The 72,089-nt window shown below is 43.1% G+C and overlaps 2 protein-coding genes across 4 annotated transcripts; one reads left to right on the top strand and one right to left on the bottom strand.

The window, feature by feature from the left end:
• The first annotated feature begins 25,904 nt into the window (after positions 1–25,904).
• LOC147906094 (ATP-dependent zinc metalloprotease FTSH 2, chloroplastic-like) lies at positions 25,905–29,194 on the top strand. Its single transcript, XM_087376465.1, has 4 exons — positions 25,905–27,103; positions 27,205–27,518; positions 28,050–28,290; positions 28,444–29,194. The coding sequence occupies exons 1-4, from the start codon at positions 25,928–25,930 to the stop codon at positions 28,783–28,785; spliced, it is 2,073 nt and encodes a 690-aa protein (XP_087232591.1). The 5' UTR covers positions 25,905–25,927; the 3' UTR covers positions 28,786–29,194.
• Positions 29,195–44,849: 15,655 nt separating this feature from the next.
• On the bottom strand, positions 44,850–71,838 carry LOC147906093 (protein TOPLESS-like). Of its 3 annotated transcripts, none has more exons than XM_087376457.1 (25): positions 71,178–71,838; positions 70,864–71,043; positions 70,634–70,751; positions 70,386–70,540; positions 69,454–69,598; positions 69,134–69,263; positions 68,919–69,037; positions 68,332–68,470; positions 54,091–54,200; positions 53,908–53,977; positions 53,712–53,785; positions 53,435–53,530; positions 53,219–53,314; positions 52,418–52,545; positions 51,961–52,195; positions 51,629–51,796; positions 51,441–51,539; positions 51,062–51,226; positions 47,813–47,923; positions 47,523–47,702; positions 46,581–46,709; positions 46,365–46,460; positions 46,092–46,280; positions 45,694–45,866; positions 44,850–45,522 (listed from the first exon to the last, which is right to left on the bottom strand). In XM_087376457.1, exons 1-25 carry the CDS (start codon positions 71,255–71,257, stop codon positions 45,312–45,314), a joined length of 3,396 nt encoding a protein of 1,131 aa, XP_087232583.1. In that variant the 5' UTR covers positions 71,258–71,838; the 3' UTR covers positions 44,850–45,311. The 3 variants fall into 3 exon arrangements, with proteins under 3 accessions (XP_087232583.1, XP_087232573.1, XP_087232578.1); XM_087376447.1 differs by having other exon boundaries at positions 69,421–69,598; positions 71,178–71,837; XM_087376452.1 differs by having other exon boundaries at positions 51,062–51,211; positions 69,421–69,598; positions 71,178–71,836.
• Positions 71,839–72,089: the final 251 nt, after the last annotated feature.

Raw genomic sequence — 72,089 nt, 5'->3', positions numbered from 1 at the left:
CCAGAAGTGGATCTCGTACTATCCACATGCCCTGCATAGTATGAATCTGTGTACCCAAGTACACACATGTCTCCTCTACCAAAGCAGATGCACATCTCCTAGGTACCCTTCATGTATCTCATGATGCACTTAACTGCCTCCCAATGCCTCTTTCCTGGATTAGCCATATACTGACTAACAACTCCCACTACAAATGCAATGTTTGGTCTAGTAGCTATCATAGCATATATGAGACTCCCAACTGCTGATGCATAAGGAACCTTGGCCATCATGGCCCTCTCCTCATCTGATTTGGGATTATCTATATGACTCAGTTTCACATATGGGGGCAATGGAGTACTCACTGCCTTCCCCCCCTCCATATTGAAATGCTGCAATACTTTTGTAACATACTCCTCCTGTGAAAGCCAAAGGAGTTTCCTACTCCGATCACGCATGATGCGCATACCAAGAATATGACCTACAAGTCCCAAATCCTTCATATTAAATGCCTCATACAACTTGGCCTTTAATGCATCTAGCTCATAAGTATTCTTGCTAGCCAATAGCACATCATCCACATACAGTGCTAGAGTATCAAGCTATTATCCTTAGCCCTTTTAATGTAGAGGCATGATCAATTTCACTCCTTCTAAAACCCTGGGACCGAATGAAAGCATCAAACTTCTGATACCATTCTCTAGGCGCTTGCTTAAGACCATAGAGACTCTTCTTTAGCTTGCAAACTAAATGCTCTTTGCCCTTTTCTTCAAAGCCTTTCGACTGCACCATGTAAATTTCCTCATGCAGATCCCCATGCAAGAAAGTTGTCTTGACATCCATCAGCATAAGCTCCATGTCCTCTTGTGCCACTAGGCCAAGCATGCATCTAAGTGTGGTCATCTTCACAACTAGATATCTCATCAAAGTTCACACCCTTCTCTTGCTTGAACCCTTTAGTGACCAAACGGGCCTTGTACCTAGGCACATCATCACCTGTGACCTTCATCTTGTAGACCCATTTACATGGCAATGCTTTCTTTCCATGTGGCAAAGAAACCAAGTCCTAAGTCTTATTCTTCATAAGTGAACTCATCTCTGATTGCATAGCATACTCCCACTTGCGTTGATCCTCGTGCATCATAGTCTCTCTGTAGCAAGAAGGCTCCCCGCAATCAGTAAGCATCACATAGTCTATCCCTGGAACAAACCTATCAGGTGGTCTAGACCTCTAGATGATCTTTTCAAGGGCATTTCAGCTTGCTATCCCACCTGCATATCAGCCATATTTGGCTCATCATTTCCACCAATAAATGATCCATCATCTACCCTTGTTTGTATACCTGTGGGAGTACTTGGTGGTACCATTTCTTGCACATTTGGTGCATGGACAGCTTGCTGTCTATCAACATATGCAGGTGGATTCACATCCTGGAAAGTGATTCTCCTCGTTTCCATATCCCTCATGGGTGCCTTATGCATCTTCTTCTCATTGAAGGCTACATCATGACTGTGTATGATCTTCTTTGCTTCTGGATCCCAGAGACAATAGCCCATCTCTGCACTTTCACCATAACCCAGAAAGATGCATTTCCTAGACTTAGGATCTAGCTTCTTTCGAAGCTCTTTTGGTACATGTGCATATGCCTCACACCCAAATATATGCAAATGAGAGTAAGAGGGCTTCTTGCCACTCCATGCCTCTTCAAGAATACCACCAAACTCTTACTAGGTGATCTATTGATCACATGCACTATAGTCTTCATTGCCTCAGCCCAAAAACCACCAGAAAGACTTGCATTGTAAAGCATGCATTGCAACCTTTCTTGAATGGTACGGTTCATCTTTTTTGTGACGCCCATCAAACTTTTTAATGTTGAAAAACTCCTTTTCAGACATGGAAGAGGATGCCATGATGCAAATAAAGCAAAATCCCAAATGCTAGTGCTTGCAAGAGAGAATCACACTAAATACCAAGTGCACCTAAATGTGTATGCCACAATAGAGTGAAATATCACCAAAACTCAAAGCTCAAAGCATCAAAAGATACAGCTGACTCATGTGCATGTACTATGCATCCATATGAGCAAATCTGGCCCAAAAGAAAATGCCAACTACAATGGCAATCCAAAGTGCCAATAAGTACCAAATGCCTCAAGCATAAACACCATCCATGGGCATATGCATCAACAATATCTCATCTAAGAGAGCATAACACTATCAGTGCATCACTTGTAATGTGTCAAATGGCTCAAGCATAAACACCGTCCATGGGCATATGCATCAACAATATCTCATCCAAGAGAGGATAACACTACCAGTGCATCACCTCCAATGTGTCAAAGTTGTCCCTCAGCATAAAATAGCATCCATGTGCAAAGCGTCCATAAAAAATAGCATCTCACAAGGCAATCTGGGCCTATCAGCGCATCCAATAAGAATCGCAATGCATCCAAATGGCCTATAAATCATCCACTGCAACCCAATGCACACCATGAATGAGCGCACATGGCTCAAACTGCAACTAGAGTGATCTGCATAAGGTATGCTCAAGAAATCATGGTCCCATGGCAATGACCGCTACTGAAAATAGAACCTGAGATGCCTCAAAACATGGGTGCCATTGCATAATCGGACTCAGCAAGACAATCTGCAAATATCTCTCTTCTGTTGGAACTCCAAAATCCCAACTGATGAGAGAAATGGGAATCAACACTTATCCACTGCCATGTGGCATAAATCTAAGGTTTCAAAACCTTAGAATGAAAAATGCATAACAGAGAGACAAAATCAAATACATAGAGATCTATAACTCTGAAAATATTCCACCGAATCGCACAAGAACTGACAAGTAGGGGTTTTTAGGCATCCAAAACACAATGGGATAGATGGTTTTGGAAACAGTGGTCCTAATCACTGGGTACAACACATGAACTGAAAAACGTCTTTGGAAACTGAACTGTTTGTAAACTCCATCGGAGTGCGAATGATGCACAACATAGAAGTTTTAGGACCTCATGAGTCCACTGAAACTGATAGATCTGCAAATGGTTGCTCCAAACTTGAGTTCCAATACCCAGGCAGAAAAACGTTGAAACTAACACAATGAGTCAGAAATCCAACGAAATGATCCCAAATTGAAGAATGAAGGTGTTTCCAAGCTGCTGAAGTGAAATGGATACCAAAAGCAGGTAATGGTTGCCTCTACAAGTCAATACGGAGTCTCTATCGTCAAACGAAACAAGAAAAAGCTTAAAAAACGACTTTTTCTTTAAAAACACTTAACAGGGTCTCAAAACCACTTCGCAAAACCAAAGTGACTTTTCCAAAGGTTCCTTCAAGGTCTCTACGCACTTGGATGCAAGTAAAGTCACCCACAAAGCTTCCCATAGAGCTTCTCCTTCCTCCCATAGAGCTGCTGAGCTTCCAGGCATTCATGCACGGTCAGCTAGTCCACCCAGGCTCTGATACTAGTTGAGAGTGCTCTCAACGGAAGAGGGAGGGAGAGAAACAAAGAGACACACAAGTTTTTGTGGGTGCAGAACACCCTAATCTTCTTTTTCATTCATTTATATATGTGTTTGAGTATTGTACATAACTGGGGTAGAGGCATAGTGACCTTTAACCCCCATAATCTATTGATCGTTTTTATTCTTTACACCATTGCAAAATCCTTCAGGATCAATAGTTATGGCCATTTAAAATTTGAGCCAAACTTTGTCCAAGGAGTGGTAAAAAGTGATGATATAGCATGTGGTGATGTGGTAATGTGTGTTCACACGATGCTTACAAAAGTATGCCTATGTGGCAATAGGTGCTTAGGTGGCACATGATGTGGCATGATGACATGTCATTGATGATGTGGCCTATTGACTTAGGCAATTGACATAATAAACATGGTGAAATGGTAGTTGATGATGTAGCCATGTTGATGTGGCATGGCTACTTGGCATGTGATGAGGTGTCACTATTGATGTGGTAAGTCACACAAGGCCTCGAGGGTCGCTCACAGGTAACAAACCATGTTGGTGCATGGAGGAGTATTTTTTTAATAGGGGGACTTACAATAGTGCAATTTATACATGTAGATTTGTGGAGGGGTGTCTAAATTTTATTAAAAAATATGTAGATGCAAGAGCGGTTAATCAATTACATGAGTACATGTAAAAATGCAACAACAGGCACATTGTTTTTCTTTCTTGCACATGTTGCATCGACTTTATGAAGAGAGTGACAACCCCATGCACGTGGTTGCTAAGTTGGAAAACATGATGATGCAGTAATTAAGATAAGGTTACCACATGGCCATAACTATAACCTGGGATCAGAGTAATCCTATCTCATTAGCTACCCCTTTCTACAATGGCATATGGATTAGATCTCTATGAAAAATTTGAAGCTAGCTATGGAGTATCACAACAATGATGGATAGATCAACACAGAAGATGAAGGAGTTAGCATGATGGAGATGCTACTTGCAATTCTTATGATCAGGGTTGCCTCTACCACTGCTAGTCACTTACTCGCTAGGTTACAGGCATGTGTTTCACAGTAATTTTGTTGTTTTTTGGCACTAGCATTTACTCTTCTTCGTGTCTACTTACTTACTATACTTGGAAATACTTTGCTATTGTTTGCTTGTCTTCTTTGTCTACTTGCATTCTTTGCTTGCTATTGATGTGGGCTATTGTAGGAGTGTTGTAATGTGCCATTGCTCTTGTTTGTTGGCTACTTTGCCTCTATCATTTTTTTTCTACTAAACTCGCTTTTGTGTTTAATGTTATTTCCCAGTCCTAAAGTTTGTCATCAATAAAGTTCTACTTGTTGCTATTATGTTGTCATAAAGGAGTGAGTCATTTGTTTCTTCCAAGGTAGGTCATCATATCTACACTTCTATCTACTTGCTTTTTGTTGTTGGGTGGCTTGAGCTTGATATTGTCTCATACTTGCCTACTATGTTGTTGATGCATTGAGCCTAGCTGGCTATGTCTTTTGGTCATAGTCATAGTTGATGTCTAGTTTAGCTACTACTACCGTCGAAGTCCTATGCGCACCTTTTTTGAGAAATTATTCTTGAGGAAATTGTCTTTGCTATTTACTTTCTCGTATAACCATTGCACTCAACTTCTTGGCTATAGGGATGTTGAGTTGATGTGCCATTGCTGCATGCAAAAGTCGCATTAATCTCTACTAAAAATGGCGAAAACCAAAGCAGAGGGCGTAGATGAAAGAGAAACTAAAAATTGTCTTTCACTCAAAGAGAGATTTATGCAAGTGCTAAAGTCACTTAAAGCCTTAGAAAGTTCATCAAATCACTCAATTAAGAAAACAAAATCTTTAAATGTGAAAATCAAAGCTTTCCAAAATGAAATGGAGAGTGAAAAGAGATCCCTAAGAAGAGTTACTAAGTGACGAAGATGCCTTAAGGGGAGGCCTTGTTTCGTTGATAAAAACAAGGGCTTACACTCTCTCAAGATTTGATACCATGTTGGAGGATCAAGTAGAGACAAGGGATTGCACAATATAGGTTGTATGCTATGCACCATACACAACACTATATCAAGATCATAAACTTGAGCATATATAGGAGAGCCCCTTAGGGCTAGGTTTTGGGTTTGACCTTATGCTCTTATGGCATGGTGCAATTTACATCATCCGTAACTCTGTGTGTGTGCATGCATGCGTGCATGCATACATGTGTGTGTGTGTGTGTGCACGTGCGTTCGTGTGCATGCATGCATGCGTGCATGTGTGTGTGTGTGTGTGTGTGTGTGTGTGTGTGTGTGTGTGTGTGCACGCACGCGTACGAGTGCGTGCATGCATGAATGTATGGGTGCATGCATTGCCATAGCCAATCCATCTAGGTGGGTGCTATCCAAGATAGGGAGCAAAGAAGGGTATGCATGGTAGGATTGACATGAGGGGGTGAAGGGTCAAGTGCTCAGAGTGCTATAAAATGATACCATAAAAGGGGCAAATCCATAGATGTGACAAACAAGGGGGGTTCCAATGCATTAGGGTCAAGTTACATGGAAGGGGGAGGGAAATTCTAGCTTGCGATTAGCTAGCCTAAAAAGTAGTTAGGGATAGATATATTCAATGGGAGCAATGGCTCCACAATCATCAATACTTATAGTAGGTAAGGCCACATGTCTATCTCACACTAGAAAATACCAAAAGGCTACCACATGGTGGCCACATCATACACACACTTGCCAAGCACTCTATTCCATGCCTTTGTTTGCTCCCTTGGGTGCTTCTAGCCCTTGTTAGTGTAATATTATCATTAGATTGGGGAGCTACTAGAGTATGCCATGTGACCATTGAACTCAATTCTTTGACTTCAATTATTGCTTTTGATACCCCAATGTTGCCATTAACTTTATGGCTTTGGCCCTCGTTGCTGGATTTTCAGATATTATCATCGATATTGATGCCTCACTTGTGATACCTTGACCTTGGCACCTTCACTTTAGTGCCATGCTCGAGACACCCACCCCTCAATCTCGACATGTTGACCCTAGAGGTGCACCCAATCCCAATCCCTTGACCCTAATGAGTCATGACTCGATCTCCATCACTATAAGGGAGAGAAAATCTTTGCAATGGGAAAAGAATAAGACAAAAACACCTAAAAGAGGGGTAATGAGTTAGTTCATCCTTATGACATTCTAAACTTCACTAAATGAGATTGGAGTAATAGTTGAAGATAGTTTATTTCACTCAAAATTTGAGCAATAAAGTTTCTGTTCCAAGTCTATAAGCATCGCCTATAGAGTCAAGCCATGTTTGAGTATGGATGTATGTTGACACCCTTGATCTACAAAGCATGCATGGATGAGCTTCTCGAAAATTACAAAGCATAATTTTGAAAATTCAAATCACAACTTGGTCATTTTCCCTTAGCCCTTGATTGAATAGTGAGTGCTTAGTTCTTGGTGAGCACTTGGTTCTCAAATTACAAGGATGCCCTCTCTTGCACTCCTTGTGTTGTCTAACTCCTAGCAACCTACGAATGCTTGGATGCACAAAATTGAGCATCTACTACCAAGTGGACAAAATTGAATGAAGACAAAGAAACAAGCATACACAATGTGGGGAGAAAAGAGTGAACCCAAAGAAACTTCCACTACTTTCACAATAGCCATGGCTACAAAAGGTGATTGTGTAGCAATAGTACGAATTTCTCTTGCCTCAAGTCAAGAAACTAGCCTCTCCAAAATTTAAGCAACATTTTCTTGAGTGACCCCATATGTATCCATCCATCTCTTTATGCATGTGTACCCCTTCTACATTAGGTTTCAAACTTAAACAAAAGAGTGAAGCTTGGCTCATCTGTGCTTGCTTCCCACCTCCCATAATTTTCTTAATGCTCAATGTTAGCTCAGCTCCTTGGTGCATGATGCCAATGATCTTGGATTATGGATTGCAGGAGCTGCTTGTTGATGAGGACAAAATGACCCTCAATGAAGAGATTCTGCTTAGACAAGTAGTAAGAAGTGAGGACTCTATCAGTTTTTGCATCTTCCAAACAACTATCCCATGGAAGATTAACAACCACATGTAGATGATTTCATTTCAGCATGGATTTACTTGCGAATAGCCATTTGATCGGATGTGGGGCAAAAACATGGGAAGAAATTTTTTTTTTCTTTATCTTGAAGATGGAGTGCTCTAGGATGGAGGATGAAGAAGCCATGGAAAGAAGGTCAACACAAATCTTGATGGATGAAAAAATGAGACTGAGGTCTTAAGAGAGCTTTACGAAAAAAATAATGTAGGTTGTAATGTCACTTGAGCCTCAATATCAATCTGTATGAGAAAATGACTTATCTGATCTGGCCACTATCATTTTGAATGGTACATGTGATATCTCAAAGTGGAGGAACTGAGCATCGTGTGCATTATGATGTTCAATAATTTCTTGAATTGGAGTGCCCAGGTCATGTGGAGGTACCCAATGTTGAGTTGTTGTAAATGCAAGACAAGACAAGATATCGCATGGAAAGGTTTTTACTTGTCTACTATTAAAGAGTTCGAGGATGAGTTGGCCTTGCAAATTGTTGCTCCATTTTTGAAGCACTCAATGATGTGCATTGGGGCTCATTCCATCCTAATTTTAGATTTCTCTTGAGGGGTCCTAGCTTGGCATTGTACAAAAGAACAAGCATCCATTTCTTCATATTTTTCTCACAATATGCCTATCATGCAAAGCTTCTTAATGCCACTAAAACAATTGTTGGGACTAGACTGCCAAAGCTCAAAGTTCATCAAGCTCATCCAATTGGTAAATGTGCTTCTTGATGGCTTCTTAATCTTCGAGGTGATGCTCAATTGCTATGAAGAGGCTTGGTACTAGAAATTCCAATGAACTGTTTCTTCTATCCCATAAGCCATCATGAATGGGGGAGGTCCATGGTGACCTTCTAACTTGTCCTATATGCCTATAGTGTTGCATATAGTTTGATATCCCAATCTTGGCAATGTATGATAACCATCTTGGTGAGAGTTGACTCGACAACCTTGTTGGTGAACTCAACTTGGCATTGCAACATGGATAATAAGTGATCAACAAAATTATAATGAACTCAACCATTAGTGAAGCAAACACCTCATTCATAAATGTATTTCTTGGTTGCTTACAAATTTGATCAAACAACCATATTTGCAAATGATATGATCGTAGATGCATTGGCCGTGCTTTGAGCCAAGTTATCTTGAAATCATTGGCTTCTATCCACTTGGTGGGATAATCTATGGCAATAAGGATGTACTTGTTTTTTCTATACTGAGCCAAGTTTTTGAATGGACCCATAAAATCTAAGCCCTAATGCTGGAATGCTTCCCAAGGTTGGCTCAGGTTAAGGGGCATGTCATGTTGTAGCAACAACCAACCCATCCTTTGACATATGTCACACTCCACACAACATGCATGATCATCTTAGAATAGCGTGTTCCACCACAATCCTTTTTGAAGTGCTTTCTAAGCGGTGAGTTCCTTGTTTGCTGAAGTGGCCTCTAACAAGCTCCATATGTTCCTCAATGAGCATGACCACCCATATATGAGGAAGAACCGATTTGCATAGGACCCCATGTGCTTCTTGTGATAGACTTTACCTCTAATCAAGCTATAGCTCCAATCTTTCAATGCAACCTATTTGTACTTATATCACGGCATGTTCTAGAGAAATGCGGCTTGGGATAGGTACTAGAGCATCTCATCATATTTAGTTTTGGAGATGTCAACTACAAATAGTTGAGCATCTAGAAGGCCGGTGGTGAGTCCTTGTGCTTAGTCTAGTGTAGGTAAGTCTGAAAGGAAACCTACACCTACATATGAATTTCCCAATTTGTGGATGGTCTAGAAGTTGAACTCCTATAGAAATTGCATCCATTGCACCCATTGTCCTTGGATGATTGTTTTGTTAATCAACTAAAACAATGCTTGGTCACCAACATAGAAAATAAAGGTTTTCCAAGAAAATATTGCTAAGATTTTTGGACACTACAAACTATTCCAACTAATCGACAAACTAATCCAACGTCTTCCTGCATGATAGTATTATAGTTGCCCTCGAGGGCTCATAATATGGCTAACAACCTACTAGTTGATTGTGCCAAGATTATACCAATGGCATAACTAGATGCATCAACATGAACATGAAAGACTACATCCCACATTGGTTGGTGCAAAACTGGTGTTGTTCTCGTGTTGTGGTTGCTCATTGCTTGAGGAAATTAAAATGTGCCACCAAATCCTCATTCCAATGAAAGGTGTCTTTCTTAGTAAGCTCATAAAGTGCTACAACCATTTTGGCAAAGTCCTTCACAAACCACAATAGAAGCTAATGAACCTAGTAAATGATTTTAATTGCATCAATCCCTTGGTTTCTAGGAAATTGCTTGGATCTTAATTGCCTTGGTCTTGATGCCTTTTTTGGAAATGCCACGGTGAATAGTATACCAACCCCAACATACAAGATACACTTGGCTTGCTTCAAGGAGATTCCCAATTGCATGAATTTGGCAAAAACTTTATTAAGGCAAGCTAAATGATATGTCTAGCTGATTAAACACAAAATCATCCAAGTAGATTATAATGAGCTCCATTATATACTCCTTGAAGGTCTCAACCATGAGCTCTAAACTGTGGATGGCACATGTTGTAGATACAATGGCATGAATTTGTATGCATATGCACCCCATTTGGTGATGAATGTGGTGTTGTGCTAGTCCTCGAGCACCAATGAGATTTGATTATAGCCATTGTAATAGCCTATGAATGAGCACATCTCATGGCCCACTACTTTATCTCTAGAATTCTATTGGTGAAGTAGATAAAAAATGGATCTAATATCGTCTAGGCATTGAAATTTCCATAGTCAATGAACACTAGAGCTTCTCATTCTTCTTTGGCACCACCACAATCAAAAGAATAACCAATCGCCTCAATTGATTGCATAGATGAAATCAAATTTGACCATGTGGTCAAGCTTTTGGCTTTGAGTTATTTGGCATAATCTGGGTTCATTCTGTATCTTTGCTGATGGACTAGTTGGGCATTGGGTATCAAGGGGATATGATGTTGAAAAATCTCAGGTGGCACCATACCTAGATTTTTATAGCTCCAACCAAACACATAATTATATTGTATGAACATTTTTTTATTTGTAAGGAGTTGATAAATAGACACTTTCCTTCTTACCTAGACTATGTGGCTCCTCATTGACTTCCCAGGTTGGTTTGGAAACCAGTTATAAGTGCCAAGCTGAGTGGTAGCCATCTTACGCTCAACTAGCTCATGTTCTCTCCTATGACATCTTTAGAGAAATTCTCAAGTTATAGATGTCTCTGCTCCTCAAGCTTGTCTTCTTGTATCTTCCACTTGATTTGGATGACTACCTAGAAGATACCAATCTCACCCATAGGAAAGATGTGCTTATCCATAACTCAATATTCAAAGTCCTATGGAAATTGATCCTTGACCTCCAAATCACATGGGCTATATTTGCATGGGACTTTCCTCAAGCCCCTCGAGATTTTCGCATGTGTCCCTATTCTTGATTGTCATGATTTTAAAGCCCCAATAATGAAGCACTAAATTTGCACTCTTTAGCCAAGGCTTGCCTAATAAAAATGGGTAAGCATTTTCCTTCATGGAAATGACTATCTAGTTTATCGTGTGGTGGACACTCCCAATGGTAGTTGCTACATCGAAAAGCATGCTCTTGGGATCCATAGGTCACTAATCTACCATACATACTTGAAATGGGGAGGTTTTCAAATTCTTTAGTTTAAGCTGCCTTGATAAGGTCTCCAAGATGATTTTCACTCCATAGGAGTGTCGATCACTAGGATGGTGACCAAAGAATTGACCATTGGAGTGCTTTCCTATAGATCTAAACTAAGATGCTTGGTGAAAATTTTGTAATAGTAAGGGGCTAATTGCAAAATCTCATGGTCATGCTTATCGAGGGCTTACCTTCATATTACAAAATGCCTCCCAAGATTTAGGAACCTTAGAGATTGGCCCATCACCTTGGCTTGTCTTAGTGTTTGGTGTACTTGTGTTGAGGCTTCTCCCTAAAGAGTGGCTATCTTTGGAACTAGGGTTGGTTTAGGTAGTAATTGAGTGTAAAAGCCTTGCCCTTCAATTCCTTAGCCACTTTGAATGCCACCTAGATATGCTCCTTCCAATGAATGCCTTGGGTTTTTGGAGGTGTTTTCTTCTCAAAACTTGTCACTGGTCCCTTGGACCGAGTCGCTGTGTTGATGCCAACTACTTCTGTTACCTCAGTCAGTATCACTCTATAGTCCAAATCAACTTCCTTTGTCTCAAAATTACTCTTGAATAGCTTGATATTCTCCTACCATAACTTGCATCCAATTTGACATCTCTCTCATAGAAGAAGCATATTACCTTTTTTAGAATCTTGGTCTTGGCACTAACCTAAATCACCTTAGCCTCTGCTTCTTCCTTGTCATTGCTTGACCCTTAGTAATCACTAGTTCTTTTGCTTGGCTTCCTTGGGCAATTTGATTAACATCTACTATTTGTTTGTTAGCATATCAACACTTTGCTATTTCTTTAATAGCATACCAACACTTTGCATCAAATCATGCTCAATTTTGATTTGCATATCATAGTACTTTCTTCTACTTCCTCCTTGGTCTATCCATGGTGCAAGAACTTGTCACACCATTTTTCACTAGTTTCAAATCTATATCAAAGACCTATTTCCTATAATTTCTTCTTGAGTTTGGAGATGAGTTTATTTTTCTTGGTTGACATCAAGGTATCTTCATCCTTTCTCTCACTTGTTTTCTTCTAATTTATGTTGGCTACTTCACTCTTCTCCAAGGCTATGGCTGGGTTGATAGCTTCATCATATGTCTTGGTTGGGTTCACTATTTTGAGAAAATGTAGGTCCATCTGTAGGCTAGTAAACAACCAAGCATGCATTCACTTCTCATCTTGCAATGTACTCAATTGATTCATGAGGCCCACACAAAATCTTGTATGGCCTCTCCTTTCCTCCACTTCAAATTATTCACCTTGGTCCACACATCCTCCTCATTAAGGTACTGCCCCATTAGAAACACCTAGTAAAAAATACTGAGAAGTACCCAATTAGGAGCTGGTTGAATCATCTCTGTGTTGACTTGACCAGCATGAATGGAAAGTAATCCATGTACTTCTTGGTCATTACACAATATTGTGGCATACCCACAAAAATCTCTGTAGGTGAATGTAAGGTTCCTCTTCCTCAGTCCCGTTAAAGTCCTAGAATTTTACCTTGATAAGCTAAGCAGATTTTTGCAGAGGCTTGGTTACCTCAATGCTTGATCTTTCTTCTCATTCACCTCTAGAGCTCTTAGTGAATGTTGTCTCACATGGCATGGCCTTCTTGCATCTCTTGCTTCTTGGTTGATGGCGGTCCTTCATTCCAAGCTCCACAATGTATTAGTCCCTATCTACTTGCACTCTCCAATGTGTACATGTTGCAAACCCAAATTCTATATTCCTACTTCAGATGTTGCCTATCGCTTCAAAGAGGTATGTGTTGACTCTCTTGACTAGTGACTTTAATGCTCATGCTCCTCATTTCTTCCACATGTTCTTATGTTATGTCCCATTGTGATCACCGAATGTTGGTGGTCTTTCTCCCTCACACCTCGGTTGATTGGTGAGTGCTTGGTGGTTGGTGAGTACTTGGTGTTCATATTTCAAATATGCCCTCTCTTTCACTCCTTGATTTGCTTAATGCCTAGCATACTTCTAGTGCTTGGATGTAGGAAACTGAGCATATACTACAATGTGGGTAGAAAAATGGGATTGTAACTTGTTACAATAGTCGTGGCTACAATGGATGCTCATGCAAGCAATAGTGAGGGTGCTCCACTGTTTCTATTGTTTCAACTCAATATAGTAGCCTCTCTTTAAAAATTCAGTAACACTAGCTTGAGTAGCCCTCATATGTCTTTATGTGTCTCTCTTGACACATGTACCCTTTTACATTAGGTTTCAAGCTCAAACAAAAGAGAGAATCTTGGCTCAGTTGCACCTAGTTATTGCCTCTCATAATTATCTTGATGCTTAGTGTTAGCTTGCTTTGCTGCTTAGTGCATATGATCTCGGATTCCTAACTGCCCTAGAACGTTGACTCGGCTCAACTGTGCCTGGCTACTTGAACATCTAGGATTAATACACAAGATGGGAATTCTAATAATTTCCTACATATTGACTCACTCTGCATAAAAATAAGATATCATATGGTGAAATCAGAAGGCCACAACAAGGAAGAAGAAGTGCAGGTACAAAGATGTTCAACAAGTCACACTTGCAAGTTGAAGTGTTGCCAAATTGCAAACTATGGTTTTGCAACTAAGTGGAGTTCCAGTTGATATCTTCAACATGTTCACTGATGTTGTATATGGAATGATGTTATATTATACTAGTTTAGCTTTGATAGAAGGATTATATGATATAGGGCATGGTATGAAGTGCATGAAACTTCATACAACAAATATAAGGAGCAACATACTACTATATGCATAAAACCAATGCATGGAAACAAAGGACTCGTTAGAAAAGCTGAATGCCCCAATCCTTTAATAAAAGCTTCCAAGCCTTTCATTTCATCTATGTCAAGTGCTTTGTTTTTTGCAAGAACAAATCTAGTTTCCTCCAATGGAATTATCCATTGTAATAAAGCATATGGCTCACTCCATAAATGATCACCATCGACTAAGTAGTCTTTCCATGGCATCACTGGAGTATTCTTATGCATGCTAAACTGAAATTAGTGTGGATCTGTGTGTCCTATTAGTGCATCATCTCCTTTTTTTTAATATGGCTCTATGAATTCTCTCAATCTACCATCCTCTCTAAGATTTCCACTTTTGATTCTTCTTTTAGTGAACCTCCAATTTTTTTTCCAGTTTGAAATAGCATATCATCCATTGTTAAAACATCCCCTTGACTTCAACTCACTAGAGATAACACTAAATAGTTGATTTATGTCTCCATGTTATGGCCGGCAAGAAGAAAGCCAACTTCCACTTCTTCAAATATTTTCAAACCAACTAGCATAGAGCAAAAACCAAATATATATCTATAGTTGTTTTCTATCTAGAAATTATTACCTTGTATACACAAGGTGTGAGGTAAACATCCATGCACATCTATGACCCTTTTTATTGCTTTCATGATGGATGTTTCCACTTGGTTGCTATCGTGTTCATGAAAATGATCAATCCATACATAAAAAAGAGTCGGTATCAGCTCCACACAAGTGTGGTTTTAGTCCATGTTTACCCTCCAATGGTGGTGGAGTATCTCTATACCTTGGTAGAGTTGTTGTATTCTGATCTAAAGGGTCAAGCCTTCCCCATATAGCTCCCCACACCCAATTTTTCACCATGACACATCAAACTTGATGCCTTGTACATTTTTATAACTTAAGGTCAAGGTCAAGCAATGTGGGGCTCATTGTCCCACTAGCCAAGGTTTACAAATGGGTACATAATAAGCTAATCTAATTGCAAATTCTATCTTCTAAAAGATTGGAAATTTAAACGCCTCTTTCCTAAGTTTCCCTGTGTTTATTAGAAGCCTAATGTTAATTTTATTTTGTGTGTTATCATTAATGTTAATTCCCTTATGTTGAATGCACTTGCAGGTTTAAATACCTCCTAGTGGACATTTTGGGAAGGCATTTTGTGGTAAACGTTAGCATATGCACTCCAAGTGGCAATATTAAATCAAGGCGGGCCAACTTTTTCACAAAGTGGCATATTCACTCAAGATCAAGTTAGCACAACAAAAATTTCTACAAACATTCTACCAAATCCAAGAAGGGATACATTGTCATCAACAAAGGAGACAACCATTTTCATTAATAGGTAACAATCTTTTTGCAAAAGATGTATGCATTCTAATAGCCAGTATCAACTCGTGCAAATTTGAAAAAAATACATTCTTTTGGCAAGTATTTGGAAAGTGTGATTCAAGCACTAGTATTGTGTGAGACTTCTTCACATTACTTCAATTAATTAAAGCTTTTAGTGTTTGTGAAGGCAATCCTTCCATCAAAGAGTCAACCATTCTGCTTTTTTAAATTTTGATAGAGGGTTGTAAGAAAATACAACTTTTGCATGTAACATGGACAATAGGATCTTTGTAGATGAGAGAGAGAGAGAGAGAGAGAGAGAGAGAGAGAGAGCTGTACAGAGAGGAAAACTACAAATGATTACAATAGATAACACTCACTTACCAGCCTTGTGCTTTGGTGAAGAAGCCTCAATGGCTTGTTGGAAATAGTAGAGAACGAAGGCTTTATGTTGGGTGAATACAAGGTGAATTCTTGATGAGTTATGTGGGCTATTATCACTATTGTGAGGCCCATTGGTGCTTAGTCAGTGGTCAAAATAGTCAACCTTAGAATGAGCCAACTTACGTCAGTCTCCATGATGGCTCCTTATTAATGAACTCATACTCCGACCCTTGCTAGTTCTCATACCTCTGACCATCAAACCACACTTGGCCTCCATCTAGTGTCTAAAGAGGGAGATACCAAGCATCCATGCTGCTCAGTAACTTCTCCTCATAAAGGGGTTCTTACAAAGCAGAGCTAGCTAGTACCCACATAATTACATCTAAGTGGAGCATTGATTTCTAACGAAGATAAGACTAATTGATGAGCTCTATGAAAACATGGGCAAGTATTCAAAGAAGAGTTTGGGTAAGCCTCTACAAAGAACATCACAAGTATAAGGTTGGATAAGCCTCTAGTTTTGAGCACCACCTTAAGCGTAAGCCATCAACAATAAGCCTTGAAAGCCTCTAGTTTTTTAGCACCACCTTTAGGGTAAACCTCTACAAAAAGCATCACAAGTATAAGGCTAGATAAGCCTCTAGCGTTGAGCACCACCTTAAGGCTAATTTGTCAAGAATAACCCTTGAAAGATAGGAATGAGAATAAGCCTCAAAATGGTCCACCTCCAATAACAAAATGGGTAAGCCTCAAAGAGTAAGCACTATCATCAAGCAATAGTTTAAATAAGCCTTTAACAAGAAGTACCATCATGCCATCTAGGCCTCTTACAAATAGCATCACGGTTAACAATTCATAATCATGGATAGATGATATTCCAATTCAAAAGCCAAGAACATATGACAAGATCAACATGGAATATGGAACAACATTATTGAGACAAAATATGGAAAAAAAGAATTTCCATTTTCAATCAAGAATCACAACAACATATGGAAGATTATCCAGAAGAACAAATTGAATTGCAACAATCATACACTTATGTAGTGCTAAGAACCACCCTCAAGGTCCACATCTACATAAAATATAAAAATATTTTCGAAAAAATTATCAAGCCTTATGCAAAGGACCTAAACTTCTAGCAAGTTAAACAACCAATGTTATAATAAGAGCAATGGCATAATGCTCAAAGAGAGATTCTTACTGATTCTAAAATTTGATTGATTGCTTTAAGAGTTTAAAGCCATGTGCAGAGAGAGAGGTAAGAAAGAGAGAAAGAGAGAGAGGGGGAGAGAGAGAGAGAGAGAGAGAGAGAGAGAGAATGCATACAAAGGCTAGTATACTAAACCACAATAGTCCAGTTAGAGAGAGAGAAAGAAATAAGGAAGCCTATTACAGACTACGGGAGATGGAAAGGTCTATGAGACTTAAAAAATGGACATAATAGAAAGAAGAGAGGAGCAACTAAAGATGGCATCCAATCCCAAACATCTACTTACTAACATTAGTTATGGATTGAAAGTCTTTACCATTTAGTTTTAGCTCCCAAATGTGAGCTTGCCTTCACAACAGAGCTTTTCAGCTGACCTTACCTTTGCTAACTCGATGTCCTTTTGACTAAGTTGGAATCTAGTGAGTTCTTTTGCTATCATATTTTGGTACCCTTCAGTTTGTTGTATTGCCTAAGAATGTGTATTGTACTAGCTCTTATTGTACTTGTAAATAATGCATGTGTACCATCTAATGGATTTTAACCAAGTCATCCTTTGGCCACTCATTTTGTGGTGTCGTCTTTACCTATTCAAAACTTTGATTAAAATCTATCAATGCCGATACTCATATAGTCCCCCTATCCATATTTTCAATGCATTAGCTTCTCTTTCTTTGTCCTCTTTGCTAGTAAATTGACCTGTTTCTCTAGCTTGGCCTTGACGTCATCAGATATTAGAGAGTCCAAGCTTAGAGTTGAAGGGGGTTTTTTGAAGCACTGATGTATTGCTTTGTTGATTGATTTATAGCCTGATTCTCTCAAGTAGATAGATGTTTTCTAAGCTCTTCCATGAGTTTTTTGAGCTGCGAATTTTCCTATTCAAGGTCCCCAATCTATCGTTAGACTTAGAGTCTATGTGATTGTTCTAGTATAGGGAAAGGAAGGGTTAAGCAAATGACCTCACTTTCTTGCCACCTATAGTGCCAATGTGAATTGTAAAAAAGGCTACAAGCTACTACACTTTTTGGAGAAGGGAAAACCAAATTTTGTTGAGGGTTATGTAGTTATTGGGTAGGCTCTACTAAAAGTCACACATGGGCTCTATTGATAGTCCCATCTAAGTAGAACATTGTAGGTTGAACTGATGGAGTAAGAAGAGCAATGGGGTGAGTAGCATCGTAGAGCAATGGGTTGACTTGAGATGGGGTCAAATGGATGTGTGAGAGAGAGAGAGAGAGAGAGAGAGAGGCAACAAAAATTCAACTGACAAACAAACTAAAGAGAAAGAAAAAGAAAACACAAGATAATCCAATGAGGACACAACTAGTGCGGGTCGTTAGCATAGATGAAGACAACAAGATAATCAAGAGAATAGAAGTAAATATATCTTGTGGAAGGAAAGAAAACAAAGTTTAACACATTTTTTTAAGAACAAGGAATTAAATATACTTATGTAATAATACATAACACAATTATTGTAATCACACATACTCTGGGCAAGGAGGTGGTGCGCTTCCTTCCCTAAAGAATTATAATCCATGGGAACCAACCCTTCCCTAGGTGTCATCTTAAAGAATGTCATATATATTGTTTTGATTTAGAAGCCTTGAGTGAAAAATAGTGCATGCATAAGATAGCGACATACTACTTAGATGTCAATTACCAATTATTCTTGTACTCGTATTGCAAATCAAGAAATGAATATCCTGAATACATCATCCATGTAGATTTCTATCACTTTCTGCAAACATTGGAATACATAGATGTGAATTCAAACATAAAATTTGTGACAAATTTATGTAGCATGAAATCATGCATGACTTTTTAAAGTAACAAATATATGTTAAGGTGCTATATTTTTATTTGAACATAAATATAATTTTTGCAATTGAAATAATCCAAACATAAATAAAGTCTTTGCAATCAAAATATTCCAAACTACCAAATCTAGATACGAAGAGTGATGAGCAACCAAACATGGATCAATCATGACCAACTACAGTCAAGTACCTTTCTCATTGTTGCATCCTCCCCCAACTACAAATTAGATGCATATAATGGATTTGTAACTATGATGTACTTCTCTAGAAAATGCAGTGTCAAGCATTGTATCAAATGTTGGATGCTAAGCAATGTGTAGTCTCTATGGTGACTCACATGTTGTGGAGATCTTGAAGGAATGCTGATGGAGCCTCCATTCCAAGTTACTCCTTGTGAGAGCAATACAAAGCATGCATCGTTCGGATGTGTCACTCAAGCGGCTTCCAAATTGTTGCAATGTGCTCCCACCCCACAAGAGAAAAAGGGAAGGGGGAGAAGGGAGAGGAGAGGGAGAAGTGGAGAAGAGAGGGGAGAAGGGAGACGAGGGAAGGAGAGAGTGAAGGGGGATGGAGTGGCAAACACAAAGGCACTACAAGGGAAACAAGAGAACACCCAAAGACACTCTTGAAGAGAAGAGGGAGCTTGTATTCCAAACTTGTGCATACAACAATGAAGACCAACGTCAACCATTTGGCCTTTTATACAAGTCACCTTTTGAAGGGAGGGCTAATCCTTTTCCTTTTTGCACTCTCCCTCTCTTTACATTTACAAGGCTCTTAGGCCCATATGGTGGCAAGGCATCTTCTCTATCCTTTCCTTTCCTCTTTCTATTGTAGCTCTTGTTGTTGCACTTCTCTGTGTGTCAAAAATAGCACTTGTGTTAACCATATAATAGTGCTTGGGATAATCTTGGCATTAGGAGGTGCTCCTGCCAATGATCCCAAATAGTGCTTGTGTTAACCTAGTGGCTCTTCGAGCATCCCTCTTCCTTTCTTCTTCTTGAAGTGCACTAATAATAATGCCTTCAAGAGTAGACCTGGATGTCTCCGTCACCAAGCTCAAGGATGAGCTTTTTGCTAGTGAATCCCTAGTCCAAACCCTCATTAACCAGTTGGACAAGGTAGAATCCAGTCTTCGCACCATAGAAGAACGCATGGTGCAAGCCGAGGAGCAGCAAACTAGGCTCAGGGAGGGATCCAACAAGCAAATCCAAATCGTCCAGGATCTCTTTGCACAGGAGTGGACCCTCACCACCATAACCATGCAGGGAAAAAACGAGCGCCTGCATACCTCTGGCCGCCCAGAGGAATCCGCATTGGAAGATAGGGACCAACAAGAGTTCTAGATGTACCAAGAGGTCTCCACACAATAGGAGTTCTAGATGTACCGGAAGGTCTCTGCACAACTTGCCACGTACACCCTCGCCCCATGCACTGCCCCCCCAAACACTTTAAATGCACTTCAGCGCACTCTGCACACAAAACCTCATCTTCCACATAGACCTCACCATCCCCCTTTCTCCCAATGCACTCCAAATCATACTCCTTCACAACCTCGACTATTGTCGCCCCATCCTTGCCATGTCATATTTCTCCCTTGATCTTCAGCCCAACCTTCAAACCCTTACTGCCCACTCCATTGTGCTCAACTTCCAAGCATGGCGCTGGGCCATCACATCATCGACCAATTTTCCACTAGATGATCACATGATGCAACTAGCCAAGCCCGATGAACTCAGCCCATGGGTCTGCACTCCTGCTGACGGCCTCCAAGCAGATATCAATTAGATGCAGACCTGCCTCAGCTGTCCAAACACAAGGGCACCTAGTTGCATACTGCTCCATTGCCTAGCATCCCCTCAGCATGATCATTCTGTATAACTCGGTGCTACAAGCTCTCCAGTACTCTCTCGAGTCCTTGGTCAGCAATTTTGAAACAATCCACATAGCATACCCCAAAGAGGTCGACAAGGAGGAAGGGCAGGAAGCCATAGCAGTCTTCAACTCCACCTCCCCCTACCGAAATCCCATAGCCTCCTGCCAATCCTATCCCATCCCGCCCCCACTCCCCTGCACAAACCTCCTCGAGTACTCCTCCAACGCCTCCAACATAAGTTCTGCATAGCACGGACCTCCCAGTCCATCTCCTCCAATGCTCATGTCGACCTTCCTGAGGAGGCTCCTCAAGCCGCCATATGGGTTTTGAGCCACAAATGGCTCATTGTCGACCTCGAGCCTAAATGGCTTCGATACAATAGCTCTGTGTTGTGCTTCACACACCCAAATATACAACCCAAATGGCTTGAATGCAACAGCTTTGCACTGCAGTCCACACATCCTAGTATACTATGTTGTTGGAATGACCCTAGAACCTAGGAGATCTCGGCCCTTCTTCCTCAGCATCCTTTTCAACAAGTGACCCGAGGGATTGCCGTCTTGGATATCCACAGTTGCAATATCTTCTCGGGGGGTCATATCCTGCATCTATAAGGTCTTTCACGATATTACCAACCTTTTTTGTAATTCCATCCTGCAGCTCTAGAGTTGAAGGGTGTGCTAGTATGTTTCTATCGATAAAACATTAGCTTAAAATTGCCATCTAGCTAGCACACAATAGAAGTGTGCCAAGTTAGTACTCTCTGCATGAATGCTAACTAACTAACATAGGGTTTTTGGGACCATAAGTATACTAGTTTGCACCCAATAGCATAACTTGTGCAATGAGTAGAATATCTAGTACTCTAAGTAAAGTACCATAGAACATAATCTAGTTAGCTTCAAATATATGTCAAATGGGGGTTGCCATGGTAAGAGAACAAATTTACAAGGGTTTCCCTCAAAATAGGGTATTTTATCTATCATATATAAAAAGGACTAAGAAGTCTTACAATTGTAGCAGATGAAGTTACAACTATAGGATCTACTAAACAACATATAAGGTTTTCAAAAGTAGAAGAATGCCACATGGGATGGACCCTTGGTTCATCATGGCATGGACCTCAACAACAAGACATTGTATATCACAACTTCTTGCATGCACGTGGTTTAACAACATTCTTAACAATAGCATCCTCCGTTGTGCTGGATGGCATCTTTTGTTTCTTTAAGGGTTCAAGTAGAAAAGCAGAAGTGGACTTCTTCTAGCCTGGCAGACACGTTTTCCAAGGGACTGTCACTCATCACCCATGTCCATCTGGATAGTAGCCGATGCCTCCAATTGCTTCTCAAGCTTTCTCAAGTCATTCAATACCTCAACAATATCATCTGCCCTCGCATCCACATCTTTACGCATGGGAACATTACTAGACACATCTTCAATGGGGATGACCTTCGGGGGCAAGTTCTCCTCTCCACCTTCATTTATTGCCACCACCTTTCCAAGGTCCTCCTTTGCAACAAAATCCTCTCCAAGGTGTTTAGGGTTGGAGATGTCCTCTTCACCATCTATATCTGCACAATGTAGTTTAAATCAATAGTGGAAACACATATGTGGCTTTAACCATACAAACAGAAATATATGGTAATTAGCATATATGCTAATAACATATGTGTCAATTTTACATGTGCTAATAACACATGTGCTCAATGATATTCTAATTAGCATATATGCTAATAACATATATGATAATTAGCACATATGGTAATAACAAATATGCTAGTAATTGATATGCTAATAACATATATGCTAGTAACTGATATGCTAATTAGTAGATATGCTAACTAGTACATATGCCAATAATAGATGTGCTATTAACAATATGCTAATAGCACGAATCTACTAATAACACACATGATAATAATATATATATGCTAATTAGCACATATGCTAATAATAGATATGCTATAAGTGCTAACAAAAAACCTATTAATAATATATGTGCTAACATATATGCTAATGGATATGGTCCCACGTATGCTAACAATATGTGCTAATGGATATGGTTCCACGTATGCTAACAAACAGATGTGCTAATAGCAATGTGGTTCCACGTACGCTAATAGATAGATGTGCTAACATAAGTTGTGCTAAAAGGGTACCACCTATGCTAACAATATGTGCTAATGGATATGGTTCCACGTATGCTAACAGATAGATGTGCTAATTACAACATCAAATGCTATAATGGTAGGTGTGCTAATAGCACACCTGCTAACAACACACTTTCAATAACTGATATGCTAACATATATTTTGATAGATATGTTGATAGATATGCTAACACATAAGTGAGGTAATATCACATCTGTGCTCAAAACATAGGTATGTTGAATTTGACCTCTATTAGCAAACTTGAGACATTCAACCTTACACCATGATTCTTACCAAATAGATCCTTGTCAATAGTTGTTGTTGTAGATTGCATACAAATAGGAGGTTTTTTGGTATCATTGTCCACAAATATGCCAACCATGGTCTTCATAGCATCATCAATTACGTAAGTGCAATCAAAAGCCTTGCATAATGAGCCCAAGGAGCAAGTTGTGGTAAAGCACAAAACATGGTAGCTGTGTTTGCATGGCAAGCTTACCAAAATCATGGCGTTATCATGCTCAAAGGCCATCCCACAACCTATGCACCACCATGCAACATTGATTTGGCCCTTTATTGCACTTCAAGGATGAGGAGGGGCAGGTACAAACTGTGCATGTCCCCCCCTTGCTCTTCAAGTCATGTAGCATCTGCAAAGCCAGAGCATGCTGACTTCCCAACTTTGACAAATGCTTTGAGTGTAGGTTAACTATAGCCTACAAACATGATACAACATGGACCAAGTCTTAGAATTATTGAATGAAGATATACAAACGCAACTCAAGATGGGACTAGTGACAGTTAAAGTTAGATGCACATGCCTGGGCATCAAACAAGTTGTTCTCAGCATGTCCGGTGTCCAAGCACGCCAGCGTCTTAGAGAGATGTTTAATTGTCAATTGCAGCTCAAACATCCTCTTTGTATCTGCAGAGTCTGGCTGCAAGGATCGCAGTTTCAATCTCCGCTTCGTCCTTTGCTTTAAGTTGCTTCACATCTGCACTTACACTTTCCCAACTCCTCTTCCTGACCATTGCATCTGTTAATGAAGTGTTTGCCCTCTCTAATTCCTATGCAACACTTTTAAGTTCACCATCCAAGTGATCAATCAAAGAAATAATTTTTTCCTCTACATGTGGGTTGCGAACAAGCATATGACCCTTGTTTTTCTTGCCATGCCCTGTAAACTGTATCCTTGATATGGGGGTTTCTTCAGGACGCCCCTTCTCATGTGTTTTAGGAATGTCATCCTGAATGTAATATTCCTCATCACATCATGGATTGCAAAACTTCCTTCATTGTTTCTCTTCCACTTAATGGTGTGGCTCTCAAAATAGCCACTTTTCTTTTATTCCTCAACGTGCTCCTGTGCAAAAACTGGCCTTGCAAAATCGACTGAACTGCCCTACTCCGATCGCAACTAAGCTAAACTGTTTTGCGTACGCCCTCACAAAGGCCACTATGACCTCCATATTAGTAGGGCATTATTTTTGGTACACCTTATTGTGGAAAAGAAGAAAATCCCTATATGCTTCAGGACGAACACTGCTACACTTACTTCTATACACACGGGCGGATCTCTGGGAGTTTTAAGCACGCCCAACCACTCCCTCTCGGATAGATCAGCCTCCTTTAAGGTTTTTGGATCCATTCCCATCAAACTAAGTCCTTATTCAGCATGAAAAGCCTCTTCGTAAGGCACAACCTCCTTTGCTTTGGATACTCCAGTTTAGGAGCTTTCCATCACCCTTAACACAGAATAAACTATGTGGAGATGAGACATAGAGAAAAAACAAACTTATAGGTACAGAAAAAGGATGAACCAAGTAGAAGAGGCTTGCATGTTGACTCTCCTCCTCTTTGGAGGGGTTTTGTATTCTGCAACTTGTTCTCTCTTGCGTCTCTTTCCTCTTTTTGTTTAGCAGTCTTCTTCAGAGCTGGGGAGCTAAAGGTGGCTCTAGCTTCTCTCGTAGGAGCAGCTCTCTCTTTTTTGTTGGTAGTCTTCTTCAGAGTTGGAGCTGGAGGCGGCTCTGGCTTCTCTCAAACCTGTTCTCTCTTGCGCTTCCTTCCCTCCCTGAAGTTGTGACTCCCATGCTGGCCACTCCTTCCCTTCCCAGCCATGATGATCAGGTTGTGCAAGCACATCGCCCGTTATAGAATTTGCACTTTCTGAGTGTGTGTGTGTGTGTGTGTGTGCGTGTGTGTGTGAGAGAGAGAGAGAGAGAAAATCGATTGATTTATGTTAATTAATGTGATGATTGATTACATCAATAAATTTAATTCAATTAATTTGGATCACATTATTAATAAAGGAATGCTAAAGCTTCATGGGATCTAATTAGAAAATTTATAAACAAGATGAATGCTCATAAAGCATTCATAAGGCCTGCCTCATATGCGCAGCTTGGAAGAGAGAGAGAGAGAGAAAGAGAGAGAGAGAGAGAGAGAGAGAGAGGACTTGGATGTGCATCAAGGAGAAGAGAGAAGAGAGAAGAGAGAGAGAGGGGGCCTTGCCTTGAAATAGAAAGAGAGAAAGAGGGAACTTGGAAATTAGAGAAGGGCATAAAAAATGGATTAGAAATTATTTTCGCTTTGCCAAGCTCACCCAGGGTTACTTAGACTTCCAGGCCAAAAAGCATGCAAAGTATTGAGCTTTGTAAATATAGCCATTCTCATTCAGAGGGAGGGAGGGAGAGGGAGAGAGAGAGAGAGAGAAGAAAAACCATTTCTTCCAACGAAACACAGAATTTCTTAAAATTTCTAAATGATCCCAAATTTGAGGTTGGGAGGAGCAAGTCTCTAACCCATGGTAGAAGGGTCATGCTAATAATAAGAAAGAAAGAATAGGCAATGTGGTTTAATAGCCTCAAGTTTGAGGCAACACGCCTTATCGTGAAGCGAGGCCCCAAACAAAGGAAGAGGCTGAAATGGAGCCACCCAAGAGATGGCACGTGGCAAGCCACGCCATCAACCAAAGGGAGAGGCTGAAATGGAGCCAGCCAAGAGATTGCACGTGGCAAGCCACGTCATCGACCCCATTGTCACCTTACATTCTTCTTCTTCTTCTTCTTAAGTCTCTCTTTCCACAACAGTGAGCTACATCAGAATTCTGGCTATGGCGATCGCAGCTTCAGCAGCTATGGCAATCGCTTCCCCTTCCCTCGGTACCTCCGATTTCCTCTCCCAATCCCTCCCCCTGCCTCGCCTCCCTCCCTCTACCCGTCGCTCCTTCGCCTCCCGCGCCTCCCTCAGTGACCCCCCTCATCCTTCTTCTTCTTTCGATACCAATCGTCGCTCCCTCTTGAAGAAATTACTCATTGGCGCCGCCGGTGGCGCTTCCCTTGCTCCCGCGCTTGCCCGCGCTGACGATGAGCAAGGCGTGGCCTCCTCCCGGATGTCCTACTCCCGGTTCCTCGAGTATCTGGACAAAGACCGCGTGAAGAAGGTGGACTTGTTCGAGAATGGCACTATCGCGATTGTGGAGGCTGTGTCCCCTGAGCTGGGCAACAGAATGCAGAGAGTTCGTGTGCAGCTGCCAGGCCTCAGCCAGGAGCTGCTCCAGAAATTCAGAGAGAAAGGGATCGACTTTGCAGCACACAGTGCACAGGAGGATTCGGGTGGCGTTCTGCTCAACCTGCTGGGGAATTTGGCGTTCCCGTTGCTTCTGGTTGGGGGACTTTTCTTGCTGTCGAGACGCTCTCAGGGTGGGATGGGACCTGGCGGTCCTGGCAACCCTCTAGCTTTTGGCCAGTCCAAGGCCAAGTTCCAGATGGAGCCTAACACAGGAGTTACGTTCGACGATGTGGCCGGTGTGGACGAGGCCAAGCAAGACTTCATGGAGGTGGTGGAGTTCCTGAAGAGGCCAGAAAGATTCACAGCCGTCGGTGCTCGCATCCCTAAAGGTGTCCTTCTAGTCGGACCTCCTGGCACAGGGAAAACTCTTCTAGCCAAAGCCATCGCCGGCGAAGCGGGTGTTCCCTTCTTTTCCATATCAGGATCGGAGTTTGTGGAGATGTTCGTTGGTGTTGGAGCCTCCCGAGTGCGTGACCTTTTCAAAAAGGCGAAGGAGAATGCTCCTTGTATAGTATTTGTAGACGAAATCGACGCTGTGGGAAGACAAAGAGGTACCGGAATCGGTGGTGGCAACGATGAAAGAGAGCAGACCCTTAATCAGCTGCTCACTGAGATGGACGGATTCGAGGGCAACACCGGAATCATAGTAATTGCAGCTACGAATAGAGCGGACATTCTTGATGCGGCGCTGCTGAGGCCAGGTCGCTTCGACAGACAGGTGAGATTTCTCTATTGGGCAATCTTTGTATGTTGGTATTGAGGAACGTGCTAGTGCAAGGAGCTCCTCCGACTAATGTGGACATTGGTGATTGTTCTCAGGTAACAGTGGATGTCCCTGATGTGAGGGGGAGGACGGAAATTCTGAAAGTACATGCCTCTAATAAGAAGTTCGATACCGACATTTCTCTCGAGGTCATCGCCATGAGAACACCTGGATTTAGTGGTGCTGATCTTGCTAACCTCTTGAATGAGGCAGCAATTTTAGCAGGGAGGAGAGGAAAGACCGCCATCTCAGCCAAGGAGGTCGACGATTCCATTGACAGAATTGTAGCGGGTATGGAAGGAACTGTCATGACAGACGGGAAAGCCAAAAGCCTGGTTGCCTATCATGAAGTAGGTCATGCTATATGCGGGTGAGTCTCAACATCTCCTCAGTAGTGTAAGTGTTCAGCACACACACTCCATGGTCTTTTCCCCATATTCTACTTGGATAGTATTCTTTGAATGAGAAAAGCCCTAGATACGTATTTCTGAAACATTTTGATTCAGACCAGAGTATCATGCATGCGCCCAATTGGATGGAAATTTAGCTAGGACAACACGTGAGGAGGCTGAACAGGGTTCAATAGTGTCAAGTTATGTATGTGATGTAAGTAGTATTTTAAAGCGTTAAAGAGGTTGCCTTAGAGAGTTTTCAAACAGGCTATGAAAAGTTCAAGGAGGAGGTGTGTGTTCCATGAGGAATATGTTTTCTATGTGGTTTTTTCTTCTCTTTAATGTATGGATCCCGTCTCGTTTTCATCTTCATCTGTTTTGGTCTATATTTTGATAGTCGAGAACTCTTTTTCTTGTGTAAACAAACATGTAAATTCAGTCACCATAGGTCTTCGCTGTGTACATCAATTTTTTTGCATTGTGTAACTCACTCAATATTCTGCCTGCAGCACCTTAACCCCTGGACATGATCCAGTACAGAAGGTGACCTTGATTCCTAGAGGTCAGGCTCGTGGGCTCACATGGTTTATCCCTGGAGAGGACCCAAGTCTCATCTCCAAACAGCAGATTTTTGCACGTGTTGTTGGTGCCTTGGGTGGCAGAGCTGCAGAGGAAATTATCTTTGGGGAGCCTGAGGTGACCACCGGTGCAGCAAGTGATCTGCAACAGGTTACATCCATGGCAAAACAGGTAATTGGAAATTTGAAGAATTTTGTCAGTGTGTATGCAACTTTGAAGCCTCAGCATATTTACTTCTTCTCAGTGTAAGGATTGAATGGTGTGGTTTTGTGAAAGAAAGAAATAGCTCGTGTTTTTTAAAGAACGTTTTGGATGTGTGGGCAGATGGTGACTGTCTTTGGTATGTCAGAGATAGGACCTTGGGCTTTGATGGATCCTTCAGTTCAGAGTGGTGATGTTATCATGCGTATGATGGCAAGAAATTCAATGTCTGAAAAGTTAGCAGTAGACATTGATCGGTCAGTGAAGGCAATCTCAGACAAAGCTTATGAAGTTGCACTGAATCACATTCGCAACAACCGAGCGGCTATGGATAAAATTGTCGAGGTTTTATTAGAGAAGGAAACAATGACAGGGGATGAATTCAGGGCTATTCTCTCCGAATTCACTGAGATACCCTCACAAAACAGGGTGCCCTCAGCAGCACCTCAGCCTGTACCTGCCTGAGCTTTGTAAAGGCAACCTGTATCTTAAGAGCGACAGAAAATCTCCTTGGGTTGTAAGCTGCGCATGTGTCTGGTTCCAAGATGGCAGTTAACTGTGGAATTTTTTTTAGCTTTCTATATGTATGTATGTGTATGCTTTAGATCTTCTCTTGTATAACTAAATGATCACGGCTTCTAGTAGTGGTTTCAAATTACATCAACCAGAAACATGTCTGTACTGCTTAGCTGGAGATACCCTCATCGAAGGCAGCTCTAAGCCCATGTGGAGCTTCTTGATATTGGGAGCTCTTAAATATTCATACTTGAGCAGGACATAGGCTAGATTGGAGTTGGTTTTGCTTCATTGGGAAGGCTGAAAGCAAGGATTATTGTGAAGAGTATCGTTTATTTTACAATGTGAATTTTTTAAAGCAGAGAGGGGCACTGTGAATTGGTGCCTTTTTGGGACTTCTCCAATTTATTCTGCAGGAATTGTGATCATAAACTAATTGCACAGGGTACGTTTTATTGTTTGCTTGTGGATTGGATATTTTGGTTATATCAATGTGAGGCTAGAAGCTGTATGGCAGGCTATGCATGATGAATGACGCAAGCTACTTTTTGGAATGTATTTGCATCTTCCTCTAGTTCTTAGCTGTTGCCATGACAACTTGATGCATGATTCAATGTATGATTATGGGCGCTATCGGGTACTGTATTATAGATTTGTGAAGTTTTTGAGACTGCGTCAAAATAGACGTCTACATTTATTTTCAATGTCCCAAGGTTCTTACTGCTTGGAGCTGCGTAGTTCAGGCTTGTCTAGACTATATTGCTCGGGAAGGTGGAAGCTTGGGTCAGGGTGGACGGTTGGGACATTCATACAGGACTACCCAAGCAGCTATGGATTCGGACAAGTGCTGCATGCGGAACTTGTATGATTTGCCAACTAGGAACTGAGTAGAGGCATGTTTTAGGGTGCCCTCAGCAGCACCTCAGCCTGTACCTGCCTGAGCTTTGTGAATCTTAAGAGCGCCAAAAAATCTCCTTGGGTTGAAAGCCGCACATGTGTTTGGCTCCAAGATGGCAGTTAACTGTGGAATTTTTTATACTTTCTATATGTATGTATGTGTATGCTTTAGATCTTCTCTTGTATAACTAAAGGGTCACAGCTTCTAGCAGTGGTTTCAAATTACATCAATCAGAAACATGTACGTACTGCTTGGCTGGAGATACCCTCATCGAAGGCAGCTCTATGCCCATGTGGAGCTTCTTGATATTGGGAGCTCTTAAATATTCATACTTGAACAGGACATAGGCTAGATTGGAGTTGGTTTTGATTCCTTGGGAAGGCTGAAAGCAAGGATTATTGTGAAGAGTATCACTTATTTTATAATGTGAATGTTTTTAAGCAGAGAGGGGCGCTGTGAATTGATGACTAATTGGGACTTTTCCAATTTATTCTGCAGGAATTGTGATCATAAACTAATTGCACAGGGTACGTTTTATTGCTTGCTTGTGGATTGGAGGTTTTGGTTATATCAATGTGAGGCAGCGCATTTAACACTATAGAAGCTGTATGGCAGGCTATCAAAGATGAATAACGCAAACTACTTTTTCGAATGTATTTGCACATCTTCCTCTAGTTCTTAGCTGTTGCCGTGACAACTTGATGTATGATTCAATATATGATATTGGGCATTATCGGATACTGTATTATAGATTTGAGAAGTTTGGGAGACTGTCAAAATAGACGGTTACATTTATTTTCAACATTTATTTTCCAGTCTTCGCCATTGATGGCTTGGTCTAAATGCAAAGGAAGCATGAATGGTTTTGTCTAACCTCAATGGAGGTCGAAGATGTTGGACATGTTGGATGCTTGAGGTTATTTAACTGGGTATTTTTTGCTCATCATTGTGGTGATGGATTAATGATTGCTTGCATGGGGGGCAGGCATAATTTGGGAATAGTGTGTTGTATCTCTAAGATCCAATGATGGTACCAGTATCTTATTTTTACACCCTCAAATGTGTAGAAATGTGTGGGGTAGAAGCTTCTTACAATTGAGGGCATGTTTTTGTTTTATCACTCCTCTTGGGATTATGTCCTCAATGGAAGTAACTAAGGGTAAATCAAGGTTATTTGAGACCTGAGGTAGCTCAGGGTGGGGTCGGACACATTTCAGGTGGTTGTCATAGTTACGGCTGTTGGTACACTTGGGCAGATGTGACTGCGAGGGTTGCCAGGATAGATAAGATTGTCCCTATGAAACCCAGTTACGAGCGCCCTGCCACAAGGCCTACATGCACAAACATAATGCCATACGCCACGTACATTGGAACTGGGCAGTTGCCTATTTTTGCTAAGTTAATTAACCAGGCCATTAAATGCAGGCCAGGAAGTGAGGTAGTGGTACTTCCCGATGTGGTGTCTTGGATTCAGTTTTAGGGGGGAGGCATGCCTCTGAGCAAAGGACTTCTCGACGCCCCCCTCACGGGTGTCCTGGATTCTGTTTCAGGGAAGGCAGGCCTCCTAGCAAATGAAATTTATGACACCTACCTCATGGGTGAGTCCCAAGGTTCTTACCGCTTGGAGCTGCGTAGTTCTGGCTGGTCTAGACCATATTGCTTGGGGTGGGTGGAAGCTTGGGTCAGGGTGGACAGATGGGACATTCATATAGGACTACCCAAGCAGCTATGGATTTGGACAAGTGCTGCTTGCTGAACTTGAATGATTTGCCAACTAGGATGTTGTTGGATCCCAACATGTAGGGTTCAGGAATCATTATTTGCTGTGAACTCCGGTAGATGGGTGCATGCCGAGTTGCCATGTGGCAGCCATGCAGTCCATGATTTTCTGAATAGGAGCTGAGTTACAACGTAACCAGTTCGGCCTTTGCTTTAAAAAGTTGGGCGCACGTAACTGTGACAAATGGTATGTTCTTGTTGGCTGAAAATGCCAAATGGCGTTGATATTCTCATGTGGTAGTTTAATTTATGACATCTGGCTTGGTAGGGGATGGGTTCTGCCAAGGTGACAGTGACCTACGAACCCTCAGCCATTTGGCACGTATCTGTGTGCATCTATGAAAATGGCAGTTAGCATAAATACCTATTTGGCACACATGCATGTCACTTCTTCTAGTTACAACCACTAGAAGACACCTTCAGCCATTATGCATGCACTTGGCCATCTTGGAGCCACATGGACTGTCATGGGCCTCAACAGCACTGACCATCTTCATACCGCAGGGCAGCCTCAAGGGCTGTCAAACCCTCAGCCAGGGTTGGAGCAGTAGCAGTAGTGCTACTGCCACGCTGGCTGCCATATTTTCAGCAGCAACCAGGAATGTAAACCTGCTGTGTAACCACGCCGTCACGTCAGTAAAAATGGGGCATAACAGCAGCCAACCAGCAGGGGTTCAGGCCCAGAAAAGCAGCAGGGATCTGCAGCTCCTTTTTGGCATGTCAAAGGCAAAAGCCTAAGTGAGGACATGCATATAGATTTGTGAGAACTTGGGTTCTAGTAGCAGAGTATACCATTGTGCATCAAGGTAATCAATATAGAGTGAGTGGGCAAAAGCAAGTGAGCCCAAAGGTGAGCAAGAATTTGTTGAAGCGGTAGGAAAATTGAGCCCAAAAATGGTGAGCAAGAATTTGTTGAAGCGGTAGGAAAACGAAGCAGGCAAAGAAAGAATTCAAGTGCCCCATAAGATAATTGGTTAAAGTAGAAAGTATGCAAAAGGGGGGTTATGTGTCACAATTGAGTAGTCCAAAATTAAGGACTGTTTTAATGTGACCCCATTTAGGTTTGTTAATTACCGTTTGGGGAGGGGGGGTCACTCATAAACATGTAACATAGCGATGTAATCCACCGAGGTGTATTTTTTGAATGGGGGGACTTACATGCCATTTGGTGCATGAGGGGATTTATAAAGTAGCAACTTAACGTAATTAATATATGTAGATTTATGAAGGGTGTCACAATTTTAAGCTTGAAAATGTAAAAATGTAGATGGGTTTAACCAATTGCATGATAAAATATAAAAATGTAAGAATAGGGGTAGTTTTTAACACATGCTTGCTCGCACATGCTTTATGGGTTAACAAAGAGTGACCCCCCGAGTGCCAAAATGTGATTTTTTCCCCAAAACAGATAGTTTCTTCTTGCTCCCTATTATGGGAAACCTTGCTTTAAATTTGGTGCAACAAGTTGGCCAAAATTTCATAAATTTCATATTCTAATTATATATATTTTTTTAGATGGGGCAAAAAGGCATGATATTCATCTAAATCATGCCTTGCACATTATGCCATTGGGATTTGACAATCAAAAGATGTAGAGATGTCAAAAATGCGTCTTTTGACATAAAACAACCAAATCCGGATAACTTGCAAAGATATAGGGATGTCAAAATGTCATTTATTGGCTAGTATAGGAAGTGTGTTACGTGCTCCCATTTTTTACCCAAACAATGACATTTTTACATCTCCGTATCTTTTGATTTACAAGTGTAAATGGCATCATGTTGCATATCAAATCAAATGGTAAGGCATGATTTAGATGATTATTTATGCCTTTTTGCATCATCTAGTAAAAATATGAATTTGTGGGGTCAATTTGTTGCACTGGTTGGATTAGTGGGATGTAAGAGTGAATCATTGGGGAGGGATGTTTATGTAGTAACAAAGAAACATGGGTTTTGTTCCAAGAGTGAATAGAGTTAGAAAAAGCTAAGCATTTACATATGCATGGAATGTAGACTAATCCATTCAAGGAGTCCTTGGAAACACACCTCTTGTGTGGAATGTTGCATTGATGATCTCAACTACTATGGTGGAAAGAGAGAACTTGATTGCAGTAAGGTTTTTCTTTGATACTAATGATGACTTGGCAATGAAACATACCAACTCTCTTATGGGGGATGTGAAATTAGTGTTAGTGGCTTTAAAGTTATTTGCATATTTAACCTTCTGGCATTGAGGAAACATATGGACTTTACTCAAATAGGGGATTTATAAATCTTTTATTATTTTGTATTGCTCGCTTTTTTTGGCTCGCTTTTTGTCACTCGCTTCTTGGTAATCCTCATGTTCATCTAGGTTCTCTCCCATGTCTGTCTCGTTACATGCTTGGAACACATTTAGGGAGGCGGTCATTTGTGTAGTATCTGACTCAGCACAACAAATAAGTTGCCGGTCATTGGGTGGGCTTTCCACGTATGGAGGTCAACTCTCATAATTTGTTCATTCTTGTGAAGGTAAATCCTGTTTGAGGACCAATCATGGACTAGACCTGCAACACACATAAAATGTCTTCCCAAAATGACATCGTACCCATCTGGCTGCCCATGGAAATCCATTACAACAAACCTTACATGGTAAGTGAGGCCAAAGGTTTTGATCTTAATGTCCCTTAATACCCCTATTGGTTGGGCCATTGATCCATCGACTAGTTTGACAACCAAGTTGGTGCTCTAAATCTCAGGTATTTCCCACTTTGCCCAACACTGCTTAGCAAAAAATCTGACACTTGCTCATCCATCCAAGATTACAGTCGCACTTTCACCTGGGTAGGATATGGGAAGTATTGCATTGGCATCATCACTTTGAAAGTACTGTCCCAATTTGTTGACGAGTACCTTGGGGAAGTCTTGGGGGTCATTTGCGGATTTGACTATCTTAGGATCAGTGGACTCAGAAGCTTCTATTTGCCCATTCATCCAATCCAAGAGGTCTCTCCATAGAGTGGAATTACCCGTAATAGTGCCCCGATGGGCATCTTGATCTCAATAGACAAGATTGCAACTAATCAAGCTATATCTCGAGGTTGTGTGATTGGTTCACCGCCAACTAATTGTGCCTGTTCATACCCATAAAAAGACATATTGTCCTCTTCTCTTGCTTGGTGTCATGCATGGTCCTCCTCAAAACATCGTATGCCTTAAGAATGAACATCCTACCGATCGAACTTATGATTGTTCCTTGTCTACTCTTTCGAGTATAGGAGAGGCTTTAGGGGCTATTGAAGGTATGGTAGTTAGGATGGATGGTTTCTAGCCCCTTGCTAGTCCTAAGCCTTTTCTTAAAATTTTCTTAGCAATTGCAGAAGATTAGCTGTTGTGCCTCCATGAGGTGTTGCTTCTCAATTGATGCTAGGTCAGAGTATTCATTGAGCCCAGCCGAGTTTAAGTTTTGCCTATGTGACCGTACCCCTCTTACATTACCCTTTTCTATAGACCAAGGGTTGGCGTGGTCTTGCATCGATTAGGTGCCTTTAGACAAGGTGGAAGTGGATACGGTGGTGGTGTCCTCATCGAATCCACTCTGGATGATAAACTTACCCGATCCCTTTTATTTTGATTACACCTAAATGGCTCTTGTCTTTACATTGGGTCAAAGCTGCTTGATCTCATTGAGCTCGTTTTCTAAGTTCCTTTCTCATGGCCCTAGCCTAATGCCCTAGTGATCACATTCAATGATACCAAAGAGACTTGGCACCTCTATATACTCAGTAAGTTAAAGCTAGTCTTATGATCTGGGGTCTTTTTTGGGGCTCACCTCATTCAGCAGTCCTTGAAGAGGTGATCCACCCCATAGCCTGAGCATAATGTAAGCATTCGGCAGTTCTTGAAGAGGTAATCCACCCCACAGCCTGAGCATAGTGGAGCATTCTTTTTGGAAGTGGTTTTTGGGGGCAAGGGTTATTCCTCCTTATAGGGGCAGTCCCTTAGGAAGTGATGTCCCTAGCACTTAAAGTAGGAGACTGGCTGGTTGGCTTGAGAGTTGTAGGGACACTCATTGGCCCGATGTGGGTCTTGGCATGTGTAACATTGTACGACTGATCTTCGCATCAAGGTGCTCATGTCCCTAGCCTATTGAGGGGTGGGAGTCGTTTGGTAGATCGGGACATACTGGTTGGGTGGGGCGGGCACGGTCAGAGGTTGTACATCGGTTGGGGATTGACCTTTGGATAATGGCATTGGAAGGTCTCATGATTCCCCATCTAGCACAATGGCCACAAGGGCAATTATTCGTAGGGTGGCTACTCATACATAGTCCGCACCACAAATTGTCTCTTCTAGGGAATAGGTGAGGCTTTCCAAGGCTTTCTCTTGGCAATCTTCCCTTAAGATGTTGGGCCACTCGGTTCAAGAGATTGGCATCCACTTCATCTATGCTCGCTCCCTTGGCGATTGGAGTTGCATCCTTAGATTTGCCCATACTAATAGTCTTTCTCGTATGAGACACATTGGAGGAAGCTACAACGGACTTCTCTTGTTGAGCCTTGTCCTTCATATTATCATCCAAGAGTACAACAGTCTTGCTGCACAACTCAAAAGATGTGGGGTTTAGGGTGAACAGATGATCGTGCAGCTTTGCATCCCTTAGCCCAATTAGGAAGTGTGGCAATAAGTATTCATCGCTCATCTGTTCATGAGGTTCGTAGCGGGAATTCAAGTGTTTAATCCTTGTGATATATTCCTGTAATGTCTCATGTTTCTTATGCTTGACCTCGTTGATAGGGCTTTATCTGGGACTAGTTGGAGAAAATCCCACTATGAAGGCTTTTTAAGTGTCTCCTTGTTGACTTTCTCTTCCATGCTTAGAGCCCTACGCCATTGGTTGTCCTTACCATCTAGGCTCAGCCCAAATGCATCAAGTCACCAATGTCCCCAAAGGCCGTGCAAATCTACTCAAACCTCTCGACATGGGACACCTGATCTCCTCTCCTAAAAATTTGAGTCACAAGCTTTGAGATGGTGACTGGTCGACTCCTTGAAGCATTGGTGTCTCTTCCCACAAAAGCTGGCAATACGGCCCCCCTTCCTAGTGCTTGCACTAGGATCCTCATGGCCTCATCTGTCAGTATTGTCTACAGAGCAAGTGGAGGTGCTTGAGGGGCTAGCATGATACCGTAATTGGGTGGCTGTCAGGGTGGATTATAGAAACTTGTAGCTTGTGTAGGTATTGTTGTTAGGACTTGGAGCTAGCATACATGGCGAGATTGGGTGTAATGGCCGCATTGATATGGGCCTAGGTATAGGCATTGTTACATTGGGCACTAGTCGCCATGGTGCAGCTGTAGGGAAAGGAGTGCCTCCCATTCAAGTAGAGTACAGATTGGGATGAGGGGCCATCGTGTGTGGAAGAGTATTTTCCCCAAGTATTCCCATTTCCCTACCCTTCAGGACTCGGTGGCCAATACCTGGGTACCAAGGGCTCAAAGGTTCTGGTAAAGGATGGTTCACCCTCATAGAATTGAACATAAGGCCCTATAGGATCCATGTCAAGGCAGGCATGGGGTTACTTTATTATTTGATGCAGACATTAGCGGAGGGTTTTGCTACTCCTCAGATACTCTGGTTTTCCTAATAGCAAAGGGGTTGAGCAAGTCGGGGTTAGACAAGCCCAACCGCCCCATAAAATTAGAGAACGAGTCCCTCGATCTCAAGGCTTTGGTCAAAGGTGTGGGGGGTTGGGACCCAATCGAGCTGGAGTTAGGAACGACGGTGGCCCAAGGAGTCAACTTCTCCCCCATTTTGGTGTCAGCTCATTGAGTCTCTTGAGCTTGAACTATCGCCTTGTAAAGAACCGTGTACATAATATAAGCTTGGGATTGAGATTTTGGATGAGGCTAATACTAGTGTGGTTCCTTGGCCTGATATCAAGTTGTTGGAGGCATTATCTTCTGGCTCTAGCTCAGCTCCTAGGATTTTTCCAAATCTCAATAGCATGTAGGTGGGTTAGGGTAGGTGCTCTCCATGTGGGTCTGCTTGTGGGGTTTTCACTCTCTCTACTAGTCAACCAGTTAACCTGGCATGTGCGCTAGCTTAGTATCCCATCATGCATTGGGATGTTAACTCGCAATGTGTTGGGATGTTAGCTCACCATGCAGGGGTTTAGTAAGGTTACGTGTCTGGCGGGTTAGTAACCTGGCATGCGTCGGCTTAGTGTTGACCCCCATTTTGGCCAAGATTTGCTCATTAATTATGCCAGGTATCAAGAATTTTGTCAGATGTCAGGTTGTTAGTCATTGTCAGATGATGTCAAAAGTGTCAGTCTTCAGAAGGCGAACCCACGAAGTCAAAGCTAACCCCACATAGTCAACACTATCCCATTGGAAAATTCTCTCACCATGCATTAGGTTAAGATCTTGGCGTGTTCGTTGTGTTAAACTAATCCGACGCTTCTCTCTAGGACCTCTATGGGGCTGATGGAATTTTCAGGATTCCTGGAGTTTCTTGGGCCTCTGTGCAGTGTTGGGAGTGTGTAAGGATTGGTTTTCTAGCTAGTCTACCTATTAAACAACATGAAGCAACAAAAAGGAATCAAAAATAGCAAAAACAATCAAGTTTGGACAAAAATGGAAGGTTTTCTTCCCAAGATGGACTGTTTGCTTCATCCAAGGTTTAGCAATGATTCCAAGTACTCCACCCTAGATTTTGACACCTCCAATGCACACAAAACTACAAAAAACTACCCAAAAATAGATTGAATCTTCTCCTACCTCCTTTTCACTCTCTTTCCTTCACTTTTTCAACTCACTCTCTACACTAAACTCCATAGCCAAGCTTCATGGCAATGGGAAATAATGGAAGAAGCATGTGCAAGCAAAAGCATACCTCTATCTCCTCGAAAACGGCACCAAAAATGTGTAGCCTTTTGTGCCAACTCCACGTGTTGAGAGGATCTTGGAGGAATTTTGAGGGAAATCCTCACCTCCTGCTACTCCTTATGGGAGCAATGCAAGCCCATGCTGTCCAATGTGTCACTTCAATGGCTTTTGAAGTTGCAGCAATGTGAATCCTCAAGAAGGGAAAGGGGGGAAAGAGAGGGGAAAGAGAGAAGAGGGAGGGGAAAAGAGAGAGAGAAGGGGAGGGAATGCATGAAGCAAGAGGGGGAAGGGGGTGAGAGGCATTCTCAAAGGCAAAAACATGAGAAACCTAAAGACTAAAAGTCAAACTTTCTAGTTTTTATACATAGCACCTTTTGAAGGGAGGCCCAGCCCTACTCCTTCTCACCACTCTCCGTATTTCTCATATTACAAGCACTTGGCCATGCTAAGGCATGATTCCATTCCTATTCTAGCCTTTCCTCTGCTCCTTCTCCCAAGGTTTAGCAGTTTGGTTGTGTGTGTGTGTGTGTGTGTGTTCTTCACTACATGGATCAACAAAAAATGACTCTACTAGCATTGCTCTACTGCACATCATGGATCCTTCGATGTGTTCAATGGGAAACAATGAGGTCATCACATCTAGGATGCATAAAATCACACTATCAGTGCCTTTAGATAAAAACCATGGGCAATGTATGTTTGCAACACCAAAAAAAAAGAATCTTTGGAGATGTTCTATATCCGGCTGCCCAAACAAATGTGTCATGTGCCGAATTTAGAACTATGTACAAAAATATTATCATGCAAAGAGAAAGAGGTAGAAATGTTATAATGTGAGGCTAAAGATGATAAAAACCCAAGAAGTGAATTCATGTGCAGATGCCAATAAAGAGAATTAATGTGCAGGTGCCAATAAAGAGAATTCATGTGCAGGTGCCAATAAAGAGAATTCTTAAAGAATCTACAATGAGGTGGTTCAACCTTTCAATCTTCATGCATCAGTCCTTGATGTGGGGACAATGACATATATATTTCATTGAGTTATCTAGCATCATCCTCCTTAGTGGGGTTCCACAAATATCTGATGATGAATACGGAGGTCCAATAGCAAATATCTACAATACACTCAGTATGGTCAAAGTGCCTCAGACGTTGTTTTTCAAAAGAGCTAGCTTATGATGATAATGCATGCTACCACAACATAAAACATCTAAAACAAATTTGCAATAGCCATAATATGGTGTATTATCATTATTAACATGTGTAGTTGGGTCACTAACTAATGAGGATAAATAGCTGGTTTTCTCCTTTTGGGTTGCTCATATTCATGTGTACCTAACAAAAAGGATGTCTGACAACAAAGAATCAGAGGAACATCCCACACATCAAGTATCTTGTGTGCAACTCCTTGACCAACCTTTTTTGGATCCTACATCTAGTAATTGGTAGATTACTTTGGTCTCTTTTTTATACATCTAGTTAATAGTTTGATATGACTTTTTAATGGTAGATCACTCAACTGGTAGTTCGCAACGTATCACCTGCTTGTAACTCGTGGCAATAAATCCTCTATTGAAGATAGTTATATACTAATGCTATAGTGGTAGTATTAGAAAACAAATTTTAGAGTGTGGCTTTTGTGATAGTTTGCCATACTAACTATGAGTTCGTATGGAGGAAACTATTTTTCTTAAATTATTTTACTAGTAGGATACTTGTGATGTAGAATGCAATGTAGTAATAAACTAGTTTTCTAGCAATAATGTATTGGCAAGATACTTGGGTAGCAAAATGGAATGTATTAAGAAACTACTTTTCTAGCAGAACTATACTAGCGAAATGCAATGTATAATGCCATTATTATATTCATAGCATGCAAAAATTATTTCTCATGTCAACAAGCTTAAGTTTTTATCATGAACCAGTTTTTTACTAAGGTTAGAGTAGTAGCACAAGAATACCAGCATAAATAGTAGATTGGGTGCTAGTATGGAAATAAAATTTGATCATTGTAAGGTCTCTCAATAGAATTGTGGGTTATAGTGGTATAATTCTAGTAGGATACTTGAGTCGTAGGATTCCACATGTACTACTGATGTTTATCTCACTAGGTTATCAAATGACACTCCCAATTACATACATGGAGCCATCAGTATGGACATGGAAGTCAATATCCCAATTGGGAGAATTTAGGATGGGTGTTGTGACTAGGTGCCACTTTAGAATTTCAAATGCTTTCACTACTCTTCTACCCAAAGGACACCAATAGTTTGTATAGAGTGTGTTGGGCCATCATCTCATACCACAAGATGAATCTTTTGTTGTAACTATTGTGTCCCATAAAGACCTACATAGCTTTTTCACGACCCTTGTGCATGCAACAAAGATTCGAAAAATATCTATGACAACCCTCCTCCCTGAATCTCATGTCCACTATCAACATAATCCATCCGCCTTCTCTAATCCACAACATGGCTTACTGTCATCATGATAGTGATGTAGATCATTTCCTTGACTTCCACAACCTTCATGAGTGTCAAAATAACATTCATGGAAGGAAACCTCTTGGCAAGCTTGCACTAGCCAAATACAATGCGTGTTGTGACCCTAAAAGATTCCTACACCACTTTGATGTAGCTTTAGAGCAATTGGGCATCCATATGATGGAACCAAATGTATAGCTTCTTGTATGGATTCAATGGATATAACCCAATGTAAATCACTGTTAAAGATCAATTCAAAATACCATTTACCAAGAGAAGGGAATGTTTGCTTCTAGATTCAGCTAATTCAGACTAGATAATGCCCGTGCTACATTCCAAAGGTTCATGTTAACCACTTTTAAGTCACCGCTCAATAAGCTTCTACAATGTTTCTATAGGTAGTCTTAGATTACATGCGTTCATTCCAATAATCCCAACCATCTAAAAGGCCTTGAAACAGTTCCACTAGGATGCAAGGAGTATGGCATCTCCCTAAATCCAACAAAATGCCAGTTCATCCCAATGGCATGACTTTGTATACAATCTATAGTTAGCTCAACAATACGACTTCAAAAGGGTCTTTAGTTGTCCAGTCCAACCTACTTGCATGGTGCAATATGTAGTAGTCACCCCTCTTGTCTTGAGTCAAATTCAATATTCAAGGCTCATAGTCCTCTATCCAATATTTGTCCAAATCACCATCAAAGCCCTCTCTCAAGAGTGCAAGCGTGGATAGCATGGTAGGAATAAGTTGTATCAAAATTATTCGCATATCAAAATTTGTATTCTCTCCAACTTTGGGGTTGAACAAAACAATTTATTAACCCAAGAGGATATCCTTATGTGTGTGTGCAATGAAGATTAACCTAGTGCCTTGGTTATTCTTAATAGAAATGGGGAAGTCTTCAAGGAGAAACCATTGGTCTATAAGAATTTACCATATTCTTTCTTTTTATATGGTCTCTCTAGCCACATATTAAAGAACTACCCACCAAGAAAAGCAAGACCAAACCTCCTCCTAAACCCTCAACTCCAATTAACCCACCTCAAAAGACAAAGTGGGTTCCAAAGGATAGGAAAGAGTAGCTTGAGTTTAGCCTTGAATTTTCCTAGGCTACTAAATAGATCGCACATGAGCATGGAGAGCTCACAAGAAAGGAAAAAGAAACATTTATTTTATGTCAAAAATTAGCTCGTGACGCAGACACCTAGTCCACTATATGTGCTTATCCTATGGAAAATTTTGAGGATAAAGTGATAAATGTCCCGTGGAGAAATAACATAATAATCACTACGATTCTAAATTATCTTCTAATAATGGGGCCCTACATACATTTTCATTTGTTAAAACTAATAGATATTAGAATTTCCATTGGCCTAACTCAATTTCTTAGCCCACTAAATATATCCATAAATTATAGGACAATTATTGGTCCTTAGGGTGCAAACCACATCCAAACAACACACAGAAATGTCTATAAACAATAATAATAAGGTGATTATAAAGGCTCATGTGAATAAGGACATGAATACTGTAAAGAGAATGCTCTTTCATGCTCTAACATTAAAACTTAGAGGCAAATGAAGACAAAAAATGCTTTTGAGGCATGATGAACCAGGAAGATGAGATAATTCAAGGAGATCAAATGGTGATAGAGGATGTAGATGAGTGGAAATCTAAGGTTGCCTCACATTAAGAAGGCCGCTCAACACCAAGAAGCCTTAATCCCAAGGCAAAGAAGGTAAAAGAAAATAATCATAAGTAAACCCATTTCTTATCTTATCCATAATGTGTGTGGTCTCATTAACTTTTCAAGAGGGTCTGAATTATCTTACTAGTTGAGAGCAAACTCTCTTTCTCCAACCTTTCTTGTCCTTCAAGAAATTAAAGTTATAGACAAGACTCTTGAAGTAAAACTAAATCTAAAAGTAGTAGACAAAGAAGAGAAAGGTGGAACATCCATTGGCATCTTTCCCCACTATAATGAAGGTATTACCAAGGAGTGGAGGGACACAAAAGCACAATGGGTAGCCTTATATTGTAACATCAAAAGTGTATACTGTACTTTTGTCTTAGTGTATCCTCCTACTGGAATTCAAAATAGGATGCAAAATTGTGATTCTCTTTGTACTCTAGGGGCTGATGTTCTTGTTCTTGAAAACTTCACGTCAAGGATAAGACATGGTTGTGTAAAGCAATGAATCAAGATGAATGAGATCGGTGGGTAGGCAAGACATACCAGCCAAATAAAGAAACCCTTAGGCTAACAGTGAGGAAATACCTTTTCTCAAAAGAAGTGATGCAACCCTTGCCTCCTTTAAGAAGAGGAAAAGCAATTAGTGCTCTATCCAATTTTGTGGAAACCAATGCGCAAGGTGTTGAGAGCTAGGACAAAATGCAAAAAGGCAAGAACAAGAGCTATTCTAAATTTTTACAATTTTTACCCTTGAAACCCCCTTAACTTGGAAAGATTAAAGGAGGCAATGGATGTAATGGTGGATGATGGCAAGAGTCATGGGGAGGATGGGATTCCTATTGAGTTTTACAAGGCATTTTAGGACCTTGTACATTCTTGTCTCTTGCTCCTATGGCAAGGATAGTGTCCTAGAGCAATTGTTTTCTTAGCATTTGAATGGGGGAATTATTTAAACCTTTCCCAAAGAAGGCAACAAGGAGGATCTTAGAAAGTGGAGACCTCTCAATACACTAAAATTGTAGCTATAAGATATTTTCTAAATCCTTAACCTTAAGCATTTAAAGAGTAATGATCCTACAAGAACCAAAATGATTCATTAAAGGTATCTTCTTGAAGACATTATCAATATTTGGGAAGGATGTAAGTATGCAAAGGAAACAGAATATGCTATTTGCTTCATCAAGGTTAACTTTGACGACACTTACGTGGACATGGGACTTGGGCCTATTTGTCTTATGTCAAGCCAATCTGTAAAAGAATAGAGTTGCTGAATGGAGCGATTATATGTGTGCTTTTGCACAAAGTGCTTGATGCACTCCACTTGAAATTGAGATGATGGTCACAAAGTGGATCTCTTACAACCACTTGCGTTACTCTTAAGCCATAGCTAGTTATGAGATCATTCACATAAGAACTGATCGAACGATGGCAACGTAACTCCCTAAAGCAAATGCTTTCTGCTGGCTGGCTGAGGGAAGATCCGGGAGTGGTTGAGGATGGTCATGTATCTTTGCCCGTGCAAAGCACGGGTTCATAGAATTTGCCCACCTACCTTGAGTCCTAGCTCCTATTACCTTCTTTAAGGCCCTCTTTGTGCTACTCCCCTTGATGTGCATGGGGTCCTCATTTGCCACTCTCTGATCTATGGTTTTTCCACTATAAAACTTTCATACATGAAACATGTGGTTGTGTCAAGTGGCAACAATTGCTCCAACCATTTTCAGATTAAGGGCTTCGTTCCTCATCCTACTCTCTTCTTGAATGCCTCCTAGATGACCTCTGAAGGTTTGTGTATGTCTACCTTCTTAGATTCTGTCTAAGATTCCTTGGCATGTACTTCCATTTTGGCACCCATTTGTATTGCTTATCTTGAGTATCCTTTACCTCACCAAGGATATGTTTTAGAGTTGCATTATCTTGTATTAAAATATCAATGTGTGGGCTTCTAGGACTCCAATCCCTCTCTTCTTGAGCTCTTACACTTCAAGCTCTGGTACTTTGAGGCTAGTGGCCTGCCCCTCCACTGTCTTCTTAAGAGTCCCATTCTATTTTTTCATGGCCTTGCATTTCCATGAAGCTAGGCATCCTCTCCAAGTGACATTGGTAATCGGTGCAAGGAAAACCCCTTCCCTCACAAGAAAGCCCCCCACACTTTGCAACCAATCTTTCAGACAATACACCTTGCCAGCTCATCCATATTGTAACGTAAATGATGTTCAATAATTGATAATTAAGAGAATCTTACATTAGTATCTTGCTTCTGAAAAATAAAGCACCGAAACATCTCCAACGGCCCTTTTAATACTGTAATCAATACTCTGTACGTTGAGTTTATTTAATTCACATGTATACCATACAACGTTATGGTCAAGTTCCTTGACAAGGACTAACTGAAATGTGTATAAAGAGCTTTGTTCGAAAATGGGCAGTCTTGTATGCAAAAGCTAGATCAGCCCTAGTTTGTTTCGGCATGGGGCCGAATCTCAGTGTATAAATTTACACCTGCAGCAATCGCAGATGCTCAAAGATCATTCTCAATGGTTGAAGCATCGCCAACCTGGATGTAGGACTGTACAGCATCCAGGTACAAACCACGATGCATACTTCCATAAAAGCAAGCCCATTGCAGTGGGTCAGGTCAACCTGTCTATACTGGGTGGTACCCGGTCATATTATAATCTAGACTGTAAGCTCGCTCTTTGGTATCGCTTCCTCAAGTAAAAAGAAGGTGATCCTGCAAGCCTGTATCATCTCGAAGCTTGCCCAGTGCTCACATTTCCAGCATTAGGTATACGGTTGGGACTGCTCACTGTTCCATTCTCTGTAGGTGGCCAAATACCCCATTTGCCCTCAGATTCAAGAGGCTCTAGCACTTCCACAGAACCATCTGTCAATCCAAGGGCGAATTGGTTTGGCTCAGACGGGTGTGCCGCAACCACCAAAGGATATACATTGGAGCTGTAAAAAACATGAATAAAGCTGAGATATCCCTCTTTGAAATCGTTCCAGAAGCTTGATGAAACTATGCGCTCAATCAGATGCTTTTGACACCAAGCTGAGCCATTAGAGTCAGAAGGATGATCCAGAAACTAAACTGTGGCAATTAACCAAAAGCCTGATGGTGGTTACCTGCTAACCCCAGATGGCAAATACGTGGATGGAGCCAACCGGCACCTTGGTCGTAAACTTTCTGAGTCAAAAACTCCCACTGACCCATCAACAAAACTAGCATAAATGAGTTGGCTGTTGCAGGAATATGTCGCATGTGATATCGATGAAGGCATTGAATCGCGGGGAATCCACTGCACAATTAATGTTCCAAAATGAACGTGAGGCTTACAAGGGGCAAATCCACACTTCAAGTGCTTGCCATGACAAGTCTAAAATCATAGACTACAATTTGTAGTGTAAGGCTTACAAGAAGCACATTCACAATTCAACTTTACAACAAGGGAAATAGAGCCCATTAAGTCCATAAATTTCTTAGCTCCATTTGTTATCTACATGTCTGCTAAGGATATGCCAACCTGTCTGATACATTCCAGCTTTGAAGCATCGTAGATGGCTAGCTGGCTCTCGTGAACAACTAATAGCCCTTTTTGATCAAAGTGGAACTGCACTCCAGTGTCGCCTATGGCTAATGGAGGCCGTCCATCTGGGACTTGCACTAACTTAGTTTTGCGCTTCTCCCATCCCTCTGAACTCCACACACATAACTGCAAAATACCAGAATGTTGGTTCAAATCCCCTGACTATGTGTTACAAGCAATGTTGATCAAGTATGCAGGAAGAAACATTACCTGTGCATCAGCTCCAGCGGATACTAAGACATTGAGAGAGTTTGAAAAGGCTAACCCTGTGATCTTCTTCTGGTGTCCTCTTAATGTAATCTTTACCTACATTCTCAATTTTCAGATAATCAAGTGTTAAGATTGCTTACACATCAACAATAGAAAGGGGAAGATTAGAAATCCCAAATAATAAAGGAATCGAAAGCAATGTGTTCACTAGATCACCTCATCAACCTGGACATTGTATATCTGAATAGAAGAGTCCTCCATACCAACAGCAATGATGTTGTTATCCTCTGGATGGAATGCAAGGAAGGTTGCAGCTGGAGGCGGAGGCATAAAAGTTGTCATGACCTGCAGAATGTACGATCCAGAGATTTAGCTGTTCAACCTATAGCTCATTTTGTTAGCACCATGAAAGAAACCTTTCTGGCATTATCCTTGCCTCCCTCTCCCCATCCTTCTTACAACTATCCCTCAATATCAGTGCTAGCACAGAAGCAGGATCCTTTCACATTCGTTTTATTGTGTATTACCCACATGGCCCATTTGAAGCCTCATCCCAGTACACAGCTACTTACCGGAACCTGACACCTTAGAATCCAAACAATAATGGCAGCAACGATGACAAACAACACATGATATGGAGATAGGAAAGAGTACTGAGTTCGAGCTTTTGTTTTAGGATGATATATAATCATTCCCTTGCCTGTAAATGGAGTCCTCGTGTTCCCTAGGAAATGGGGACCTTGGCAGACTTCTTCGCCAAACTGAGCAGTAATGATAATGTTATGGGTCTGAGAGCTTTTGACATAGAAACATCCAATTCTATGTCACATGCCATGTGACACGAGCTATTTGTAGACATGGGGCTATCTATGTCAGCCTGATTGAAAACAGGTATCTGTTTCTAGCTTTTGCTATTGCACATCCATTCACATATATTTGTCTGCATGTAGTACGTACGAGTGCATTTCGACATGCTTGTACGTACACGTGTGGAAAAGTTCGTGTATCCCTCTCATATTCCAATAAAATCACATTTCACATATGATGGAACCGCCTATGACCTACAGAGAAAGCCAGAAGAGGTATATAATACAGGAGAAACATTGTAGCAGAAAACTTTTCATTCAGGTAACTCTGAAATGGAAGGTGAGTGACTACCTTGAAAGTCATCATGTTAAATAAAGATACTTTGCCACCAGACGCTGACATAACATAGGAGTCATTTTTTGATAGTGCTATGCATGGGACAGCTTCTTCAGGGTCTGAGTCACTGACATCATTGGTCATGATAATTCCACTTGCAGGCTGCCATAGCTGTGGAGCCACACTTGTAGTAGCCTAAAATGGTAGATGAGCTCAATGAAGCAATATTTGATCCTCAATTTATAAATACAATGCATTCAAATGAAAAAAAAAAAAATTAAACACAAAGGCGAGAAAGAATGAACCTTGGATGTTGGATTTCGTTCATTACGTTGCCATTTCCAATGCTTGTGCACAGCATTTGAACAAAGACCCAGTATGGCTCCTCCTGAATTGGTGTACAGAAGTCTAGAAACCTGCAATTATAATCCATAAGTCTCTCTCTCTCTCTCTCTCTCTCTCTCTCTCTCTCTCGCACACAAAAGAAATGCATCTCCTTCCATCTAGCTCCACTCCATCCCGCCACCTCCATCACTCATTCCCTCTCCCAACTACCAGTGTGACTTTGACCACTCTCTAGATCAGATATTTGGTAGCCACTTGGCCACAATCCTAGAGGACCTGGACAAGTAGCCCACACTTGATACCAAATCCCACCTCAGGACCCACTCTATCCACATTGCCGCATACAGTTCATTTCCCTACATGGTCGGTTGATGTGGAAACCAAGGAGTTTGTTGTTAGGAAATGGAGGCAAGTTGAGTCAGTTTTGGTATGTTCTAGTGAGTCCCAGTGTGAGTTTTATAGTACTAGGTGTCTAGGAGTGCCACCTGTCATATTGGGAGTTATCCCATATATATTTGGTACTAAGTGTGTGTGTGCCTATCCTATAAAGGCATGGTACTTTCACTTGTCAAATCAATCAAGCCTCAAGCCTCTTTGGTTATGTAAGTACTTTCCTTTGGTTGTTCATTTCTTTCCAGCATTTCATTTCCTTTTGCTTTCCATTTCCATTTCATTATGTTTGCTATATAGCCTAGCCTAGCATGCCTCCTATCTAGTTCCATCATGTGGTATCAAAGCTTCCTTTCCTACCTTTGAAGATGCAAGACATGGAATGGAATGGAATGGAAAGAAAAAGCAAGACTAGGAAAGCATAATGGAAATGAAATAATGCGAGAAAGAAATATACAACCAAGCAAAGTACTTACATGATTAAGGAAGGCATGAGGCTTGATAATTATAACAATGGAAGTACAATGCCTTTATAGGATAGGCACACACACTCTAAGTGTCAAATGTATATGGGAGAAGTCCCATAGTGACACATGGCACTCTAGGATATAAAGTAGTATAGTACTACTCCAGAACACACTAAAAGTCACTCAAATTGATTCCATTTCCTAACACCCCCCCACGGAGGAAAGGTGAGGGACTTTGGGATGGAACCAAGAACAGAACATGATAATGATGGTCATCAAAACTATGCATGCCGGTCTAGAACTAGCCATAGCTCCCACACAATCTCAGAGGCAAGTGAGCATGGCTCAGAGGCTAGTGAGCATAACATAGAAATCTCATCTAGCATGGCTCAGAGGCTCATCATGCATGGATGCATGATCAACTCAGAGGTCTAGGAGACCAATGCACTAACAAATAGTCCTATCAAAGCCAAAAAACACATGGCTCCCACAATACATCCCCACCTAGCTCCAAAGACTAATGAGGAACATGGAGCCACACACCAAAAATATAAAAGAAATACATCGTTTTAAAAGGACTATCCAAGGCAGACCTTTATTGACTCAATACACATGATTTATTGCATTCATTTTTGGGAAACACCCCCAGGGCGGAGTATTCAAATATATTATGCTTTAGAAAGCAAAATCATGATCTCCATCATCCTCTAGATGCGAGAGACAGATTGTAAGAGCATGATCCTATGTCGGTGGGTCATCTTCGTCTGCATCATCACTAGTGGCACATGCCACCCAATTGGCATGATCCTTCGATTCTTGTTGAGCAAGCTTCTGGTAACACCTATCCTCCGTATGACCGAGCTTGTTGCAGCATATTTTTTCCCACTATATTTTTCTCTCTTCATCCTCTCCACTCTCTTTATCCCCCAGGTTTGCCTTTGCATCCCCACCTCCTGTACATGTCTCCTCAGCTTCACAGGGAGCTCGCGGGGTGCCAACCAGGTCAGAAAAGTATGTAGTTGTAAGACATCCTCTTGGATAACCTCGTTCATCTCGTGATACGCGAGTGGGACAGAGGGGGCCTCAATGCTTGTATTGGAAGTGAGCAATCTGTCTATGTGGAGCCCCAGGCTCTCAAACCACCTACATGTACATGCATACCAGCATCTCTGGTCAAAGCCATGGATAAGGAAAGGGCCAACCATGGTAACCTGCATCGCCCTGTAATCCGTTTCTGTAGAGCCCCAAGCTTTCAAACCACCTAGATGTACGTGCATACTAGCATCTCTGATCAGCCTCAGATGTCAAAGCCATGGATGAGGAAAGGGCCAACCATGGTAACCTGGATTGCATCGTAAAGATCGGGCCAGAGAAAAGAACCCCCACGTATGTGTAGGATGCAACCACCTCCACTGGTAAACCATCTAGTGTAAAGTGCTCCTTGTGCATGGCTGCCCCAGGATGTATCATGACTTTGGTTTCACCAAGGTTGACCTTCAAGTGTCAAGCAAAAAGTATGGACTGCGTCCAAGGGTCATTGGAGCCCCTCTGTTGAGGAGGAGAGTAGGACCATGTCATCCGCTATAGGAGGATCTACAGCAGGGCTAGGGAGTAGCCAGCCCTCCCAAGAGTCCCAATGAAAGTCTCAAGCTTAGCAAGGTTGGTGATGGACAAACCTTGTTTGACCCCAATAGTGCTCATACTCTCCTCTGTCCACCCTGCACCTATCCGAACCCTACCCGAGACTCTCTCATAAAGTTCCATGACTGCCCAGATGATCTCCTCATCATATCTCAACTCCTGCAAACATTTGATGAGTCAAGCTCAAGGCATTGTGTCCAAGGCTTTGTGAAAATCCACAAAGCAACAATAAACCCTCTGTGTCCATGCCCTTGCCTCCTCAATGACTCCTCTGAGTGTGAGTATGTGATCCATGGTCCCATTGTCTCTCCAAAAGCCTGTCTAGCCCTACGGCTCTAAGTCCCTAAATTTGCAAATCGGCTAATATCGAGCACTAATGCATAAATCTTGGACATGACATGTCCAATCATAATGGTCTTGTAGTTTCCAGGCTCATGGGATCCCCTGCCTTGTGAATGGAAGAGATGGTGTTGAGGGGTTCAAAACTAGTGCAAACCACCTCATCACATCAAAAGTGCATACAAGAGTGGTGGGTGACAGCTCATGGATTTAATTGCATTTAGAACGCGTAAAACCTGGTAATATAATATGGATTATAGCACATGCTGGTGTGCATTGTTTTCTGATTCCTCTAATCGCAATGAAATCAGAAACACTAAACATAATAGATACATCATTCCCCCAGTTCCAACACATGAACACTCGGTATACCTTGGTTACTGGCAGAGTATCAGGGAGTCGCATGCACCTGCACTGCAATGGCTCTGTAATTTCAGTCACTTTCCAGGGCTTATTTTTCTCAGTTGTCTCATCCAGAATCCTTGGTTTAACATCGGCATTGCGAGTAGCATCTATTCCATTCTGCACACCAGAAATCTGACATCTTTGTCAGCATTGCGAGTAGCATCTATTCCATTCTGCACACCAGAAATCTGACATCTTTGTCAGCCTTGCATGTTCCATCAGCACAGTAAATCGCAGATGACAATTATCTAGAGACAAAGTCAGTCATGAAAAAAGTAATTCAAGGATGGAAGGAAGATTACTGGTAAAAGGTCAACTCAGCATATATATCTTATAGATGACTTACCAAGCCTGCTACTGTAACTGCAGAAGGCACCTTGTCAACTGGACCCATGGCAGGTGGGATTGAGGTAGTCCCTATGGTCATTGAGCTCACCTCTGCAGGCTGCAAAAATATGAGTCCACTCTTATTCTCAATCTAGTTTTCCTGCAAAGAAGTGAAAGTTCTGAGCATGGTTTCAACACCAAACTAACCTTCACATTAGCTACATCTGACTGCCCTCTCAATGTGTCATAGGTACGATTCTCTAACGTCCTTAACAGACGCATCCCTTCTGCATTGGCTAAGATCTTGATTGCATTCTCGGTTGTAGTAACAGCCAGCAGAGATCCTTCTTTATTAAGACGAAGACGAGGGCTTGCCTGCAGCAAGCACTAAAGTAAAATCTTTGTTCCTATAATTACTGGCATATTTAGACAAAACTCCCAACTTGCAACTCTTCCAAAAGGGTTGAATCGTGATAGAATGTTCAGCAAAAGGCTAATTAAAGAAAAAGTTGCAACAAAGACATACGATCAGAACTTACGAGCAATCCACCATCAGCATCAGTAGTTGTGACGATGCTTGTATTGTCCATATCCCAGAATTTGATTTGAAAATCATCCCCAGCTGCTAGAAAACGATTTCTTGTAGTGTCAAACTGCACAACTCCCAGGGATTGCTTGGCAAACCCTAAGTATGTCCTTTTGATTGATCCTTCACTCTCATTCCATTCCACCAGATATGACTCCCCCTCCTTGCTTGTTCCGCATGAAAAAAGCCTTTATTGCAAGATAATGAAACAAGATAAGGTTTATTGCTTCACTATTTCATGCAAACTAAAATATCTGCAAATAACTACTTTGTTTGAAATTGCCTAGCATCTGTTTTCACTTCATAGCGTAGAACCAAGCTTTTAAGCAAGGCTTCTTTTAACTTGGCCACAATGTGTTTACTAACTCCAACCCATTTAAACTAGAAAGTCAGAAGCATCAGACATTCACCTCAATCCGTCCGCACTATATGCCATTGTGGTGTGCCAATGCCCAGGTGCATCATAGTCCACTCGGGATCCCATGTAATCATATAACCAGGCTTTGATTTTACCATCAATTGCTGTGGAAAAAATAAACTGCAGAACAAAAAAGATCTTTATGTACTTTGATAAGACATAATAAAGCCTCACTTTTTATAAAACCCTGCATGTTCATCCACTCTGCTGTTGTTATAAAAGGGGAAAGAAAAGAGGGGCGGTGTTAGGTGCTACATTTGGACGGGGTTTTTTTTGGGGGTCCGGAGGGGCGCCTTGCATATGACTACATTCCTACAGCACGTTCAACGAAGCTCATACATATAAGATCGATGATCCAGAAACTGTACACATTATTTACCGTTTGAAGATACCAGCAATGCATAAGCCTCATACTTGAAAATTAACTATCATCATGAAGCTAAGTTGTATTCCCAACTTAGCTAAACAAAGACACTAATGTGTGCAGTCTCCACTTCATACAAGTCTATGAACGCACAAAAGTAGGTCAAGCTCACTTTGGAATTCCCACAACATACATAGAACCAAATGCTGCCAAGTTTTCATGGCTTCTTGGAATTAAAGGAAGACTCAGCCTCAAAGCTAGCATTAACAAACTAAACTTACAGATTTAAAGTACACAAGTTCATGAAGTCGCTTATTTATGCTGTCATTCTCGATGATGGACTAAAGAAGCGCAAAGCCCTTAATACTTCAGAAATTTTTTGCAGCAAAGAGAAGCTAGTCTAGCAGTAGCACAGATGAGAGGAGCAACCTGAATGTTCTCTTTATGATGAGGGCAAACAGAATATACGGGTGCTTCATGTCCTTCAAAGGTATATAATTTCCGGCCAGAGACTGCATCCCAAACCTACAGGCAAAATACACATTTGTGTACATATGTCAGAATAACTCAATTCAGAAGAGAGAAAAAACGAACCATCACTTTGCATGGTTAGAACAATAACCCACATAATCAGTTCAATCAAACCTTGATTGCCTTGTCATCACCACACGTGACAATACAAAGTTGTTTGTTGGGATGAGAGAATGCCAGGTCATTAACGCCTCCAACATGAGCATCAATCTGTTAAATACAACTTAGGATGAGAAGATGCAAGTTCAAACGCCTCTAACATACTCTTCTGGCTTGTCATAAGCAAACCACTGGCAGCTCTGATGCCATGAAATTTTGCTTGCACTGGAAGTTTGTATAACAGTATATTGAATGATGATGCAATCACATCCCCTCAAAAGCCAATACACACCTCCAAGTGTGGTCGTGGGTCAGTCCCCCAAGTATACTGGTAGATCTGCACAATGTGCTTTGAAAAAGCAACCCCTGTGAAACAAAGGGATTCACAGAACTAAAAATTAAACAACTAAGTTTTAACCACTGGGAGAATCATGGGCACAGCTTATCAAGTGCATCTCCATTAATAGAGTACTCGAGGAGCAACTAACCCAAAATAGCTCCATCAGGACTCCACATTGTCCGATTAACAGAGACAGCTGGATCTTTGAGAAGTGCAGCCTGGTTCCCAAAACCATATATATGGCAGTGAACAATACAGTTTTCGAAAACATACCTCCTAAATCCAATCTTTGTATCCTAATTGTGTTCTCAATAAATTATGTGCGAGGTACCTGCAATATAACACTGCAGGCTGACATGTCCCAAACTTTGAATGGCCTCAAAGCCAACCTTTCGCGAGATGAAACCTCCCAGATGGCAATGTCTCCAACATTGGTACCAACTGGCCACAGTAAAATGCATGTGATGTAGGCATCAAAACATCATCGAATACAAGACAAAGCTCTGCAATTCATCACCCTTGTCATGCATGAAAAAACTCTAAGAAATATTGCAAGTCACTACAAACTTATTAGATTACAGATGAAGATACATGAAAAACAGGCAGCATTATGCTTCCTCAGAATCCACCATAAGTTTAGTGAGTAGGATTCTAGTGCTATTAGCAATAGAATCACAGTTACCAGGGAACGGCGTTCCGACATCCAGAACGTCTGAAACGCCAAGAGCTGACATGGGAATGTCCCTGGAACGTTCCTAGACAAGAAGTTACCAGGGAACAGTGTTCCAGCATTCCGGAACGCGTTCCAGAGCTAAATTTGGCGTTCCAAACCTAAATCTGGCGTCCATATAGCGTTTTGGACCTAAATCTGGCGTTCCTAAAGCTGAAATGGAAATTTCAGAGTTGTTAAAACTGGCTTTCTTTTCATATTTGGATACTTCCATGTGATTTGATGATGTGTCATATCACTTGGCCTTCCCGTTCCCATTCCCCCTTCCCAATACGCTCCTGTCGGCATCCAACGTTCCTGTTTCCTGGTAACTATGATTGCTATTACCTTTCTTTTGGAATGCTCAGTGTCACTGTTGGATGCATTTTACATGCACAGACAATTGCATTTACACACTACACATGTCAAGATTTTAACACTCATCTACGAAATTCAAAAATCTTGTCATGAGAAATCATGCACTATCATGTGACATAAATCAAATGTGTGCATTCAATGAGAAGGATGTCCTTTCAAGTTTCTCAAGTACACATGCTAACCAATACTGTAAATAAAAGCTAGTTTGAAAATTGCATCACAAAATAGGAATTACGTGAACAAGCACATTACTTCAACAACAACAACAAAAAGTCAACTTCTGTCTCAATCCAAATTGAAAGAGTACTGCAATTTATGTAAGGCTCCTCATTCAAAACATCACCTATAAATTCTGTATCCATACAGCATAGCAGACTATCATTTTCCATGTTATCCAAAACCAACCATAGGCAAAAACTTTACTAACAAGATAATGAAGATAAAGTGTGACAAAGAGTGGAATAGATTACCTCCATATATTTGGGAACTGTCAAGGAACAAAACCTCCCAGAGATTTGTCTAGGTGAGCCTACTCGCTGCATGAGCACAGATGGTAGCAATAACCGCTTATTCACATCTCCTACCAAAACTCAATTAATTAATTTGTCCCTCGTTCCACCATCCGAATTAACCTAAGGTTTTCCAATTAATTATATTCTTAATTTGCTACCTCCTCTCTCACCACCTCTCAGACTCTCTATGCCTTGCGCCTCTCTGCCCTCTCCTTCCGCTCCCTCTACCTCCGATCTCCCACCACTCCCTGCGCCCAGCCCTCCCCTCCCCCTCCCCCTCTCCCTCCACTCCCTCTTCCTCTCCCCCTCTCCCTGCGCTCAACCCTCCCCCTCTCCCTCCGCTCTCTTCCTCCCCCTCTCCCTCCACTCCCTCACTCATCCTCCATCCACCCCTCATATACTTGGCTCCTACCACCCCAACTCTCCCACTCACCAGCCTTCTCCACTCAGCCTCCCCTCCCTCAACTCTCCCTACTCCTACCACCTCCCTCCCTCATATACTTGGCTGAAGGCGGTTATTCAGAAGCGCTACTGGATCTTCACAAAGCTTCCCGCCTACGATTTCCTTAATCAATTTAATGTGGCATTGCGCTTAGGTTAATCCGTCCATCTCGCTCCCCTGCCGCGAAGAAATTAATTAATATGGAGGTTTCCTATCGCCGGGGTGCCCTATTCGCTTACATTGGGTTTTCGATATTTTCAGCCTAGGCCTTACTGAAACCAGCCTTAACAACGTAAACGGTGATAGGATCCACTTAATTAGAGCATACACAGTAAATTGACAAGTAAATATGCATGCACCACAGAACAAATCACAGGGAAGCTAGAGCGCTCCTACTCAGTAACAAGGACACCGATTGGCCCCAAATGATGGCACCCCTTGCGGTATTTATTTAACAATCATTTGAAGCCAAGCGACTGATTACAAAGGTCTCTAGGAAGCTACACCACAGGCAAACCAACGCCTGCAGACTCCCTGTCCAGCCCACCCTGTGATTCCCTGCTCAACTTCAAATGGTGAACGGCATCCAATCACTAGACAATCTTGTATCCACAGCCAACCAAAGCATGCAATAGAGACCCCAATAGCATCCAATAGCATCCACTCTCTGAGCCACACCCGCAATTGCACAACCAAGTGCCCAACCAGCCAGACACGGCTGAACAACTGCAAGACAAAGCCCTCAACAGCCAAACTCTGGTGCAATCTATCGGCAAAGCACTCCCAAGCAGGTTGCCTCGATCTATAGCCTCTCTAGCCGCTGCCCAACAGGAAGAATCAACCTTTCTTCGCGAGAAAAGAAACCCAAATGCAATAACTAGCCAGCAACCAATCAAGGAACGGCAAAAGCAGGCCAAAACATAGCTTCTTCTACCTAGTATCCACAGAAGATAGGTCACCGGAGCAAGAAAACCCTAGATCCTATGGAGATAAGCTGATTCTACTCTGGTGCAGCCCCAAAAGCAGCTTAGAAGCGAACACCCATGCCTGGAAAGTTACCAAAATTAGCAACAACATCTGAAAGTCTCCAGAAATCAAATCGATTCCTCTTGCAGACCCTGGATGCACTGGTACTAACCCTGACTGATGACAATTTTCCCTAGGATCTGGAAGCTCCTGGTAAAATGCGATTTTGCTCTAGCAGCACTTGGCAGGCTCTGAGAGCTCACAACTGATGATCTGGGAATTGATTTGGCCTTCTCAATCCAAAAGAAGGGCTCTCGGCTCTTTTTTAGAACCCTGTGCTAAAAATAGCAATTTTTAATTGCACCACTCTTTTGGCCCCCCAATTGCACACTTTGGCCCTAGGAATTAATTGCCTAGTAATTGAGCGCACATTCACTATTTCCAAGATCCCACTAGGGAATTTAATTCCCCAAGGCCGGACCCTTGCGCCCCAAAGGCTCAAGGCAGTCACTCGCAAATTACGGGAGTTGCAAATCAAAAGTTCCATAATTTCACGTCCTTGTGACACTTACTTTGGCATTATTGCAATCCAAACATGTTCCTACTTCAATCATTAGGAAAAAAGGGAGCTCATTTTGGAGCCCTGTAAGAAATTCACTATTTTCTCTTTTCTCTCTCTACAAAAGCAAGAAAATATGGACACTTGCGTGAGAAATGTCAGTGTGAAAAGGAATAAATATATTCTTTCACATGCTTTACATTCAATGTTCATATAAGAGCAACACTTTTCTGTGCAGAATTTGGTGATTCTGACACTGTAGACGCGTCCAGAACGGCCCAAAACCCCAAGAACGGCACTGGAAACGCTGGAATCGGACATCCGGAGGCCCGGAAACAGCCAAAAAAGGCCGAAAAGTGAGATTTGCAGATAAATGCGATTTGGTACCTTTCAAAATCGCGTTTATCTGCAAATCTCACTTTTCGGCCTTTTTTGGCCGTTTCCGGGCCTCCGGATGTCCGATTCCAGCGTTTCCAATGCCGTTCTTGGGGTTTTGGGCCGTTCCGGACGCGTCTGCGGTGTCCGATCACCAAATTCTGCACATAAAATAAATTTTTTAGAGATTCAAATTAGATCACCTCATTAATGTGACATGCTTCTACGAACATATAGTACCATTTCTTTCATCTTCTTTTGTTGAATTTTCAACGTTACGTTGGCCCACTCCTGATTGGTTGAGAGCCTATTTTCTCTCTCTTCTAAAAGGCCCCAAAATGAGCTCCCTTTTTTTCTAATGGCAAGAAATCTACCCCATTGGCAGGAAGAGGAAAAAGTCTCCTCCCATTGAACAAGCTTAGCAAGCATGATTTATCCCAAACATCCAACTCCCATTAAGTGGGATTGGCTCAATTGATTTAATTTATTGGATGGGTAAGGCCTTCTAACTCATAAAGCAATAATGAGCTCCATCTCAATGAGAAAAAAAGTACAACCCTAGGAAGACTAGAAGAATTGCTTCCTTTGCCAAAATGTTGAAAAGGATAGGAACTCGACTCGGACAGAACAAAGACACGTACTACCAATGACAAGCAAAAAATGGGTATGCCCAGAGCCCATTCAGAACCAGGGGCCGGTTAACTCTAGGATGGGTTGTACAAAGGGTTTAGGATAAGTGGCTTTGACATAGGTATCAAAGTTGATCTACGCCGACACAAACAAAAACAAAAACAACTTTTATGTTTAAGTGTGTGGAAATCTGAAGGTAAGACATCATCTTATCTTTCAGATGATATGAATATTAACACATCATTCATGCAATGAAGTATGTCCTCTTGATTACATAGCAAGGATACTTAGCCCAAGGGTTAACAAATGCTAACAATGAGTTGATAAATTTTTATAGGTATAATGTCAAAGCCATGTGAACATATAATATTATCCACATAGAGGACATTTCACATATTGTATATACTAATACATATCTCTGGATATCCTCTAAAAACCATCCATTAAGCCAATGAGGGTTCAAGGAATTGAAGCTGTAAGTTTAATTGAAGGTATTTCCAACAAGTACTATGAATACCTAATCGCATTAGTCATGCACCTAGTGGATCAGTTGTCTTATGTAAGAACTATGCAGTTTGCAGTCTGATATTAACTGAAATGGAAGCAACGATATATCAATGGTAGACATAAAGATCTTCCTCGGCCGCCAGCTTGCCCAAAGAGTCTTCCAGAATGTGCAAAGAAAGACCACAGATATCCCTTGGGCATACCAACTATGTGCCTGTGTGGGTAGCCCGCGCTGGACAGCCCCAAGAGCACGCCTACCAGTACGCGCACTGTAAGAGAAGAAGGGGGTAGGGTTCTCGGAGGTCTCCAATGGTGGCCAGCGCCACTCCCCTGGGTCCCACTCCACCTCTGTCAAGGAACAGCCCTCCCAGATCCACAGTCTCCAGTCCTGGTCCTGCATAATCAGGGGGTCTATATGCCACATTTTCCCTTGCAGCCCTATGATGCCAAGGCGCTGCCAGGGAAGCTGGGGGTCGATCACGGCCTCTCTGCTCTGGAGACGGCTATCATCGGTGACGGAGAAGAAGTGAATCGAGGAGTCCGAGAAAAGGCCTGCAACCACCAAAGGAATGCCACGGGGTGTGCCGTACCTACTGCTGCTGCCAGCTCGCCTAGGCTCAGCTGGCTGTAGACGTCCCTCCAAACCCGGAGCGAGCGCGTGGGCCCACGCACCCAAGGGATATGGGATCTCTCTCCAAGCTGGCGACCTGTATCATATGTCACCTAGCTGCTCCAGATCAGGGGCTGTCTGTCTATCTCCTCTCGGTAGCTAGGGGGAACCTGGGAGAGGCTGTGTCGCAACTTCCTCCAGACCGAGACGAGGCTACGGAGGAAGGGGGAACAGGGCTGAGTCAGTGGGGAAGAAGTAAAAATCCACCGGATAGATGGCTGCCAATCACCCCCTCTCTGGGGGGTACACGTGCTGAGACCATGCTGAAGTAAGAGCTTCCACGTCTGCCCTCCTGGGGTTAGACCGCGGATGACTAACTTGCCAAGTAATGCCTGACTTTGCAATTCTGGATCTATGATGCCAAGGCCGCCCTCTCTCTGGGGGAGAATGACCGTCTGCCAGGCGACCCGCGCTCTGGTGGTGCCGGAACCATCTGAGCCAGACCAAAGGAAGTTCCGCACCAGTCTCCTCAGCTGGGCTACACACGATCTCGAGAAACACCAACAAGAGGCCACGTACCAAGCGGTGGACTGCTGAGCTGGCGTGATATCCAGGCCTACCTGGAATCCCAGGTAACGTGTAGTCTGCCCTCTAGGGATCCAACGAAACCCCAGGAAAATACCCCACTGTGAGCTGGCTCCCGGATCCGTAAGAAAACCAACTGACTTATGCCAGTTGATTTTCATCCCAGCGGCTAGGCAAAAAACCTCTAAGGACAGTCTCACTCGCTCCAGTGACTCGATATCATCCTGCACATATAGGGCTGTGTCGTCTGCATACTCGGAGTCCAGAAGTTCTGCATCATCCCGAATAGGGAGGCGCATCCCTCGAAGACCAGTGGTACGGGCTCGTAGGAAGTGAGTCATGGCCTCCGCAAAAAACAGGAAGAGGTAGGGCACAAGCGGGCAGCCCTGACGCATCGAGCGCTCGAGGGTGAATCTCTCCCCCATCCTGCCGCTGATGATAACCCGGCTGGAGGCCGACCTGTAGAGGCTAGCAATACCTCTGATCCACTCATCCGAGAAACCGAACCGAGAGAGTGTACCTTCCAAGAAGGACCAGTCTACCCTATCGTACGCCTTCTCAAAGTCAAGAAGGAGTATGGCAAGGTGCTGGCCACTGAGCTGGGCCCACTCCGTCGCCTCTGAGAATGTGAAAATGTTGTCCAAAATGCTGCGATCTTGGACAAAACGAGTCTGGGTGTCATGGATCAAGTCATGTAGCAGGGGGCGGATGCGGCTACTAATCATCTTGGTGAGGATTTTGTAGGCAGTCGGGAGGAGGGTGATAGGGCGCCACTGTCTGATCTCCTAACGGTCCCCCCCTTTGGGGATGAGGCAAATCAAGCCTGTCGCAAGGCTCTCTGGCATCTGTCCGCTGGAGAAGATATGCTGGAAGGCTGCGAGCAAGGGCTGGTGGACCTGCTCCTAGAAGGTGGTGAAGAAAGCTCTAGAGAGCCCATCCTCACCTAGGAATTTATGCCCATCAATAGCGCTCACCGCATCCTGCATCTCTGCCACGGTGAAAGGGACGAGAAGAGAATCACTCATGCTAGGCTGCACGAGCAACGGTGTATACCTCCACACCTCCTCCCTGCAACGGTGGGCACGAGGGTCTGGGGGCTCCTGTTGGAACAGGGATCTGTAGAAATCTGTCGCCAAGTCCCGGACCTCGTCTGGATCTGTCCTAACACTACCATCTTGCGCTCTAAGAGATCGGAGTTGTTCCCCTGCTGACCTCTAGCCATAAGTCCTAAAGAACTCTCTTCACATCTTATCGCCTTTCCTAGCCCAAAAGGACTTGGAAGCATGAAACGAGAACTCTGAGCATCGCTGGGTGATCTCCTCTAGCATGGCTCGGGCTCTAACCTCCTACCGTCTGAGCTCCTCAGAGCCTGGAGAAGACTACTGCATCCGCTGTATCGAGGCGAGATCTCGTCTGAGACTCCTCTCCTTCGCCCACCACTGCTGCCTGACCTGAATCGCCTCCTGCTGACACATGAGACTAGACTCGGCAAGAGCCTGATCTACATGTGCTGCCATATCCCCCATGGGGTCCCAATCCTGCTCCCACAGGTTCACTATCCTGCTGCGAACCGCTGCTCTGGAGTAGATGGAGTCTGGGATCCGGCATGAGCGTGGAGGTAAGGAGTGAGAGGCTGAGTCCAGGACTAGGATGACTGGGGCATGGTCAGATAGGGTCATCCCTGGAACCACTCCTGACTCTCCACCTCTGCCTAGCGCCCAATCGCTGACATAGAAACGGTCCAATTGCTCCAGAAGTCTGCCTCCCTCCCTCCTGTAATCCCAACAGAAGTCGAGACTCCCTGTCCATCTGCAAAAGGAGGGCTCCCTCCAGCTGTCCCGACCTCCACAGCGAACAAGGAGTCCCAATCTGCCTGCTCCGCCTGAGCTATACCAAGGAACTCTGGGCCCCGTCCCTGCTGATCCTCTAAGGTCTCAAGGTTATTGAAGTCCCCTCCTACAATCCAAGAATCCATCTCTGGCAATAAGTCTGTCAAAGAGCTCCAAAAAGCGGCTCTCCGTCTGAGGTCGGTCAGGGCATAGATATTGAGGATGCCCCGATGCGGGATCCCTCAATATTCAAGCCCACCGAAAGTGCCCGTCCTGGGATCAAGGTGCCAAAACCACACACATGCTGAACTAGAGAAGCGTCGATGGAGGTACAGAGACCCCCGCTCCTCCCCTGCTCGCCAATCGAAGGTTCCCAGTAGGTGTGGGAGAGTCCTGTGAGGACCTTCCCACAATTACTGGTCTAAGAAGCCGAAAGCTTGTGTTCCTGCAATAGGAGCACATCTACCCTTCCCACCAAGGCTGGCTAGAGCTCCTGTCTGAGCACCATCTTCCTGGGGCCGCGGGTTCCCGATGAGTGGAACCCGTTGACGTTCCAAGAGATAATGCGTATACTCATGAAGAGGGGAGCTGGGCCACAAATAGCTGTCTGCTTGTGGTTGATGTCGAGGTGGTTGGAGGATGTCCAGTGTGCAGATGAAGGCGCTTTTGTGAGGGTTTCGAAGGAGAGGCCAGATCATTGGACCCATCCTCTAAAACCTTCAATAGAGGGGAGAGGCCCTTCGTCCCATGGTGGTAAGCTCTCTCTAACCAACTCGACGCCTCTGCCACGGAAATACTGTAGAAGCCCGCTACCTCTGAGGTCCTCCACGGGCGGAGCCCTTTCGCGTAGACCCACTCCAGAGGCGGTGGAATAATGACCAAAAGGTGGAATCGTTTGGCGTTGTGGCGCCATCTCAGACGAACGTCACCCTCCTTCCACTGTTGCTGAAGAAGCTCCGCTGCTCTGCTACCGATCCCAAACATTTTCATTCGTCCATTGCTCATTCCCGTCACTGGTGATAGTGAAGGAATAGCTAGGACCATCGTGGGGGGCAAGGACGGACACCTTACCCTCCGCCCCCTTCCAGAGGAAGAAGATGCTGATGTCTAGGCATGCAGGGAAGGAGCCAATACCCGCTGCATCCAAATAATCCCAAGGTCCTACTCGGTAAAACTCCAAAGGTGGAGCTCTAGGAGCAGCCCTTGGGTGTGGGGATGAGGATGAGGAGTCTGAACCAGAGAGAGGGGTGCTGGCTGTCGAACAAGCTGGAGTGGTGCTGGCCATCTGCAGGGAAGGGCCTCTCCCCTCCGCCGGGCCAGTAGGGATAGGCGCGGGGGAGGTCTGTGCTGGCTTCGGGGCCGCAGGTGGCACAGGCGGAGGGGGGGTTCCCCTCAGGATCATGCTCGAGGGAGAGAGGGGGGCTGAAACCAATGGTGCGGGGGGGGATCCTGGAGGGGGGGGAGGTAGGGGGACCGAGGAGGAGAGGGGAGGGGGGGGGGCGGGGTGAAGGATGAGAGGGAGACTGGCTAATCTTCTCCTTCCCTTTCTCCTTCCCCTTACCGGGCTGCTGCTGATTGGTGACCACAGGGGACTCTTGCTGTAGATGGGAAGGCTTTTTTTGTCCTGTTTTGTTTCCTTTCCGTTTTCTTTTGACCTCAGTCCAGCCTTCCCCTTTGGGAGGGGGTGTCGATGCCTAGCGGGGGGGATCCTGAGTTGCCTGGATGGGGGCCTTCTGAGGTTATGTCCTCGTGAAGCGAGGGCAGGAGCGCGCCTGGTGTCCGAAGCCGTGGCATCTCAGACACTGATCTGGGCGACCAGTGACCATAATGCGCTGCGTCACCACACCTGAGTCCGTCTCAATCTCGAACTCCGAGGGGATACTCTGCGGATCTAGGACTGCCACTTTGACACGTGGCGCCCCTTGGGCTGCCGCTGCATCAACGAAGGTGTCCTGCATGAGCCAGCCAAAGTGCGCCCCCAGGTCCTTGATGATCGGGCGAAGCTCGGTTGCAAGGCCTGAGAAAATGAGGGTAACTGGATGGCGAGGAATGCGGAAGCGGGCATCGAAGTCCGCTACACTGAAACCCCTATACCATGGGACCATAAGGATGATCTTCCCACCCACAGAAGTAGGGGACCGTCTGACTATATCGCTCGTAGCCTGCGCTGAGGAGAGCTTGAGCCAGAAGATACCACGTCCCATGAGTGCAACCTCCTCAATGTGGCTGTCCTCAAGGTAGAGGGTGGACTACAACCAGTCCCTGATGTCTGCTCGTGAAGGGGCGTAGCCAATGACTCTCCCATAAACGGATGTTTGGAAGAAGTCCGTGGCGGCCTGCTTCACCAAGGAGACCTGATGCTCTGTCAGTGTTATGCGGTAGGCTGATGGAGGGGGGGTCTGTCTGAGCCACCGGTTCCGGACTCATGGCCGCCATACCGCACCGACAAACTGCGAACGCTCCAAAGGCGGGGGAATGAAAAGGAAATGGCAGAGACGAAGGAGGGGGGAGTGGTACGGAGGCGGGGGAGGAAAGAGGGAGGGATGGAGAGGTACAGGGAAGCGGGGGGGGAGAGGTGGTGGAGAGGGAGCGAGTGACGGAGGGGGAAGGAAGGAGGAGGGAGGGGGGGGGGCAGCGCAGCGCAGGGTGGGTTAGAGGAGGGAAAGGGAGGGGGTGTGGTAGCGCAGCACGAGAGCAGGCGGGGAGGAGAGGCGAGGAAGGAGGGGGAGGGGGGAGGCAGCGTTGCGCAGCAACGGGGAGGGGGAGGAGGGGGCGGGGGGTGGTAGCGCAACGTGAGGGGGGGGAGGCGGGGAGAGGACGGAGGGGCGGAGAGGGGAGGAGGGGGGGGGGTGGCGGGTGGAGAGGGAAGAGAGGAGGACGGAGGGGCGCGGCGGGAGGCGACAGCGAGAGAGGAGGGGGAGGGGAGAGGGGGCCGCGCAGCGCAAGGGGGGGGTAGACGGGAGCAGGGGAGGGGAGGGGGCATTCGAAGGAGCAGATTAATTTTTAGCTCAATATATGTATATTTGCAAGTAAGCTATGGGATGCAAGCGGACATGCTAGTTATCTGCTGTACATAGTGCATGCATGATTGTATTCCATTAACCCATGATTATGAGCTCTTATTAGCATGGACAAAACAGGCCTAATAGAGCAAAGCATGTTACAATGCATTATGGATGGATATTCCCTAGGACACACTTATAGATCAAGGATAGGTTCAAGATTCCGTTCAACAAAAGCATAGCTCTCAAGTCCGTGCTTGCAATGGAATAGATGGCACTACATACTTGCACTCAAACATGGAATTTTTAGCATTTCCTCTGGTACTAAAGAACATAGGAAATGGCACTAGAAAAGAGAGTTTTTACAAGCCCAATGGAACCAAACATTAAAAAAGAGCATTTTCCAAGATACAATAGGTACTAAGCTACATTGGCTAGCCTTCAAATGTTGGTTGCACTCTGGCAAGGGTCAACTTACGAAAAATAAGCTATCTAGAGCTAGAAGTCAGCCTAGAGGTGACTGCCCCCCCACGAGCTATAGATAAGGCACTTATTCCTCAATTGCTCGCTGCATTAAGACACACATCTTTGCCAAGTTTCTTGCTCGATTAACTTCTTCATTAGTGCTGCACATTTACGCAAGTTACATGGCAATGGGATGAAATTGTTTTATGTGACACATATTCAGCCTAGATGAACAATATAACTTTGGCATCCCCTACAAGAATTTAATCTGACCTAAATGAATGCAGGAACATGTCCAAACTCATCCTATAAAACAAACCAATTAGTGCAAAAAAGTCATTTACTACAGTTGTAGCCATAAGCTCCATTAGAGGGACTAGCTAATATGGCACCTCCGGCTTCAGATCCATGCCCAAAATAACTTTCCAAATCTTTCTTGCCACTAGGTGGCTCCATATTATCACCTTTCAAAGGGGGTAAATACTCCTGTCTACTTTTCCATTCTCTCCAAAGTTGGGAATAGACAATTGTGAAGCCATGGATTTGAAGAAATTGGAAGACACACGAAGTAGATCCATTGGGCTCTGATACCATGTCTGAGATAACAGGCCAGATACATCACACTATACTTATCTCCCACACAATTGTGGACACAAGTAATAGAATAAGAGCACACATAAATATGGTCTCTGCAAGATAGGCACCAAAAATCCAATATTAAGCACGTACTACAGCCGAATTGCTCCTCAATCTGCAGGTCCCGCTCCTCCTTGCCACATGCTTTTGTAGAGCCTGTGAGTGGATTGAGAGACTGACCCACTTGTGGCTTCTTTTATAGACAGAGGGCTGGCTGCTCTCCTTTCCCTTCAGATCTGGCCAATGTAGGGCCTCAAAGTGACCAATCATGCCCTAGAGAAGGTCGACGAGTCCACTTATGCTGACTCCTGACAACAAAATAGGCCAATCAGCTCTTGTCACATGTGTAGCAATCTCTATATCCAGAAGTAGAGGTCAAAACTGTATGCTAGAAACTTAGCAGCACACTATTGTGAAACTGACGCTTTCTTTAAATGGGAGTAGTAGAACACTGATATTTTTTATTTTTGCTGCTACAAACTCTTAACCTATGCACAATTGAAGTGCATGGATCAGATCTCAACAACTTGTGAACATTCGAGGGTAGGATCTCCAAAGAACCCCCTGTTAGAGACTAGAATAGGCTGCAATTTGAAGAAAGATTTCCTAAGATAGCAAGAAATGGCAGAAAGAGAGACGTTTTCAGGAAATGGTGCAATTTAGGAGGTACATACTGTATTTAGGAGGTTAGGAGGTGAGGAAGGGCTAAGCAACACGAGCTTTTTGATGGTAGAATCAGGATGGTAGAGGAGATTCTTACATGCAAGAGCTGATAGTTTCGAAAACGTAAGCCTAGAGTGGGAGCTACAAGCAAAACAATGAGAGTTGTCTGAAAGTTCAGTAAGTCTAGGATACATTTTAAAGAGGGAAATGGCTTTGATTTTATGTAGGGCGGAAAGATGGTTGTATATCAGCACATCCACCAGACGGCTTTGACATCGTGTGTGTGGATATGTGTATATGTCCTAGCTAAGTTTGGCTGTGATGATGTTGATGGAGATGCCATTGTATTGTTTATGGTTTTGAACCTTGCATATAGTTGAACTTGAGTCTAGATTCATGTAGACATATATTGTTGATGTATTAATGGGCACACACACTATTGTGGCCTATTGGTATGCCATGTTGCACTTGCCTTATCAGCTATAAATTTTGGTTGGAAATGCTCATTTGGGAGAGACTAGAATAAAATACTCTAGTCTTTGTAAACAAACTGTAGCTTGGATGAAGAGAATGGTGTCCTTTTTTACTAACCTTCTTCTTAGCGCTAGGCTTTCAGGGTTGTATCAGAAACTCTATATGAAGACTTTTGTATAGTTGGATTGTCATGTGTGCAGTGGATGTGGGCGTATGCGAACGTGTGGGTACTGCGCATTTGTGAGAGAATTGTTTATACTATGGTCTACAATTGACATTTGGAACTGATGACATCAGTGAAGGCCATAATTGATACCATGAGCAAGACAACATCTGCAGAGCAGATCCAGATTGAAGATTGGGAGAACAAGGACAGCTTAGGACAATGGCAGAGTATGTGATTCCCCATATCCAGCTTACAAAGACAGCCTTCGCACCTTTGACCAAGTGAAGAACATGTACGAAACGACTAACTCTACAAAAGCCCTTATCCTCCTAAATTGGTTGCTAATGGACGAGGATGTCAAGATTTGCATCGCCGTCCGTCTTTGTTTGAGACTTCCCTTGTGCCAACATAGTACCTATCTCTTTAAAGGTGAGCAGCTTTGAACTCTCCATGGTTGTAACGCTGGTAGCAAAAGTCCTACAGATCTTCAGAATAGGTCATTGTCATTGCTTGTTTGTCCACCTTCCAACAAATTGCAGCTAATTGATCCCTGACTTTCCTTCAGTTTGGAAAGATAATCATGTACAGACTCTAGGCCCTTGCTTCGGGCAAGCATAAGGGTGAACCCAAGGAAATGATGACATGGATTCTTGAGATGAGGGGGGATTCAGATGGTGGAAGCAGAAGAAGACAAAGAATGTTTCTACTACGACAGGCCTAGACATGACTGCAAGAAGTAGGTGCAAAAGCAAAAGGAGGAACCAAGCAGACCAGGCCAAGGAGGAAGTGTCAAGATCAGACGAGACACATACTTCCTAGTGCATGCTCATTATGTTGGGCATGAGAGCGCTTAGGTAAGGTATGCAGACAATGGTGTGATAATGTTCATGTCCAACATATACAGTATTGGTCCATGGAGCCTATAGATCTAAATCCTTTGGAAACCGTAGACATGGCCAAAGTTCCTCTGTCAGTCGGGTTGAGGAGTCCGACTAATAAGATAAGCGCACTTTGACAATGATGCATGCAACGATAGAAAAAGCTTGCAATTGAAAAGCACTAACCAAGTAGAATAGTCTGCTGTAAGGGATGGAAATCCATGCTCATAACATTAGAACCCTGATTCAAGATTCTAGCAACTGCTTTTGGAAGATCATCAGAAGAATACCCAGCCTGTGAGAGACCCGAAACTTGATACATGACCTGCAGGGCGCAAAACATAAAAATGTCAGGAGATTATCAGAACGGAACAACACCACTTATTGAAAATGACCCAATTTTTTCATGAGACAAACTCCCTTGCATACATACACCTAAATCATTATTTGCACTCTCGCATGCACATAGCCATACACATTTGGTAATTGCCAATGAGCTTGAAGACAATCACAATCCCTTAAGCTGACAACATGCTGCAAGAAAGAAATGAATATTTTAGAGGGGTTTTACTAAAAGTTCTTTGAACTAGACTAAGGTCTAAGGCACCCTGGACATGGTTATGTTGCCACCCTCATCCAAAAAACTGGTCACAATAGAATTTTGGACTGGTCCCAAGTCCCACAAGCGGGTGCATCAACACTGCTTCAGAGGGCAAAACTATGGGCCTCATATATAGGATGCAAAGACAGAACTGCAAGCAGAACAAGATTACCTCATCCATTGGCTGACCAGCTGGCCTCACACGCTTCAGAAGATGCTCAGAGTCAGCAGATTGATAGTCCACAACAGGTGCACTATTAGGGGGTGTTCTGGAGTGCTTAAGCAGAGTACCTGTTTCACATGAGCAGATTAACAAGCTCAACCTCAAAATTACTTTTAACCCTTCCTAAATATTAACAAAATGATTCAGCGATAATAACTTCATACTTGGATTCAATGAAGATGCAACAACAGCTGGCCCTGCAGCAACGACAGCATGGGAAGGAGCTGGAGGGTTGGCATTTGCCATCCAACCAGCGAGTGGGCTAGCAGAGGGAGCAGCTGCAGGTGGAAATGGCTGCCAGCAGAAAATTCTTTGAACAAAGTGCAATCTTCATACTCCTTAGCATAGATTTCAGTTAAAATAAGCTGTGTAGAGATCCATTCTGTCTACACCATTGAAAATAAACTTTCTTTCGAAGGCATTACAAGCAAATTAGGGTCATAACACCTACACCATGCACTCCAAGGGGAGGAAATGCCCCTGCCTTTGGGATACCACCCACAAGAGGATTGTTGGATGGGGGTGGTGCACGTGCTCCATTTGGTGGTCCACATGAGTGATCGATAAAAAGAGTTTTAATATCTGGGTTCGGCCGGGGATTCTTGCATAGCTGGTGTTGCCAATTCAAACTGTCAAGAGCCATAAACATAATGTTCAGCGCCAGCAAAAACATGCACAAAGATTATGTGTGGCAGGGCGGGAGAGCGGGTTGCAAAAACATGCACAAAGAACATGCGAGGCAGGGGTACATACGTGCATGTGCACATGCGCACACACATGCACATACATACATCGGGCTGCGCACAGGCACACACATACAAATATGTCTACAAAGAAGAGAGAGAGAGAGAGAGAGAGAGAGGTTGTGCAAAAGGGGGGGCGGGGCGCACTGTATGCACAGTCTCTCTCTCTCTCTCTCTCTCTCTCTCTCTCTCTCTCTCTCTATATATATATGTGTGTGTGTGTGTGTGCTCGCGGCAAGTGCACGTGTGTGTGTGTGTGTGTGTGTGTGTGTGTGTGTGTGTGTGTGTGTGTGTGTGTTTTCATACACACAGCCCTCCTCTGCCCCCCCCCCCCCCTCTCTCTCTCTCTCTCTCTCTCTCTCTGTGTCAACGCAATGAAAAAAGACAAGATGGCGTACATCAAAGGTGGCAAAGCAGTTGGGATTTATAAGAACAAGGGGAACATAGGGACTCTAGACCCTTGAGACAAGGGCAAGAGCGAGCATGCGTGTGTGAATGTGTGTGTGTGTGTGTGTGTGTGTGAGAGAGAGAGAGAGAGAGACATATACGACGATACAGTTTGAAGCGAAACATAGTATTTCAATATTGTCCATTAGCTTTGGAGAGACCAAGCTTCTTTGATCGTGTTAATTTGATAGAAAGCAATAATCCTAAAGAAATACCCACCAAATACCTTTGATTGATTAGTGTTCTTAGTCGTGAAGCTTTCAAGATAGGGAGCGTCAGCTTATCTCGGAAAAGAGGATTAGCTTCAATCAGTTTCTTCAATTCTAACAACATGATATTTCTGGCGGACTTAGTATCGCCATACTTTGACAGCTGATCGTTCTCCCTGCGGCCGTTCAATCAGTGGTGCTTGTAAGCACCAAGAAATTTTGCTGTCCCAATAAACTGACAGCTCAAACTTAAAAGGTTAAAGACAAGCCTGAAATTGTCCAGGGTCAAAAGCTGGGTAATCTCCTTGTACAACTCCTCGTTGAAAGCAGAAAACACCTTTAAATCTTTCACCAAAACCTCTACTGCCTTTGCTCGATCTTGTCTGCATCATGGAACCGAAGATCAGAAAACCATGGATAGACTAGGCAACAAATGATGACTCTGCAACATCAAAAGATGGCGAAAAGGTTAGCAGAAGGCTCGAGTCTGCGAACTTGTCCAAAGCTTCGAGATATTTCTGCTTTCGAATCTCAAAAAAAATCTTCATGGAGTAGCGATTATCATCCACTTTAGTAAATCCTGAGAGATAGCGTTCCACTTCATCCCACTCTCCAGCCTGTGCCTTATCTTCGAAGTATTTCATGTTGAAAAAGAAACCCGATTCTTGCTCAAGCCTGGGACGGACATTTACGACATCAGGCTCTGTTAGTAGCATCCCACCTAAGTTGACAAGATAGCAAAAATGACGCCTGAAGGGAAATTCCGATTTGCAGCTACAATTGAAACAAAGAAGCGATGCCGTTCTTACCTGTGCACCGTCTCCTTAAACTTCTCCTCATCAAGGAACTGCAGGATAAGGAAGACGAGCTCTCTGCTGAGCGAAGACATGATTTAAGGTGTGGGCTAGCGCTACGATGATGAGCAATTAAGTCCTTGATACGCGAAACTCGTTCAAATTGTGGGGAGACACCTAGAAGACTCTCAAAGGGCAACCTTGATGAGAGGAGGAATGAAGGATCGGAGCTCGAAGAAGGTCGCGGAGATTGCAACGCGAGACCCAACAAAGTTTTGAGCCTCTCATTCTCGTTCTCTCCGAGAATTAGTGAGGGATCGAACCACCCAACAAAGGCTGCGCGCGAGCTCGCCCTCTCTCTCTCTCTCTCTCTCTCTCTGTGTCTGTGTCGCTCTCGCTCCCGCTCTCGCTCACCTCTCTATTGCTTGCTCGCCCGCCCTCTCTCTCTCTCTCGCTCGCTCTCGCTCTCCTCCTCTCTATTGCTTGTGCCTCGCCATTTCTGCTTCCACTGCCCAGTGCCCAATTCGACGCGTGCTGCCACTCATCTAGATTGAGCCACAGACCGACTGATAAGCGGAAGCTCGTATCGAAACGACAGACAGATAGAGAGGCTGACGTTTCTGACGGGACTTCGTGGTTATGAGATGACAGGGTCGGTCTGCATGAACGTCCATTGAATATGGTCGCAGGGAAGGTGGTACTACGGCCCATTAGTCCAAAACTCCAGACTGGGAAGTGGTTGACAGTCACTGTAAGTGCGTAGCATGATGTCTATGGATTCTGCATGCCCTGTCATTTTGGTTTTTATATGTTTCCGAATTTCCTATAAAGCTCTGCGCAAACAGCTTGACGCCATGCCCAAGATCAACGCCAACTTACGCCATGCCAACCGTTCTTGGGAACTTCCTGTGCTTTCTCCCTTGCTGC

The sequence above is a fragment of the Dipteris shenzhenensis genome, chromosome 1, assembly GCF_047967505.1.
Source record: "Dipteris shenzhenensis isolate YYH24624 ecotype China chromosome 1, Dip_SZ_1.0, whole genome shotgun sequence".
In the NCBI taxonomy this organism is placed as follows: Eukaryota; Viridiplantae; Streptophyta; class Polypodiopsida; order Gleicheniales; family Dipteridaceae; genus Dipteris; species Dipteris shenzhenensis.
Note: the sequence above shows the minus strand (reverse complement) of the source record. Positions and strands in the feature narration are given on the sequence as shown.

What these genes read in the sequence shown, in the direction of transcription:
- LOC147906093 (XM_087376447.1), bottom strand. Translation starts at nt 71,257, where the DNA reads ATGTCTTCGCTCAGCAGAGAGCTCGTCTTCCTTATCCTGCAGTTCCTT. An exon ending in TTTAAGGAGACGGTGCACAG is followed by an intron (nt 71,044 to 71,177) that starts GTAAGAACGGCA and finishes TGTCCGTCCCAG; the next exon opens with GCTTGAGCAAGAATCGGGTT. An exon ending in ATCATAAAGAGAACATTCAG is followed by an intron (nt 52,546 to 53,218) that starts GTTGCTCCTCTC and finishes TTTGTTCTGCAG; the next exon opens with TTTATTTTTTCCACAGCAAT.
- LOC147906094 (XM_087376465.1), top strand. Translation starts at nt 25,928, where the DNA reads ATGGCGATCGCAGCTTCAGCAGCTATGGCAATCGCTTCCCCTTCCCTC. An exon ending in GTAGGTCATGCTATATGCGG is followed by an intron (nt 27,519 to 28,049) that starts GTGAGTCTCAAC and finishes TTCTGCCTGCAG; the next exon opens with CACCTTAACCCCTGGACATG. An exon ending in TTACATCCATGGCAAAACAG is followed by an intron (nt 28,291 to 28,443) that starts GTAATTGGAAAT and finishes ATGTGTGGGCAG; the next exon opens with ATGGTGACTGTCTTTGGTAT.